Below are 72,089 nucleotides of genomic sequence, written 5' to 3'. Positions count from 1 at the left end.
ACTATCCATCTCTGCTTACCATGCTTGTGAATTAAGGCTATATTGAGGCAATACGCACAGTATGCACATATGCCAATTAGAGACTGACCAGTTGCAGTCCTAACAAATCGATGGGAAGATTCAAACAAACAATACTGAATGAATTCAAAATACTTTTGATTAACAAGCAAACAAACTCCGATAAGCTTATCTCGTTTAGTCAACAAAAAGCTCTAACCATTGATGTTTCTTCTTTCAGACATGTTTTGATGTTCACAGCTTTTATACATTTAAATGGATTAGTACTAGTAGTAGTGTCATTGGAAAAACATTTTTCTAAACTAGATTTCATTCATTTCTTATATGGTGTGATTATTATTATTGTTTTCTGCAATAAGTCCAGCATCTGGTTTGACGCATAGAAATCCAATTTCTGAACTATGAACTTTATAAATCAGCTTATGTGATAACTTCTATTTATAAAGCTTACTTATAATTATTATAGTTCAGTTGATTAGGTTTGTTTATTGTGATTTAATTAATGTGTATGAAGCGATGACCTAGTGCTTAAAGCATTCAACTTATAATTATTAGTTCCGCCCCATTATCGGTTTGGACAGCGGAATAGTGTCACTAACCATCATACACATAAGAATATGTGACTCAAGTTCAAGTACATGAATCTGTACTTGATGAGTTGTATCTTGAAGATGATGTGTTAAACAAATGTTCTTTAAGAAATAATTATAAAAATATTGTACTGATTAGCAGAAGTCCTTGGATTTCCAAAGAAAGTATATATTAAGTTCTCCAGACAATCAAATAATGCCCGAATAAAAAGCCTGGTTATAGTATGCTACTATACTGACGACTTAGGCTACTTATTAGCCAAACCAAAAATTGTTTAGCTATAAAAGAACTAGCAACAAAACCCATTGAAATCACGGTTGGTAAATAGTTCTGATATGAATGATGAACCCTTAAATGTTGCTTTATTTAACATAGTAAATGGAGAAAATTTAAGCCTAAGTATTAAGAGTTGGGCTTAAGTTATAAATAATGCTTAGGGTTTTCATCAAAACCTGACATCAGCTATAATGAAATGATGTTTCGGCACACTTTGGTTTATAAACTTATGAAAGCTAAGCTTAAGATTTAGAGCTAGGAATTAGAGTGGGAGAATACACAAATACCCTTGATTATGAATTGAATCACATTAAGTACTTACACTATATAATCTGTCTTAAACGTATTCATATCTCGTAATTTAGCTTAAGCACTAAGTCACATTCCCTGTGTAGTTAGAAGGTACTCTTTAAAATATCTTACATAAGTATTTTAGGAACGAGATATTGACAATTCTTACTTAGTTTATAATATACATAATGTCCTTCACTGCACATTGACTTTTGTGGACAAATCAGAACGACAATCTCTTACATTTAATTGGCTCATTTAAAGCCGTCAGTATATTATACTTTTAACAAAAGTCTTATTAACAGGAAAATTGTTCACTGGTACTACTACTACTACTACTATTGAGTAGATAATGCAGAAAGTATTTAGAACGATATACTTCATTGCTAATCATTTCCATTAAAATACGATTAGTGAGTTTTGGTAGTCAGTTCTTCGCTTCAAAAGTATCATTCCCATAGAACAGTGTCCCATGTCTTGTCTAAAAACTCGCATACAAAGAGTTCTCGATTCTGCGCCACAAACATTTTTATGTGAGGGCTAGTGATAAGGAGGGCTGGAATCAGATATCTCATAGTTGAATGTTAAGCGCTGTAACTAGCACACTTTTATTCATTCATTCATAACTATTGTATTGTTTTTCATTACTTCTGTATTGTTCTTCAAACTTTCTCTTTTTTCTTAAAGACTCATTTGTATAATTGGTTAACAATACCAATATGCTTTTCAAAGTCTATTTAATAGTATACATCAATAAGATCATAGAAGAACACACTAGTAACAAGTTTTTATTTTCAAGTATTCATAAAATTTCTAACATCATTAAGAGATTTTCCGATATTTTTCATAATTTTCAGTCTTAACTCTTATACTGGTTACATTTCAATGGATAGTTTGTCAATACTCGAATGTTATGTGAATAATGCTAATTTTTTTGGACGGGGGGAAGGAGAGAGATGAGGAGGGGTTCGCTCATAAAATAATTTAGATTCATTTCCTATTACTTTACGCATTATCACGTAATAGTATTCACACAATCTACACTTATTTAATCGATCGTGGATGCGTACTGCTGAAGAGTCCCATAATAGGACGAAACGGCCGTCCAGTGATTCTAGGTTTTCCATGGTAGTCTAACTTCAATTGACTCATGATTTCAACTATGAAAATACTGAAATCTCCACAAAAACCCTTCTGATCTATAATCGAATATATTCAAAACAATATGAAATGACTTAAAATTGATTGATACAAAGATAAATTAGGTGATAGTTTGAACGAAAAATTTTAATGGTAATAATTGTTATGTATTTTAGTATTTCTTTATTTGTCCGTATTCTTTGGTAATCTATTCAAAGTCATTGAGAATAAAACTAGCTGACACAGTGATATATCATTATTTCAGTCAGTGACAAACAGCTTGACATTGCTTTACATCACCATTCTTTAGTAAACACTCAAATACTGATCTGTAAATAAGAGATTATGAATCCTATTGTATTACCCATGTGATATTATCAAGATTCTGATTAGTCTTATTACGTCAAAACATTGGTTAGCTACAAATTTCTAACCGTTTTTTTCATAGCGAATTGATCTTTTCTTTCCCTATTTGTTCCTTTTTAATTCTCTTTTTGTTTTTCTCATTAGGTCTTTAAAATGATTATTATACAGATACAATGACAAGTGATTATATTTTATTATGCTTTAATGAATGTATCGTTTAATGTTGACCATTTAATTTATCAGTGTACTTACATCAATTAATGCCTTATGTTTTAATTGCATAGTACATCAATCGATTGTTTCAACGTTATTTAGTTTGCTTGGTAAGATCATATATGATATAAACTGATATAATTCGTTCTCTGCATATAATCAATAATGATATAATTGGTTAACAATCTTTGTCATTCTTATATATTCGGGTTAACCTGCAATTGTATAGTTTAGTGCTTCAATGGACCTAATATGAATAAATCCCTTTATTTTTGTCATTTATATAATCTTACTAAAGATTAAATAAGAAGCTTTTAGTTCTTATTCAAACTGTTTTGATTCTTAGAAGTGAACAATCCTCTCCCTGCTCCTAAGAGAAAACGAAATCAATTTCTCGTCTATTGTATATTATAAGACCTGAACAGCGATTACCACGACGCGCTATACTGACTAGTATTGGGGATGGTTGGAAGAGAGTTAGGGGCGGCCAAACCAAAACGTGGCATCGGAGCTTGAAGTCACTAACTTCTTGTTTGAGTCGTGTTGGTAGATACAGACTACTTGGTTGGGGTCCTCGTGACTATCGTAACCAATGGTTGGAGACTGTGTGTGACATGGCTCAGAATCGATCACAATAGCTCAGGTGTATACACTCTTTATCTTCCCTTAAACAATGAGATTAAAATTGCTTCATATCTGTCTTCCTTCCTATACTATATCCTTATATACAATCTTTCTTTTGTTTATTAACACCACTAAATTAACTACTTCAATGAATTTGATGTTTATCTTGTTGTACTAGTGATGTATTGCAACTTGTAGCGATTCATATATGTGCCTGGTCCTACATTGTAGCTGACTGACTGACTGTATATTATAAGAATATTTTAGGAATTAGCAATAAAACCTTTATATCTGTAGTTTTTAATTGTGTATTTCAGTGATTGGTCACTGATTAGGGAATGAGATTGGTAACAATGTCTTGGTGTCCAGTTTTTAATTTTAACCGAACATTAAAAATTCATTATATAATCCGGTTAATGGTATATTTTGACGTTAAATTGTTAGACACAAACCTGTAATCTTTATGAGGAATAAGCAAATTCAACATTGTTAGTAAAATGCAAAACACACTGAAGTCTTACTGAGTCAGTCAGTTATAGCGTAGAACTTCGTACGTACGTACATCACTTCGAGTTGCCATACCACATTAGCACATAGATGCAGTTGTCGATTCATCAAATCCCATAGTGGTAGAAGTAGTAAGAGAAGTCTTACTGATCTCATTATATATTTATTGAATCATTTCGATTATGATCATGCATGCGATAATATATTTTCCAATAAGAATTTACTAAATGCTCAACTTATGAAATTATAATAATAGTATTTGTATATTTTACTTGAACAAAATACAAGTGCAATAATCTTAGAGAATTTTCAATAACATGCATATATATATTCCTTTCACATGAACTTTCATCTATCTTAGTAGTGTAATCCAAAATTGACATAAAAAAGTGGCTAATCAGTCATGGTAGTATCTACTGTTGACTATCTGTTGCGTAATATGTACACATATAATAATAGTCATAATAATATTCGTTTTTTACATTTCGTTAAATGTCTCTGCCCTCTCAGCACTCCACTCAAAGTCACCAGAAATAAAAATGGATGGATGAGGGATCATATGTGGTTTGCAACTCAACTTTAATAAAATCTAAAAAAACATTATTCTAGAAGGGATGGTTTATTATTAGTACTGAAATCTAGGACGCACACTTCATCCTATCAGGCACTCGTCAGTTGGATGCTCTCACATCTGTGCTAGAATTCACATTAGGGCTTGAACTCGGTAGCTTCATTTTGAACGCCAACGCGTTATTCAGTGAGCTACTAATTAAGAATATTCACTGACTTGTTTAATGGGTGTAATGTTTATATCGTTATTAGTAACTATAAAACTTGTGGCAAACTGGGTATATTGAGATGATTCGAACAGGACGGATATAAATTACATTGGAGCATAGTGTTTAACTAACACTGATGAGCATGCTAATTTTTTTCTGAAACTAGATACACTGCTTTTATTATCATTCAACTATGTATGATCGATAGTATTATAAATAATTTATCTGAGATTAAGAATATCTTGTGTTCTTTGTTGTGGTAATACGCCTATGACGTTATTGTTTATGATCAATGTAAACTTCAATATAAGAAGTATGTATTAAAGTCAGGACAATCAACAACTTATTTTTTTTTATCAGTATAAGGTTGTGGAGATTGTTAAGTTTTTGATTGAGATCATGAATTGATCAATGTTAGACCACCATTGAAAACCTGGAATCACTGGACGACCGTTTTGTTCTAGTATGGGACTCCTTAGCAAATACTGGTGGTGAACACTTATGATCGTAGCAATAATAGTAGTTATAATAATAGAAAAGATATTTGTAACTTTTCTTTATGGAAGTATGAGGTTCTCTGTGTTTGAATTCAGCGAACCAATCAGCTCACTAGATGTAACACTATCGATAAATACTTATAACTGAAGGTTGTGATTTATAAAGCTAATTATTTTGTAACTTCGCTTTATATGTAGGTTATTAATTAATTCCATTGTTTACAAGTCATCATAGTCATGTAGATTAATGAATGCAGTATTTTTTTTCGTTGTTCTTCACTTGGGTTTACATATTGACGTCTTCTTTTCGATTTTCTTTTCATTCTCTCCGGATACAGACATGGGTTATTAGTTTAAAAACATTCAATATTGAATCAATAGGTTTCGGTAAATACACACCTATAATTGTTGAGTTATTTAAATACTCAGCTTAAGGAAAGGAGTATAGGGTCATGTCATGAACTGACATAAATTCTTGCAGATCTTAATGCTTATTCATACGTTGATCCAATCATAAACCATTGCAAACAGTTCTAACAATATGGAATAACAGTGATTAGTAGTGTTTTTGACAACATATTTCAGTATTATCACTGATTGCCGTGACAGTTAATGATCGCGTATTATTCCATCTAACCATCATCATACATGGATTGCATTGATCAATTTATATTAATAATTAGTTGGATAGAATTCTGTTTGTATAAAAATGCACTTATTTTTAACCTATAGGATTTGAAGACAAGAGAAAATCTCGGCATACATTTCGTAGTTTCCAATTTTGTATCAACAATGCGTTATGTAAAACGTAATAGAAATTGGTGCTTAATGGATTAAACTGAATCTGGTGACTCAGTACAATCATCAAATGCTATTTTATTGGATTGTTTGGAATTACTGGATTCCTGAAGGAATACAATATCGTCTGTATCATCATCGGTACAGCTTTGTGTTGTTCTGTTGCTGGTATTTATTTTTGAACTAGTCTTTGTTGGTTTATATCCGTCCTGTTCGAATCGCCTCAATATATACCCAGTTTGTCACAAGTTTTATAGTTACTAATAACGATATAAACATTACACCCATTAAACAAGTCAGTGAATATTCTTAATTAGTAGCTCACTGAATAACGCGTTGGCGTTCAAAATGAAGCTACCGAGTTCAATCCCTAATGTGAATATGAACACAGATGTGAGAGCATCCAACTGACGATCGCCAAATTTATTATTTATTTATTTAAACACATAAATATTGGTACAAAGGGGCACCAGATATATATGCTCCGCACAAATCTCATTTGATTTGTGTGAGGGTTGGGATACTGCCCAGGTACCCAAACCGAAGAAGGTGGTTTACTTAGGGGCCACACTCGGAGCCTTTGACCTAAAGATCTGATCCATAAGGCAGTGGAGTATCGTGAGGAGATGCAGTCCCATGGTAGCCGGTGACCGACGATTGATTCATACGCCATTTGTTCCCTCAGGATCCTGGAACCCATGTGCACCATTGGTTTGGAATCAGGGTTTTCCAACTCACCTAGGTGGACTTTCTGTGTCCACCAACTCGGTGAAAGCGCTGGACATTCGCTTTTCGTCCTCTCAATTTCGTAAACAACATCCCTCGCGCGAAAAGGCAATGAGTAGGACTTGTGTGGTAGGGGCTGTGTACGCGTGGTCGTATGAGGGCATTTGGAGAGAGAGAGCGGACTCTCCTCATTCTCGGCCGTACCAGGGCATTCGGGAACAACGCCATATAGGATGAAACGTGCGTCCTAGATTTTAGTACTAATGATAAACCATCTCTTCTAGAATAATGACGTTTTTTAGATTTTATTAAAGTTGAGTTTCAAACCACACGAGGAATGATTTTCAACATTCACATCCTTTTATCGTTTACTCTAATGCTTAACAATGAAAACCATACAATACCAAATCAATATTTCTTCGTCAAACAATAAAAGCACAAATAATCCTTATTTATGCATATATATATATTGTCATAGGTCATAGTGAACAATTACAGGATACATCAACAAAATTTTAAAACAACAAAGTCAATTTATTTGATTGGTTAAAAGTAAAGCACCACAATGAATGAACAAATAAAAAAAACAGATATTTTATAAGAAACCGGTGAATGACAATGTTTTGTATTGTTGTACCGTTCGGTTTTTTTTCTTTTTTCTGTTTCTTCATCTTAACAATGGTATAGTCCTTCTTTTTTTCTTCGGAATTGATTAACGCCCATGATGATTGCAACATTTCACATTACCAAAAAGACTGTAACAAAAAAAACATCCATCAAAATCGTTGTAAACAGGACTAATCAACATGTTATTGACTATTTCAATTCAGAGAATAGCTAGATTCAATGCATTGTCTTTGTAAACTTTTTTTATTTTTTGGTTCCATTCTGGAATAATTTCTGGAAACTCTTTAGATCAATAGATAAATGCTAAAAGCCAATTGTTTTCATTCATCAAAACAAGGTGTATTTACAAATTTGATAAAATTTTAATCTTTCTTATTGATCATAACGTTTACTTCACAGCTGTTATAATTAAGCTGAATATGAAGTAAGCAATCTCTTTACTTCTTGATTAACTACACCAACTGATGCAAAAATCATTATTAAAATAATTTTATCTGTTTGACGTGTTTCATACGGGACATGAAGAAGCCACATTTAATCTCTTACGGATCTATACATGCACACTACTGAGGAGAGTCGAAATGATGCACAAGAGATTTTAAGCAATTTCTAATATCCAATAAGTTCTCAGTAACAAATATTATATTTATTAATGAATTCGACTGAATTTTCAGGAATTGATTTCCTACCAAGGGGTCCACTAATCGACTTAGAATACGCAGATGACATAGTCCTGTTTGGTGAAGACGCTGACAAAATGCAGAGTCTTCTTTTAGAACTGAGTAATAATGCGAGGATGTTTGGGATGCGTTTCTCCTCCTCTAAGTGTAAATTGTTACTCCAGGACTGGCCTGCGTCAACACCTAAACTAAGGATAGGGAGTGAAGTAGTCAAACGCGTGGACAACTTCACTTATCTTGGAAGTCTGATCAGACCTAATGAGATGGTGTCTGGCTAAATCTCAGCACAGATTCAAAAATCTCGTTTGGATTTTGCCAATTTACGTCACCATTGTCGAAAACGAGATATTCGTCCATCACTTAAGGGACGAGTATACTGCACAGCAGTTCGCTCTGTTCTACTTTACGGCTGCGAAACATGGTCATGAGGACTAAAAGATACTCGTAAGTTGCTAGTTTTTGATCACAGATGTCTTAGAAATATTGCTCGCATCTGCTAGGATCACTGGGTAAGTAATAGTGAGGCTAGATGCAGGATATTAGGTAATGATTGTAAATCAGTTGATGAGGTTGTAAATCTTCATCGACTGAGATGGTTGGGCCACGTGTTACGTATGCCTGAACACCTATTACTACGACGCGCAATGCTGACTAGTGTTGGAGACGGATGGAAGAAAGTGAGGAGTAACCAAACTAAAATGTGGCATAAATCCATAAAGTCACCAACTTTTTGTCTGAGTTATGTTGGTAGATGCAGTCTATTTGGTGTAGGTCCACACGACTATCGTGACCAATGGTTGGAGACTGTGTGTGACATAGCTCAGAATCGATCACAATGGCGTAGGTGCATACACTCTTTGTCTTCCAGTAAAGCGTGAGATTAAAATTGCTTCATATCTGTCTTCCTTCCTATACTATATCCTTATATACAATCTTTCTTTTGTTTATTAACACCACTAAATTAACTATTTCTATGAATTCGGTGTTCATCTTGTTGTGCTAATGAGGTGTAGCAACTTGGAGCGATGCAGAAATGTGCCTGGTCCTACGTTGTAGCTGACTGTCTTATTAAAGAATATTATTGATTGTAAAGCACTATTTCGTAGTTGGTCTCAACTTATGTACCATAGTTGAGATTCTAGTTTAATAATCTAAGTTTTTCGATTCTTGATTATGAAGCAGACAACTTTATCAGCTTATTCTGACCTACATGAAGTTGAATAAATGGATGGTATGCTTAACAATTGTAAACTAATCTTATAGATTAATCAGTACATAGCCCTTCATATCCTTACTTAATGACTGTCAGTAGTACAAATTTAAAAAAAGGATTGGATAGTACATTTTTGTCAAAAAGATCTTAAACGTTCAAGTTACACTTCAAAAATATAACGGTTACTTAAAATAGGTATGGAAATTAGTTTTAATTTGTGATATTTATAGTTTAGGGGACTGTTTTGTTAAGAAAATTTATCACAAATCAATTGGGTCGAATTCTTATTTAACGTTATTACAAATCCATTCATTACATAGTCTGTTTTAGAATTATAGATCAGAGGGGGTTTTGTGAAAAATTTAGTATTTTCATAGTTGAAATCATGAGTCAATTGAAGCTAGACCGCCATGGAAAACCTGGAAGCACTGGACGGCCGTTTCGTCCTATTATGGGACTAGAGTTTAAAGATGCTAGGCTGCAAAATATCATGAAATGATTGAAGTTAAACATGCACACCACTGGATTTCAACTGAGGAGGCTAAGAGTTATGTTGCTCTCCATGAGATCTGAACGTCGTGAATTCGTTTACTCATGGAGTTGTAGATGTACACTGCTGAAGAGCCCTATACTGGGACGAAATGTCTGTCTAATATTATCTAATTTTCAATGGTCATTCAAGTAAGATTACTTATCATATAGCTTGACTGGTGAATTTCACTTAATATTGATAAAAATAGTATAGTGATATTGATCTTTGAGTAGGTATATTCACAACTCGAGCTTTTACTATACTAACCTTTAGTCTACTTGACTATTTTCAGGATTCATTGAACGTTATCGCAGTTCACGGTGTTATGGAAAATTAAATCCATCCGTATTGGTAAGTTCGAACAATCTGGTTTGGATTCATACAATTATTTTAACCAATGGGTGGAAACGGTAGTTGATATATTTTAGAATCGGTTGCAACGGCAGAGAGGCATTCACTCTTCATCTTCAAATATTTATACCATAACATATTTGATCCATATCATATATAAAAATTCTATGCTTTCTTAAAAAATTCACTGTTCAGAGGCTATAAATAGTAAATGAAATTTCTTCTCATATCTCAGATCTACTTACACACAATACGTACAGTCTTTTATCTTAACATACTTTTAGTTTAACACCACATGTCTCATATACAGTAAAGTGAATACCTACTTCAAACATTGTTAACATGATTGGATGATCTGTTTAGTATACAGTTAACCGAAGAACCATGTACCTGTTTATATTCGATAATTTTGATGTTTGATTATATTTTATTGAAAAAGTTTGGACCAGATTGCTAAGCGAAACGTTGGATTTACTTTAAATTCATTTGCTGAGATTTTACAAATACATTCTTCCTCTTGAATGTCATATCTCCTATGTCTAATGTTTTTTTTATTACAACTAATAATCTTACTACTTTTACTACTCTGAAATTTATCTTGATCGTTTCATCTCGTCGATGATATATCCCGACGAGAATAATGAGTGGTAACTGTTGGGATTCATTCATGGACTAATACTATACATATGTTTTTATTGTGTAAATGTTAAGTAACTAAACTATGCATATTCATGTTTCTCTTATCATAAGCTTTATTTTGACCCATAGATTATTATTATGCGACTTACTATGTTTAAGTTATGCCCAGTTTATTAATTACAGTCTCCCATAATCACAGCCACTTTTGACTAGATCTTGTACAAATGTTATTTTCTATTTATGGTGTGATGTGGTCTGTTTGGCTTGTATATAAACCCAGTATGTTTGAAATACATGATTCATATCATGGAGGCTGAGATTTGCGTTCTGGAATCAACAGACGGGCAGGGCTAGTCAGGAAGAAGGACCGATAAGAAATCTAGACTGCTCGTAAGGGTGTATGCATTATTGGTCCGGTTAATAAGTCACTGTTCTCTAATTGACGGTATCATTACATTATATGTTAATAGGGCACAAGGCTAGAAATAATAACAATCGACTTTTAAGAATACCCTGTAGGACTTGTATTTACTTTTTATTATTGTAAAAAAATAAAGTATATTGACTGATTATAACTGACTGAATAGAAATCTTTAATATCATTTGAAAACTTGGTATAGTAACCATAAATGAACCAGCACGTGAAGACCAAAAAAACAAAAAATAAACAACAATCCCATGAACTCATATGAATGTATTATATGAAATAATTTGGTGTGTACAATGAGTGATTTAATACAAAACTTTTAAGTATTTGATACAAACACCAAAAATTAACACTTTACATTATAGTAATTTTTTTATGGTTTAAATTCATGAGTCAATTAAAGCTAGATCACCATAGAAAACCTGGAAGTACTAGACGGCCGTTTCGTTCTAGTATGAGTCTACTCAGTGTTGCGAATCCACGATCCTGCTTGCGAGATCCGAACCCAGGATCTGTCGGCCTCGCGCACGAACGCTTAATATGTAGACCTCTGAGCCGGCCGGCATCTAACAATGTTAATATCTAACTTCAATCAATCCAATTCATATCATATGTATATCAGAAATTATGATTGACAAGTAATAGGTGTATATTTACCTGATATATCATACTGTATTACTTATATACACGGCGTCAAAATTCATTCTTTCTATATAGAAAAAGGAAAACTTACACCTAATTTCATATTGTTATTTCGAATGAAAATGTTTAAACAAAAAAGAAGCCAATTTATGCTTATAATTGAACAATGATATATAACGTGATTGTTGGTTTTGTAGTCATTGAACAACAGTCAATGGTTCTATATACCGCATCATTTTATCTGAACCAATTTTCATTTAAATCTATCTCCATAGAATAACAATGAATTGTACTTAATTAGTAACTAATAAACAAAAGTGTTGATAAATTTATTTATGGTTACAAAAAACACCATACTATAAACCACTAGACCTCTAGGCTGATAGGTCCTGAGTTTGAATCTCGCGAGACATGATCATGGATGTGCACTGCTGAGAAGTCCCTCAATAGGACGAAACGGTCGTCCAGTGCTTCCAGGTTTTCCATGTTAGTCTAGCTTCAATTGACTCATGATTTCAACTATGCAAACACTGAAATCTCCATAAAACCCCTATTGATAAAAAATAAATTATAATAATGATCTATTCACATAATAGAGGAAATGAAATGTACGCTCTACAACTAACAGTTACATATAATCGATATATGTATATATCAACCTAACACTATACATCCATGTGATATTTACAACATTTACCCAATCATTAATGTTAATATCACGTTTTAATAAGAGGTAAACATTTCCAGATAAGTGAAATATATATAGAATGTGAAATTATTTTCAGAAAACATTTGTTATTTTTTGTTTTTTTTCTTTCCCAGTCACTCTACTTTAGTTAATCACACTTTATTTTTTTGTCAAGTAAACAATATCATTATATGATTCATATATTGGAGGTTGTTTGTGGAGGCGGGATCGTGGATGAGCATTGTTGAGGAGTCCCGCAATAGGACGAAACGGCAGTCCAGTGCTTCCAGGTTTTCCATGGTGGTCTAGCTACAAATGACTCACGATTTTAACTATATATAAAGATTCATATATTAGTTGAATTATTTTGGTCGGTATTGTTCATCACAATACATCACTTAATTGTACAATAATTAGTTTATTGTTTTTCTTTCTTTTTTTTCCTTTCTATTCATATTATTATAATTTATGTGGATTCGTTAACATTATTGATTATATGTTCCAGTAAAGTCAGTTAATCAGTCAGCTATAACATTGGACCAGGTATATATATGCATCGGTCTAAGTTGCCACACCTCATTAGCACAACAAGATAAATATCAAACTCATGGGAGTAGTTACTTTAACGGTAGTAATATATAAAAGAAAGATTGTGTCTAAGGATATAATACAGGAAGAAAGAATTAGTTTGTAGAAATAAAGGTATAAAGCAATTTTAATCTCACGCTTTACTGGAAGACAAAGAGTGTATGCACCTACGCCATTGTGATCGATTCTGAGCTATGTCACACACAGTCTCCAACCATTGGTCACGATAGTCGTGTGGACCTACACCAAATAGACTGCATCTACCAACATAACTCAGACAAAAAGTTGGTGACTTTATGGATCTATGCCACATTTTAGTTTGGTTACTCCTCACTTTCTTCCATCCGTCTCCAACACTAGTCAGCATTGCGCGTCGTAGTAATAGGTGTTCAGGCATACGTAACACGTGGCCCAACCATCTCAGTCGATGAAGATTTACAACCTCATCAACTGATTTACCAACATTCCATATTACCCTGCATCTAACTTCACTACTCCAGTGAAGTAAAGTACTATCAAAGTTATTGACATTTATTTATACTGAAACTTAATGATTTAGTGATGAAATTATATAATTCGATATTCCTATTTTTTTTTATCGACGCTCATTGAATAAATGACTCTAATTCTAATTTCATCGTATTTAGAAAAGTGAGATAAGGTATATTTCATTGTTTTGCTTTATATATCTGTTAGGAAAACCTCAATTGATTTAAATGATCAATAATAGATGTTAATTTCTTACCTGTAACAATAACTCTGAGTACATCTTTTTCGATTGATACTTCCTCATTTCCTTTACTGCCTTCTGATTAGCTGTTAGCTTGCTAACTCTTCAAGGTCATATCTTGTCACTTTATATACAGAGTTATTTTGTTTCAATTTTGTCTTCGAACACCAAGTCTTTTCCTTAATCCTGCCTTCTACTTGAGTGTCATTGTCCTGGGATAATTGTTAAAGTTCTGTAATAATGGCCTTACTATCAAGTTCACATTAGTCCCCTACCTTTTTAAAAGTTCGTCAAGAGTTCATAACTAGCGATTACTGTAGTTTCAACCGAAACTCAGTTGTAATCGTCTACCAAGATTAAGTGATACCACCAATTTTGAATAGAAAATTATCAGATTTTACTTATACTCTATCAGGACGTTTGACTACAGTAACCAAAAAGTTGCACTTGGTTTTCCGTTTTAAATTTTATACTACTTATGATTAGTTAAAACTTTTATTTAACTCTACCAAACTGTCCAGGTTACTGAAATGTATCTCTAACATTAACATATTTTGTACTAGGTTTTAAGCATTGCAATATTTGGTGATTTGGTACTGCAGTGTTTTATAAGTCAAGCAATCTAATTGTGAAGGTTTTTCTGTCATTTTTAACAGGATCAATGCTTAAATCATGTTAAAAAAATTCACTCGGCTGCCCTTGTTTGTGAGTAATTTTCTTTGTAAGTTTTGTTATCTTCGTTTATTCTTGGGTTCATGTTGGCTGTCTTTTCTGATCGACGTCTAATCATATGATTATTCGGGCTTTTTTGTATGAGTCGACAGATTGGATCTATGTCAACATGTCTTTGAAGTTCCCAGAGTTTCATGAATTCGAAATATCAAAGTTTTTGCAATCAAATTTATTTGTTAACCGATATATTATATGACATACAATATTTTTACTATGCAAAATAATTAGTAAAGTATACTTTAGGGATGAAAAAATTAGAATTGAGAATGTGACTTTTAAATTTTTGCATGAAATTCAAATATAGTTCATTCCATTATATACTACTCAAAACGTTTAAAATCATAGCGAAAATTTATCTTCTAACATCATAAAGTAAAAATGATAGTGGTGAACTTGTCAAGTGCCTAAATCTTTCTTTTGAAATTGTATATAACAGGGAAATCGAAATTGTCCTTAAATACTAATCGTAAACTCATAATTCTAAAACAAACTTAAACCTAGTGACACTAAATTTTACGGACAAATTAATAATATGACATCTCTGAATAGAATTCATCCATCCATATGGCTACTCTGACCCTAAACTCCTAATCCTTACCCTAAATACCTAACGCCAAATAGGAGGAATATTGAGGACTCTTAAAAGTCTGATTGAGTCCTTTCAAAGGTTCAATTATACGTATAAACGATGTTTGTTAAGATGAGTTCATATGTCACTTTTTTTAGATTAACCGACAGAGAAACCTATATACGACTTTATTTGATTCAATAATTATGGAAAATCCGTTTACTATCCATTTATGAGTTTTTTTAATTGAACTAGTTACGAACTGGATGTTTCCCGTGATTGCTATTTGAAGTTCGTTCCATAATATACTCTCGTCACCTAACTTATTTCATCCTGTTGTTTCTATGAATTGGATTCAATCCTTAAGTAATAAAAAGCATTTTAGCTCAAGATGAGTATATATATATATATATATATATATATATATATATATATATAGAAAGGGGATTTGTAGAGATTGTAGTGGTTTAGATTGAATCATGAATTCCATTGTTAAAAATATTACAATCTCCACAAATCCTCAAGATTGATAATCATGTGTTCACTAGTGACTAACTTCAAGATGGACTTCCTAGAGTTCTAGTAGGTAGCTGTGACCAGTGGCGTCTAATCAGTGTCGGGTGGAGAAAATTATCCACCTCAGATAATGGATGAAGGGTTACGCATGATCATGCATCGATGGGAATTAAGCATTAACACCATTAGATGCCGGCTTGGTGGTCTAGAGGTTAGGCGTTCGCGGGCGAGATCAGGGGTTCCGGGTTCAAGTCTCGCATGCGAGATCGTGAATACGCACTTCTAATGAGTCCCATACTAGGACGAAGCAACTGTCCAGTGCTTTCAGGTTTTTAATGGTAGTCTAGCTTACATCGACTCATGAAATCAACTGATCTATATTTTATATAGTTGAAATCATGAGTCAATTGAAGCTTGACCACTATGGATCGTGGATGTGCACTGCTGAGGACTCCCATACTAAGACCAAACGGCCATACAGTGTTCCCAGGTTTACTCATGGTTTCAACTATTAAAATTAATAAAAGTTTGTTAATGAATTGAATAAACTTAGTTGCTCCATACAATATTATCACTACTGTTCTTATTGTTACAGACTAAAAATATGAGAAACACGTTTTTTTTTTGATTTTTTTATCAACTGTGATATAACAAATAGAATATGATTCCAATTCGAAAGAGATATGCAATCAATAAATCAGTTTTTGTACATTCAATTTAGTTGGTTAATTTTTAACGAAACTGAAAACAACAAGAATATTATAGGGAGGGGGAGAAGAAATGATCATTTTATTGCCAGGTATCTCACTAACTATCAAACAGCCTAGGTTTACAAAAATCAATATAATGAAAAATGTAGAGCTTTGATATATGTTAGTTAATAAGATTGAGATAACTGGGACAGAGAATCATCATCATCATAAACATGTTTAAGATTAAATTCACTTAGTATTACTTGTTTGAATCTTCCCATTGATGTTTAGGACTGCAATTGATCAGTCTCTTATTGGCATACGGGCATGCTGTGCGTATTGCCTCGATATAACCTTAGTTCACAAGCATTGTAAGCAAAGATGGATAGTAGCTAGCAGTGGAATCCAGTTTGACGCGCGTTTCGTCCTATTTGGGACTCATCAGATGGATATGCCTGCATCTCAGAACTGATGTTCACTCTGGGACTCGAACCCAGTACCTTTCGCTTTAAACGCTATCGCGTTATCCGCTCAGCTACTGAGTCCTGATAGCCACTTGGTTGTGCAATGAGGTGAAGTTTAAATTCACTTAGTATTACTTTTTTGAATCTTCCCATTGATGCAAGTACATCCAGCTGACGAGTCACAAATAGGGAGAAACGCGCGTCCTGGATTCCACTGTTAGCCACTATTCATCTTTACTTACATGGTTAAGATTGTTGTGTATTCATAAGTTGGAAAAAAGCTTAGCTGTACCAAGTGGGAGAGATGTGGAGCTTCAATTACTAACATTTATCATATTATAATTACATAATCTCAGTCTGTTTTGAAAATAATTGTTTCTAATTATGATTTTATTTCCCTTGTCTCTATCTGGTTTTCTCTTCAACATGTAGAGTATATGTCAATTTTAACTGGGTTTTTTATATCATATTTCTTATACTTTGCTTTTTATTATTATGATTGTGTTTGTATATGGTTTCGAACTGTCACTTAAACTTCACCTAGTAAAGTTTTTAGAACTTTCATTTATTGTAGTGTCGGTTGGATAGGTATCACTGGTCCTAGATTTCGTGCTATTCGGGACTCATCAGCAAGATGTATCTATATTCTTGAGGGAACTGGTTCTCCTTAATGGATTCGACTTATCTATTATGCAACCAAAAAGTGGATTTTAGATGGTGCTTAAGCTAAATTACTTAACATACCTGCTGCTAAGGCAGATTGTCTGTTGAAGTACTTGATGTCGTTAACTGCGTAATCAAGAGTGTTTAATAAAGCTAGATAACGTTCTCCTTTTCTCACTTTCATTCAAAATTTCAGCCCTAAGTTTCTTAGGTTTGTAAACAGGAAGATGACAAGGCATTACATTACAGTTGATGTCAGTTCATGTTGAAAACTATAAACCTAACTCAAAACTCCAGTTTTTCTCTTTATACCTAACCTTAACTATTTTAAATTATAACTGACGTCAGTTGGTGACGAGAACTCTATGGAGTGATAACTCTAACTTACAACACTAGCCTGACTCCTAATATGTATGTACATATATAAACATAACCGTCTTCCTTTACAACAAGGGATAATTTGACTTGTGAGGGTTAATTGTTGCGTTAAAAAATGTTATTCCATTACTTGATATTGTTAATTGTTTTATAATGAAGTAGCGTTTCCTGATTGTTTGATAAGTTACCCGAGGTCGTCTATATATCATATTTTCACCGTTTAGACTTTATCAAAATCATTAGTATTTATAATTTACTCCATCCACATACATTATCATCATATAGAAGATTGTAAACATGTTATATCTATCTGTTTAGAATGAATCATCTTTCCGTATTTTTCCTTTACCGATCTATAAATGGGAAAAGTTCAATCTGTTTGATATTTTTTCCCACTTCAACCCCTTCGTATTTCCTAGATCAATATTGATGTTTTATTGAATTCTATCTAATTTTTCCCCAATTTGAAAAGTTAATTGATTGTGACACAATACATTCATTGCCAATCGAATTTTTCTCATTTGTTGGATTGGATAAATCAATATTCTGTAATCACTAAATGTTATTTTCTATCCTTTAAAATCTATAAAATGTATAAAACATATTTCGAAAGATATTTAAGAGATGTTAGTTAATGACTAGTAGTGGGAATCACGATGGAGATCTCAATTCTTTTCAAGATTTATCAGTTGGATATACCTCTTTCCCACTGTTGATGTCCATTCAAATCCACCTGATAAATTATAAACAGGATGAAACTCGCATTGTAGATCACAATGCTGACATCATCAGCACGATAATGTCATTGATCTAATAACGAAAGACAATGTGATGAAAGATATGTAATATCTTCATAATCACTCACTGTTGACCTTCAAGAGAGAACTGCAACTAATCGAACACCCACCATTACTTTTGAAAACAACTCAGCTCTTAAATCACAGCCCGATGAATGATGAGATTAACTGATAAATGTATAATACTTTGTACAGCAAAAGTTTATAAAGTTGTAACATTCATAAATAACATCCGGTATTTTCACTGCACTGTATCATTCTTGATAGTACTTTTTTCGGTAGATCGGCCTCGTAAAAGCATGCTTTTTTTAAAAGTACTCAGAAATGGAATTACACCATATTTGCAGTTTATTTCGATCACATTAAGTTTATCAAAGGTGATTCACTGAAGTTTACATCAAGATGAAACAGTCTCTGCTTAGAACAGCATGTTACCGACTGAAAGGTAGGCATTTCAATGCAATATAATTGTGATGTATGGAATGTCGGAAACATTCTTAATTATACTCATAAAAATGAGCCTTCATGAGATAGATGGTGAATCTAAACCTAAATTCTAATGTATATTCTAGCTGATATTTTTACTACCTTACTGTTTCGAATGTCACCTAAGAATATGACTATCGAAAGCGACCCTGAAGAAGAATTATCAGTCGGTTGGATTACTAGCAGAGGACAAATCACCATTAAATCATACTGTTTGAGCGCAACAATCAATCCACTGAATATTCACTCTAATTTTGGAAGAAAGTATCAAACTATAAAGTCTACATTAAATCTAGTATATTTTTTACATGTATGCTATAGGACACACGAATATTTGCCCAAACAAAGTGTCTTAGTTTACTTAACATGATGTTTACTGTGGATGAGTTTGACGGTTGGTTATATGTTTCCAACAACTTATCAAAGTTCAGCTACATGAATAATGTATTTGTTCGTTTTCAATTTTAAGATAAACAGTTGCACTGGTCAACTATTTTGGTCCCCATTTTCGATCCTATAGGTATGTGTTTCAATATCCCCACGCAGAATCGAACTAATGGTTTTCAGATATTGAGGCAAGCTGTGCAATTCCCTCTGTTTTTCATTGGCCTTCCAGTTAATATGTTACAATCCACGACGTTTGACTAAACTACACAACATTCCCATACAGTCACCCAACTAGCTAGGAGAGTGATGAGATCGATGAAATGGCTAGAAATCTTTAGTTGGCAAAATTGGAAGAACATGTATACAAATCAGTGATAATTCATACGTGTGCACTACTGACTTAGACAAGGATAAGTACTCTGAGAGCTTGATCAGATACATATTTGGAGTCCTCTGTCAGTATGCCTCATTAACAATTTCTCACCTATCATTTGACCTTGTACTGATATGTGGACTGTTTGAATTTTCAAACAGGCATGTGATATGTCTAGACTCATCCTGCCTATCATGATGATTATCAGTGATAGTTAAAGCTGACTTCAAGCTAAACAATCTATATAAAACTAGAATGTTTAAATTCTAATAAATCTAAGCTATTTCTCTAAAACCATAATGTATGCAATTTTTGATGCATACACTGTTGGGGATACTGAATCCTCAGAAATCGCTTATGGACTTCTTATTCTTGTAATTTAATTATGGAAATTTGAATTCCTCAATTTTGCCCCAAGAGTGCTCATTTTTACCTCCCGTCTGTGTTTTCAACTTGGAAGAACCTTATATATCATTGATTAGCTTTTTCTCTTAATACCCTATTTTGTGACGTTTTTCAAGGACATTTTTGTGTTGTACATATACGTATGAGTTGTGTGCTTGTTGTTCTTTCTTCTGGGCTGCTTGTGAATTTATATATTTTTCCAGCTGAATCTGGTCTCCTTTTTTTAGAAAGCAGGGGTAGGAAGCATAGGAATATTTTAGCTTGTCCTGCTATTATGTTACTAACTTTCATTCCGCTCATCAGCTCTAAGCGACATCTTAATCTCTCTAGCACAGCATACAGACATGTTACAAGTAAACTTATCATTACTAGTATTAAAGCTTCAAGGTACTGAACTGAAAGAATTTATCAAATACTGAATCCTAAATAAACTCATTAACCTACCAGATAAAATAAAACGAAATAAACAAATTCGACAATGATCATAAGCAGAGAAGGATAGTGACAAACAGTGGAATCCAGTAGGCGTGTTTCACTCTATTTGGGACTCGTCGGCTGGATGTACCTACAGTCCTAGACATCAATGAGAAGACCCAAACAGCCAATACAAAATGAATTAAGTTAGGCAGCGGTTCTCAGTGGTGTGAAATCCAAGCACTAAGACATTTGTAGTTTCCTACAGAATACAGGTACTGAATATTGGTGATGAGTGTCAAAGGGTATAAAATGTAAAAACCTGAAATTCTGTGTTTTTTAGAAATAAAAGTTAGTTTTTATGTTTCTGTATTTGTGTCTTTCAATGAATTTAAACAGAACAATATCAATTACCTGTGATTGACATTAATTGTTAGGTATTTTGAAAATGGTAACCTCCAATGTACAACTTAGTGATAAACATATTTGAACATTGTGACGTTTTCTTAAATATGTGAATTATTTGAATTTATGTAATCCACCCTCTCATAAATGTCTGTTCCATCTTACTAACCTTATGTTTCAAAATGTTTATTATCGCCCATAGGGCAAGTTAATTCAACAATACTCAATATATTCAGACTAATTGACTACTTATGAGTAACCAATGTTGTGTTAGTTTTATGGGAGAGGACAAACCGGCTTCCAGCTGAAGAGGAAATCAGGAAATGACGTTGGAAGTGGATAGGATATACATTAAGGAAATCACCAATGTACATTACAAGGTAAGTACTAACTTGGAATCCTGAAGGGAAGCGGAGAAGAGGAAGGCCGAAAAACACACTACGCCGGGAAATAGAAACAGATATGAAAAGAATAAATAACAACTGGAAGGAACTGGAAAGGATTGCCCTGGACAGAGTTGGATGGAGAATGCTGGTGAGCAACCTGTGCTCCTCCACGAGGGGTAACAGGCGCAAGTAAGTAAGTAATGTCGTGTTGTTTAGTTCATAGTACTGATCTAATACTTTACATGAAGTCATAATGTAATCATTAAACTAAGGAACTTGACATTATATTGAAATATTTTTTATGACTGAAAGTAATGAATTACTATCATACTTAGACTTTAATAACATTTAGTAAATATGAAGCTTTATACATTTAGTTCTATTTAGTAATCACTTAGTTTAGAAATATTTCAGTCCTACAGAATCTAATTTAGCGTTTGAATGTGTTTAACTATGAAATGGATTTTACCTCATAGAAGAAGATATCATACTTATGCAACAATACGTTAGATATTACACTGAGTAACAATACCAGGATATTTGGTATGCGTTTCTCCTCCTCTAAGTGTAAATTGTTACTCCAGGACTGGCCTGCGTCAACACCTAAACTAAGGATAGGGAGTGAAGTAGTCAAACGCGTGGACAACTTCACTTATCTTGGAAGTCTGATCAGACCTAATGGGTTAGTGTCTAACGAAGTCTCAGCACGTATTCGAAAATCTCGTTTGGCTTTTGCCAACTTACGTCACCATTGTCGAAGACGAGATATTCGTCCATCACTTAAGGGACGAGTATACTGCACAGCAGTTCGCTCTGTTCTACTTTACGGCTGCGAAACATGGTCATGAGGACTAAAAGATACTCGTAAGTTGCTAGTTTTTGATCACAGATGTCTTAGAAATATTGCTCTCATCTGCTAGGATCACCGGGTAAGTAATAGTGAGGCTAGATGCAGGATATTAGGTAATGATTGTAAATCAGTTGATGAGGTTGTAAATCTTCATCGACTGAGATTGTTGGGCCACGTGTTACGTATGCCTGAACACCGATTACCACGACGCGCAATGCTGACTAGTATTGGAGATGGTTGGAAGAGAGTTATGGGCGGCCAAACCAAAACATGGCATCAGAGCTTGAAGTCACTAACTTCTAGTCTGAGCCATGTTTTTAGATACAGACTACTTGGTTGGGGTCCTCGTGACTATCGTAACCAATGTTTGGAGACTCTATGTGACATAGCTCAGAATCGATCACAATAGCGTAGGTGTATACACTCTTTGTCTTCTCTTGAACAATGAGATTAAAATTGATTCATATGTTTCTTTCTTCCTGTATTATGTCCTTATATACAATCTTTCTTTTATATATTACCACCACTAAATCAACTACTTCTATGAATTTGGTGTTCATCTTGTTGTGCTAATGAGTGAGGTATGACAACTTGGACTGATGCACAAATGTGCACACATATGTTCAAGTTTATCAAAAATCCATTTTACTATCTTAAAATGAATTGATCAATGTGTTTGTTCAGGGATATTCCATGTATTCGAAATCTACCGGAAAATTAAGACATAAGTCAGGTTTGAAAGAAAAGATTGTTTTTGTTGTTGATTAAACTCTGTATAAAAGTTAGCTCTTTGATTTAGAGTAACAGTTTGCAGTTTTTCACCTGTGATATTTAGAATTGCAATTAACCAGCAATATCTGCGTTCATATGTGATTGATTTGATGTAATGTTATGTCATAAGTTTTGATGTTATGTATGCAACTAACAGTGGGATCTAGAATGTGCATTTCATTCAACAAGTTAGTATGTTTCTAGACACATTAGCTCAGTGGATAATATATCGGAGGTCTAAAGCGGAATTTACTATATATGAGTCTCAGTGTGAACATCAATACTGAGATGAGGATATGTTCAGCTGAAGAGTCTCAAGTAAGATCCCATTGTTAACCGTAAATCAAGAATACTTACAAGTTCCAAGTAATTTTGTATTGATTCATTATAACAATTTTGAAATATTCTGATCATAAAAATGGACATTTCCACCCTTATTCAGAATAGTTCATTTCAATTAAACTGACTGGTTATTGAGGACAAAGAGTTAAATTTCTCCCAATAATTGATGAATTCACGTTGTTACACATAGAAAAAACAAGTTCAAGTCTAAACGCCTAACGTCTCATGATCTTATCTCATAGATATCTTCCTTGATTTTCCCATTAAATCTCAGTAATTTATAAACAAGCCGTGGTGTATTCCGATTACCTAGATTTGATTTTACTACTGTACTTTAATATCTTGTACATATGATCATATGTTAAGGTGTGAACAAAAATTTTAATGATTAATGAAGATTATTCTGTCCTATATTGAGGTTACCATGAAATACACACTCGCGAATCCCATATGAATAAAGTTCATACAAGTTTCTTGAATTGAAATTGTGAATCTACCAATGATATATCACTATTAAAAACTTAGAAGCCTTGGACGTCCATTCCGTCCTAGTACGGAACTCTTCAATAGTACGCATTCACGAGTCCATACAAGCGAGAATCGAACCAGAGACATTTGGTCTTGCGTGCAAATGCTTATTCTCTATACCACTGAATCAGCGCTCAACAGTGAAATTCTTAACTTCAGTCAATTCATAATATTGGAGGACCATCTTCCATTACGTTCGGTAGGTAACTGCCTCACACGCGACACGGTTTACCTTTACTGATCACGGCTTTTCATTAGAACCCATGGAATTTCCTTTCGATGTTATTCACTAGTGAGCCAATGATAATTTTCAGTATAGAGTTGCGGAGATTCTCATACTGAAAATTGCTTCAATGTTCATACAATTTATCTATACTACTCATAAGTAATCGCTGTTTATTGCATATTTTCTTCCTACTCTTGTTTTATGATATAATCTTAAGCCTTTTTCTTTCTAATTGGTTTCTTTGACTACTTTCCATTTGATCAAATCAAACTGATTATAGTCCTCGGATGTCTGTGCTTTATATAAACTGTTTTCTTTGTCTTGGATGTTTGTTAATTGTGAAACGGCATATACATAAATAACAATGAGTTTACACTTATTCAAACTTTCAGTGTATATATTTGGACGGCAAAAATGTTGAATTATTATCTACATAATCAGTTAACACTGATGGATAGACACATTTTAACCAAAGTTTCTATATTATAAACACTAGTGAACTGTTTAAGATTAATCTATTTCCAGACTGAATCATAACTGAAAATGATTAACCTATATCAAAAGGGGTTTTTGTGGAGATTTAGTATTTTCATAGTTGAAGCGTGAGTCAATTGAAGCTAGACCACCAGGGAAAACCTGAAAGCACTGGACGGCCGTTTCATCCTATTGTGGGAGTCCTCAGCAATGTGCATCCACGACCTCTCCAAGCTAGTATGAACTAAATCTCAGTTACAGAATAGTTAAAATCCAATCATTTGCTTATCTCTTGTTTATATTTAATCCCATGAGAGTATGATGCTTTTAGTACATTTATGAATATTATTAAGTATATCAAATAAAAATATTAACAAAGACAACGTGTTTATATGTTTAATGGTACAAAGTTAGGTCATTTTTACATACAATACTGTATTAGATGATTCTCGTATTTCAATTAAATTCATTCAGAGGTAGTTATTTCAAACATGAAGTGTACATTTATGAAATGCTTAATTTTACTATCATAAATAGGCGAAAACTACGACTTCATTTTGACCTTAATCATTGGCTCGTTATATCTTTGAATAGAATACTCAATATCGTAGGTTCGGTTTAAATTGAGAACGATAGCTGATACAAAGTAGGTTTTGTATCCTAGTGCCCGTCAAATATCAGTTAACAAAAACCGCCAATCAGAGTACCGACTTTTATAACCTTGGTTCTGTGTTAAACCAGTGACAAGCCAACTAGCGCTAGCGGCCTTGAGCCTATAGGTCCTTTGTATAGTAGCTTCTCTCCTAATCGAGCCAGTTGAGATCAGAACACAATCCCAGCCTCCACTGTATAAATAATACATTTCAGATATACGTGGTTTATATACAAGCAGATCAGACTGCATCAAACTATAAAATGAAAAATAATAATTATTCAAGATTGAGCCAAAAGTGGTTGTGAGTATGGGATATTGTAGTTAGTACATTGATATTAGGTTAAGGATGGTGAATAGAATAACAGTAGCTAACAGGTCAAATAAAGTTTTATGATCACTTCTCACTGACCAATCAGTTGTGAGGTGAAATACTATCATAGTTGATTAGTTTATTGTTTCGTTAAAAATTTACTGTTGTAACTCGATTCATTCAATATTCTATGAAAATTATACTACTTATAAGTAAAAGATAACTTATTGATATTTACGAATTCTTACATTTCTATACAACGCTTTTCTAAAACCGCTGTAAGTTTTATATTAACTAAATGTCGATCATTCATGAGTATATTTAAACAAAATTACTGAATGTATCTATGCCGTTATGATATTCATTTGGACTGATCAAATATATTATATATATGAGCAAACATGGATAGTGGCTAACAGTGGAATCTAGGACGCACGTCGCATCCTATCTGAGACTCGTTTTTTGATCAATTGCAGTCCTAAACATCAATGGGAAGAATCAAACAAACAAAACCAAGTGAATTTAAACTTCAACCCATTGCGCAAGCAAGTGGCTATCAGGACTCAATAGCTGAGTGGATAACGCGATAGCGTTTAAAGCGAAAGGTACTGGGTTCAAGTCTAGAGTGAATATCAACTATGAGATGCAGGCATATCCGGCTGACGAGTCCCAAATAGAACGAAACGCGCGTCCTGGATTCCACTGTTAGCCACTACCCATCTTTGCTTATTATGTTATAATGGTTATATCGGGTCAATCCACATGAGATGGACTTATTACAATCAAGACTGATTAAATTTTAGTTAACATATTAACAACGGGATAATTTGTTGGCTGAATTTATCCATCATGCTTTAAATATTCAATGAGCGAGTAGTATTGAGTACTTTCGGCAAAATTTATATTCATTTCATAGGTGAGTGTAATTTTCATTGTGGATTTCGTTTCAAGCACTAACATTCACTGATATATTAGTGTAGCTAACTCTAGATGGTTAAAATCAAATCAGTCATGAGAAATACATGTTTCTATACACTACTCATTCACTAAATAAACGGAAATATAACTGAAAGTGTTATCGATCATACAATTATTGAATATCTAAAGCACGATAGATAACTTCAGACTATAATCATTGAACAATCCTAAAGTAAAACACCTTAATTTTTTCAAGTGTAATACAGAGAGAGTATAGCTGGTTAGATATATGTATAGTATTCCATATTGCATTACTCTATTTAATCCCTTTTAATTACCTGTTCTTCATTGTTTGATTAGGCTTCAATGTTTATATAGTGAACTACCTTAGTATTTAGTTGTGTAACATTGGTATGACAGGATGAAAAAGTAAAATAAATTTTTAACTCATTGTGACGTTTAGTTCAACATCACTTCTGTGTTCTACTAAACATAATGATTTCTTAGTGTAATATTCGTTTCATTATCAGTGTGATATTTATTCGAGACAAGATATTCTTCGTCTTAAATTAACGTGCACTATATTCAGCATGATATGCGATGTGCCATAATTTCATGTATGTGACTTTTGCGTAACTAATAATCTAATGGGTGTGTACATTGATATATAAATGTGTATAATTTCGGCTAGGGTTTTCGTCGAGTTTTCTTGATGAATAAATCTCCAGTTGTACCCAATCTTTTGTGTTCTTACATAGCGTCGTGGGGACTGTTGAAGTTCGAGATACGATGGTGTACATGTATAACCTTACTGGATTCGCTCGACTATCTTCCACTGGTTGTGATAGATAACCGCCTTACATCAGAAATAGTTTAGCTCCACTAGTTACGGTTTCACACTAGAACTCCTTGAGTTACATCCCATACCAGGAAGAAACACCTGTTCAATGCTTCCTGATCTTCGATAGTGCTCTAACTAAAGGTCAGTTCGTGGTTTAATCCATGAAAATTAAGCAATCTCCATTTATGATACAAAGTATTCACTTTTAGTCCTATTATAATCAATAATACAACACAGAGAACACCAACACAGTTACACTTGACAGTGAAACTCTCGAAGATGTGGAATGTTTCACATACCTGGTTGGTATCACCAATCAACAAGGAGGATCGGATGCAGATGTAAAGGCAAGGATTGACAAAGCAAGGGCAGCATCCCTACAGTTGAAGAATATATGGAACTCAAAAGTACTGTAATCCAACGTTAAAGTCGGTATCTTCAATATGAACGTAAAGAAAGTTCTACTGTACGGAGCTCAAACTTTGAGAACTACTACAAGCATCGTCAAACGGGTACAGGTATTTATAAACAATCATCAATACAAGATACTCCAGATCTGTTGATCGGGTACTACCAGCAACAACCGCTTATGGCAGGAAACAAACCAACTTCCATCTCGAGAGGAAATTATAAAAACACTCTGGAGTTGGACAGGATATATATTGTAGAAATCATTAAACTGCATCACCAGGGAAGTGCTAATTTGGAATTCTGAAGGGAAACGGAAAAAAGGAAGATACAAAAGCACACTGCGCCGGGAATCGGAAGCAAACATTAAAAGAATGAATAATAACTGAAAATGATTGCTCAGGACAGAGTTCGGTGGAAAATGCTGGTGGACGGCCTATGCTCCTCCACGAGGTGTAACAGGCGTAAGTAAGTGCGATATTACAGCAACTGAATGACTAAAAAAGCCCATACAAAATTAATAGAAAAATATCTTTATTTAATGATTTTTGAAAACAATTTCACAGCTATGCAGAAGCGTACATTCATAAGAACACGAATAATAATAGTAATCATAACAACATGTATAAGCTCAACTTTCAGAAGAGAAAAAAATAATAAAACTCTAAAGAACATAGAAACAGAGGGAAGTGAAAAATAAGTCGATGAAAATCTTTACTTCTTAGTCATTTTGGCTTTTTTTTTGTTTAACAAAATATAGAACTCATAAGGAATTTAAAAAAAAACGAGAGGAGGCAGCAGTTAGGGTGACCAAATAAACACAGAAATAATAATCTTGATTACATTTACATGTCATTATCATCTTAAGTGTATCTTTGAAGAAAAAAAAATTGTACATTGAATAGCCAGATAACTGGGCAACTAGCCAAGCCTACATCATATATCTGTATTATAATGGATTGTCCAAAAATAAAAAATAAAATTCACATTTTATAAAATAAATAAAAAATTACTAACTACAATTTGCTAGTTTTATTCAGTAGTATATAAATTTACAAATAAATATTGTAATATGCTGTTTCTTTTTACCTTGGCTGTTTGTTTAAAGATATAACCAACAGCAGAAATCTGATATTACAAGTAAGCACATCTATCATATAAATATCAGAAAGGGTAAGTATTAACGTTGAAAAGTGTTGGTATATATGAAAACAACAAAGATTGATTATCCTATCGATCAATAATGATTAGATTTTGGGAGAGTAGAAGCAGCAGTAACGGTAATGAGAATAATCGATTATTACTGTTTATGCAGGAACTGAACAAAATTTTAATTTGATGTACATTAAGAGAGAAATAGGAGGGGGGGGAGAATAAGTAGTATATATGTATATATGCAATGCACATCTTGTAAAGTTTGGTTCATCCTTTAAATATCGGATAACTAGAACAAAAAAAGGGTTATTATATAATCATATTACATTTTAAATCAAGGTAAGCATTAATGAAAACTTGCTTATAATGATATGTGAAATATTATTATTATATAAATCGGTTAAGGGCTCTGGCTCGAGACTGCTAGGTCCTGGGTTCGAATCTCGCGAGTGCGGGATCGTGGATGCGCACTGCTGAGGAGTCCCATAATAGGACGAAACGGCCGTCCAGTGCTTCCAGGTTTTCGATGGTGGTCTAGCTTCAATTGACTTATGATTCCAACTGAAAATATAGAGAAAAATTAAATTAGTTAGGGATTGTCAAACCAAGCAAATTAGAAGTGGTTGATTTTAATGTCAATAATTTTCATTATGGATAGATATCAGATGTGATATCATAGGAAGCTAGACAAAAAAATAACTGGGTAGCTCAACTATTCTATCAAGGATTCGAACTGATGATTATGAGTGGGCATTCATTTAAAGCATAAATTGATTGAATTTAGAAGTATACATCTTTAGAATTTTAACTATAAGGTCTCAAGCGTTTACAGAGAAGTTTGGAAGTCTTTTATACCCACTGGTTAAAAGTCCTATGCAAAGACAAAACAGTAGTCAAATCCTTCACAGTTTTGAATGGGATCTTAACTGAGATTACTACTACGTTATAAATGTCACTTTCAAATGAAACTAAAGTAGTTCATCTTATTGGTAATTTATAGTTGATACACTGCTGTTGAATACACGTTGCTCCATTGTCTTGTGGATTAGACCTCGAGGTCAAAGGTTCGGGGTGTGCCCTCCTAAAACCACCTGCTTCGGTTTGGGCACCCGGCCAGTATCACAGCCCTCACACAAATAAGCGATAACTACTATTGGCCTCATTGTTATCGTGCGGCGCATTGGGTGCCCTCTTGTATCAAAGTTTATGTGTTCAAATAAATAAATAAATAAAATACACAAATTATGATTTTTAGAAGTCAAGCAATTTAAACATTTGTTTTGATAATATATGCAACAGATATCTAAACAGAATAACACAAATTAAATTAACAAATGTAGTTTCATACTAGTAACAATAAGATTTAAGTAGTATAAGTGATACCAAAATACTGCGTAAATGTAACTCAGACAGGTTATTAGAGTGATTGATATTTATCGGTTTAGATGATTATATTATGTGTTACAAATCTAAGGTTACAATTTTCTTTGATGTGACTTTGTGGCTAGTATAAGGATGAGTCGGAAAAACTTGGGAGTGCCCAGTTCATGAAATCACTGACTTTTTGTTTGAGCTGTATTGCAAAGTGGAGAGTGAGTTATAAGGGTTCATGAGTAATGACCGATGTCATGTTCGCACAATCCTTAGTACTGATGGAATTCTATCAGTCAAACCTCTATGCGGCCACTAGTTCATGTGACGTAACATTGTATGCACTATGTTTTGCCGTTAGGTTGTAAGAGGCAGTCGAATAGAGACCCGGTATGACAAATGTTTTTATAGTGGTTGGCTCTCGTCAAGAATCCATACCTATAAACGCGAGGGAACTGATGCTCCTTTTGGGATCCAAGTATACATCACCCAGCATTACAGTCTGATATTTTAACAATGAGCTATTCGGTTTGCAACTATCCTCCACAACTGAGCTTTTTAATATAACTTATCAATATGACGGTTATTAAAAAGTTTCTTATCATCTTTACATCGCTCATGATTATTCAGTATAATCTACACTTATTTTTACTAAATGATAATGGATTTAAAGAAATTTAATATCAGGAACTTAATTAAACTGACATTTATTGATTACCAAGCGGCATTGGACAGCTTGCTTCATCGTAATATAACACTCTCGAGCGATGTGCATACAAGCCACCTCCACATGAAGTGTTAGATCAACGATCAATAAGCATACTACTTCCAAATTTAATTACAGCAGTTTTTTGATTTAAAGGTCGATAAATTCTATTTGTTTTCATGAGAGACTCGTACAGACTCCGATTCAGAAGAATTACCGGAAGTGTTTGAATAAGATTATTACTATTATTACTAAGAATCCAATAGACTGTTATTTTATTACATTGATTTATTGTATGATGTAGATTTTATCTAATTTACATAGCGAACTGAAAGTAATTATTTGTTTATCTTCATATATATAGATAAGTAGTATGTATTATAATTACAGTAATTCTCTTGAACTTACTGATGTGAACCGCGAAACAAGAAGCCTTAACAAATTACAGAAGCTAGTTTTAGGGACGTTATTTCATTTAATTCAAAACTTGTATAATAGTAACATTTACTTTTGCTCCTAGTCTATTCTACAGATCATAAGCTTTCGTTTGATGTATGATTCACTGCCATAGCATTTTCTGTTCCAAAGCTATTGTCATTTAGACGTAACCTTTTGTACTCTTTTTTCTACTCTAATCCCCCAGTTTTGAACATAATTGTATTTTCCTAATTATTGTACGTTGTGTTCAGGTCAGTCATCTATTTATTCATGTATGTTTTTGTACTGATCTGAATTCGGAATAAAGCGAGTAGTGTTCCAGTTGTCTTGTCTTCTCTCTCTCGCGTGCTTGTCAGCAAATCAGGGATAGAATAGTTTTCGTCTCTCTACCTCTACTTCGATTTCACGCATAGTAGCCTCAAGGTTAAGCCAGCCAGCCAATCGCGTCAAGGTCTTGATCTACATTAGACAAGTTATCCTCGGCACGAAAGTGGGTAGACAGATCAAGGACGTAACACTTACACACAAAAATACATATGAAACAATAATTCATTTACTTCCTTTTTTTAAAAATAGTTTTGAAAGAGAAAGAGGATAAATCAAGAGAAATTGAATAACACGAATATATTAATTGTGAACAGGTTAATTAAACCAGTACACTGATAAAGAATAAAACAAACTACGTTTTATTTTCAATGCAATATTAAGTTGTTGTTTTTTTCTTAATAGTGTAACATGTTTTTAGGTCGAGCGTCTTTTTTATTCTTAAATATTGAGAAAATGAAATACTTATCCATCACTGTAGAACGTGTGATTTTCTTTGAATAAAATAATGCTGAACACGTAAAATATTGTATGCCACCTCAGTAGTCGTCTAAAAGAAGTTAGGCTTTCTCCCCGAGATCTGAAAGTCTCAGGTTCGTTCCTTGGTATGGTCCGGATGTGGACTATTGGTGAGTCCAACATTAAGAAGGTACAGATGCCCATTGCTTCCTTTATTTATTTATTAATTTAAACACATAAATCTTGGTACAAACGGGCGCCCAATAAATATGCGCCACACAAGTCACTTGATTTTTGTGTGGGCTGTGATAATGACCGGGTACCTAAACCGAAACAAGTGGATTTCTTAGGAAGACACACCCAGATCCTTTGACCTAAAAATCTAGTTCTCAAGTCAGTAGAGCGAATTTAATAGATGCAGTCCCATAGTAGTCGGTGACCAACAATTGGTTCATACGCCTATTGTTTCTTCAAGATACTGGAGCCCATGTGCACCATTGGTTTGGAATCAGGGTTTTCCAACTCCCCTATATGGATCCCCCATATCCATCGACCCGATAAAAGCACCGAACATTCGCTTTTCGTCCTCTCAATTTCGTAAACAACATCCCTGCCGCGATGAGGCAGTGAGTAAGAATTCCCTGGCAGTGGTTGTATACGCGTGGCCGTGTGAGAGCATTTCGAGAGGGAAAGCTGACTCTCTCCACCCTCGGCCGTACCAGAGCATTTAACAAAGACTTAACTAAGATTAATTAGTAATGATAACTGTAAAATTCAACAATCTCCACAAATTCTCATACTGAAAAATAACAATAAGAAATTGATGGTTCGATTCCACTAAAGATAAATTTGTTTTCATTTCTGAAGATAATAATAATAATGTTGAAGAGGAAAATTGAGGAATGAATACTTATTTAGTAATAATGTCTTTCAAATCATGAGATTAAAAAATCCGAGTTCAAATCTTACAAGCATCCGTGATATGATAAGTAAGTATTAAGCCTGACAGTCAGTTATTTTCATTAATTGACGAATGAGTGACCGGTATCCGTCTAAAAGGGTGACCACTAAAAAGTCATATATTAGTGAAGGTGAACTTCGAAAGGGTGGAATAACATTTTTAATGATGTGAAATCTGTCTGATTTCCTATCTGTCCTTATACCATCAGGCAAATCAAAAAATTGGTTCTCTGAACGTCTACTGAAGTGTCTACTATTAATAAATACTGAAACTTTTCAAATTTAATAACAAACTATTTCTTTTATTACTCTAGTCATGTTATGTTGTACATTTATTTCGAACAGTCAGGGGATAGTCTATTTAGAGGAATGCTTTGAAAACGTTTGAGAAATATTTGGTGAGTTGCTCTTTTTGAATAGGTTTCAAGTGCTAAAAATATTTTTTTCTTTTAAAACTAAAAATGATTGTACTATTTCATGTAAATAGTCTAGTGCCGATCTGATCTTGCCAACTTCTGTGAACAGTTTGATAGGTATTACTAACTCTTTATAATTTCTTTTTAAGTGTATTGCTAGATTTCTCCAAAAAGGTGTTTAATTTTCAATTGATTCAAACTTTTTCTCAGAGGATCAATAAATTCCCATCTGATTTGGATGAGCCGCACCAATAAGTTGGCTTAAGTCTTTGAGAAAACAATATACCTAATTATTTATGAGACTAACTATCCATAATCTGAATAGTCTAGTGATAATGGCAAAAGAAATGTGAAGCTAAATAACGTAGGTTCAAATCCTGTGGAAAGTATCAACTCCCTCAAGATTACAGGCATACCATAATAACAAGAGTCAACTAGGACAAGAGTATGGTTAAATAGAATTCTGTGTTGATTATCTCCAAAAACATTTAACATCTTAACACGATGTACGCAATGTCAGCACATTCAGACTAGCGGTCACATTGAAACTAAATTGACTGAAGTTTACCAACACTAAAAGATTAGACACACATGGTCATTGATCTGTTCTCAGTGATAAAATCAATTGTAGACAATATATTTTATTTATGGGACAAACGAAAAGAGAGGCGTTTTAAAAGAGTTTGAAAGAAAAAAGAAAACAATAAACTATTACTTCTACTTACTGTAATATTTTTTATCTGACTATATCTGGTCTCGATACCTGAAAGAAAGCATCAATATCCAAGTGATTCGAAGACAGATGTTAGGTTTAGTGATATGGAGAGTAATAACTTAATCAATTGGAATTCGAATGACATATGGAATTGACTTTTTCTCCAATTGTGTGTGATATTTATTCATCACATCTTAAGAAAGATTATAGTTGCTTGATTGCATAGCATGGCAAATATGTGTCCACATAGTAAGTGATTGAATTATTACTGTTAGATACAACTCAGTTTAAATGATACAAATATGACTGTTAACCTAACTATAAATAAGACATATGAAATGTGATGTATTCATAAATTATTTTGATTTATTCTAAGAGTTAGATACATCTTTAAAACTGGTCTTCGCGTATTTTCTATTGTGTTCAGGTTTCCGTGTAGATTTGCTCTGAGGTCAATAGGAATTCGGATCGAGCGTTTATTTAACAGAGTGAAATTCTAATAAATGAAGATTGAGATTACTCTATGGAATGACTAAACCAAGTGTAGATATTATGAGTGACGAGTAGATGGTAATTTTTGAGTGATTATATAAAAAATCTAATGAATCTCTCGATTAGATTCATCATCATTTCATGTTTAATACAGTAAAGAACAACGTGACCCCTGCCATACATCGAATATCAGATGACTACAGTATATAAATAATAACGAAATTTCTGGGATGGGAAATCAATAAATGATGATCAAATCCTTCTTGAAAAAGTGGTGATTCAGTGGCCAAGGTATTCAAACTTCAGCCACAGAGTCATAAATCCGAGTCCTGATCGGTTTGACTCAGTTTTAGGTCAATTGAATAGTATCATCAGAATGTGCCTAATAACCAAATACCTATTGAGTGAACTACTTAAAATCAAATCAATCGATAAAGCACAACTCATAATGATCAACATTATAGATACAGAACGTATATATTGACTATTACAACTTACTTCATCTTGACGAATAATTGGGATTTGTGGTGATTCTGAGACGTGAGGTGATCTATCATATGAAGAATTGTAATGAAAAGCATTCCTATTCTGAAATTAAGATCATTAATTTTCGTTAAAAAACAGTATAAATTATTTATTTATTTATTTAAACACATAAATATTGGTACAAGGAAGCACCAGATAAATATGCGCCTCACAAATCTCATTTGATTTGTGTGAGGGCTGTGATACTGCACAGGTGCCCAGACCAAAGCAGGTGGTTTTCTTAGGGGGCCACACCCGGAGCCTTTGACCTGAAGGTCTAGTCCACAAGGCAGTGGGGCATCGTGAGGAGATGCAGTCCCATGGTAGCCGGTGATCAACGGTTGATGGATACGCCATTTGTTCCCTCAGGATACTGGAGCCCATGTGCACCATTGGTTTGGAATCAGGGTTTTCCAACTCCCCTAGGTGGACTCGCCTTGTCCACCAACCCGGTTAAAGCGCCGGACATTCGCTTTTCGTCCTCTCAATTTCGTAAACAACAGTAATGCCACGAGAAGGCAGTGAGTAGGACTTCCCTGGCAGAGGCTATATATTCGCTGGCCATATGAGAGCATTTGGAGAGGGAGAGTGGACTCTCCCCACTCTTGGCCGTACCAGGGCATTTGGGGGCTAAGTATAAATTAAAGAAACTATGATCAAGTGTAATTAGTATTGAAGGTTGGAGAAAAAAAACTGGCAACTACTTGTTACACTCTTATCAAATACAAATAATTGGAATTATCGAAGTTAATTATTTAGTCAAATGAACATCTTAACATGCCTTCCTCATATGATAATTCCAATTAGATCAAACTGTTTAATTTGTAAAAATTTGTGCAGTATCAATAACTTGAAAGTAGTATAGTGAATTGAGATGATGGTAAATAATTCTACTTTCACCGTCATCTATTCTAGCATAGATAATCGATAGATTTCCAGTTAGTTAAACGTAAAGTAGAGCCTGGTACGTGTATAGATCAGTTCAAGTTGCCATACCCCCCCCATTTGCATAGTGAGATAAGATTGTTAGGGAAAATTGGTAGGAATTTAGTAATTCAGGATCAACAAAAAGACAAAGAGTGAATGCATCTGATGCTATGGTGAACGATTTAAAGATATTTCATTTAAATTCTTTAAAAATTAGTTACTATAATCATGTAAACCCTTAAGAAAACTATTACGTAACAAGGTGTAAAACTAATATTAAAAGGTTCCGCATAAATAGACTTCGAATTTCGGCTATAAATGATTCAAATAAAATAATACTTTGAAAAATCTATATTGTGCCGAAAAATTGAAATTAGAATGTTAAATTGAAGTTCTCTCTCTCTCTCACACACACAATATGTATTCATAATATGTGTATGCACACTATGTGATTTATGTTTCATAGAGGGTAAATACACATAAATACTCTTTGAAAGAAAAAATAAACCTACAGTGTATTGTATTACATAATTCAACAGTTAGAAAAATTCGAGTGAATTAATTATTATAGAAAATAGTGTCTTTTACAATCGGATCCCTTTGAATTTGAAAATATCAATTAATTCTTAAGATTACTTACATTTATCCACTTAAGTAGTAAACAAACATTCTACTGGTAAGATTTCAATAATACGCTTACGATTCCTAAAATGAAGTTACGTACAAATGTTAAAGTCTTATTACATTACTTTGTAAAATAACGTTTACAATTCTTCATTTATAGAGATTAACAATGACATCAACAGGAACATATAGAAATAATAATATATGAATGAGAATAACTTTTGAAAATACAAAGCGAAAGTTTTTATTAGAATAGATGGAATGTGGCTAGCGCTTGAATCCTGGACGCGCATCCCGTATTACTTAAGACTCATCAGCTGAATATACTTGGAACTCAGGCTTGATGTTCACTCCGGGATTCGAACTATATGTCATTCTCTTCAAACGATATCGCATTATCCACATAGCCACTCAGTTCAGTAGGTTATTCAGTTGTGCAACGGGTATGAGTCCTAGTTTAAACTAAAGTGGCTTGGATTAGCCCGTTGATATTTTGACCGGAATTTGACGCGAACGATAACGGGTTCGAGTAGTAAACATTGAATCTGGAATGAAGTACCATCCAGCTGACAAGTCCCAAAAATGACGAAAAATGCGTCCTGGATTCCACTACTAGTCACAGTCCATGTATTCTTTATTTACTTATATCGTAAAGGCTACATTGAAGTACTCTAAATAGGGTACACATATACATAAGAAGACTGATCAAATTTCAGCCAAAATATAAACAACGGGACAACCCGAACCATATCAAATTGAAACAAATAGGTATGTTGTATGCTCATTATTCATATTAAGTCACCTTATAAAATCCAGATAACTATTGATTTATTGGGTCTGATGGTGGTCAAAATAAAAGAAACTGTTGAACATATTTCTTTTGTATATGAAGTTACAGATTTTTAGATCTAAATACCTGTTATATTTGTATTGGAAAAGATTTGAATCGGGCAGACTTCGGTATATATAATACTCACAAGATAAATCATCGAAAGTGATTGATTTATGATAGGAGCATGTGTTGTTTGAACTGAATGAAAAAGTACCAATCTGTTTACAGTCTTGATCACACCTTTGCTTGATCACGGTAAAAGGTGTTCATGGTCAATATAACTTGTTTCATGAGTTGAATTGATAAATACAATCGGAGATAACTAGTCTAGATGATTTATCTTTTATTCCCGGTGTCATTATTGCATTTAGGCTAAGCATTATTAGTAGCTTTCCTACATTGTTTATTTATTTGTTTATTTAAACACATAAATATTGGTACAAAGGGGCACCAGATATATATGCGCCACATAAATCTCATTTGGTTTGTGTGGAAGTAGGAAACATTAGGTATAGATAATATGGTTTCCAATAATTGGTCCTAGAAATCTGGGGGATCTTAACTAGGCAGCTTGAACCTACCAACAAGGCTCAGTTCAACAGCAAATGGCTTTTTAAACTGATGTATCATTATCGTTTAGTCATTCATAAATTTCCTCCATTGACCATATTAGACAATATAAACCATCGAGGTTGGCAGTGAATGATCATAAGTAAAACATTTCCCAATCACTCCAATCGATAAAGGTTCACAACCTTATTAAATGATTTTTCATCATTATCTAGTACTTTGCTCCTAACCTTAACATTAGTCACTCAGTGATCCAAATATATTCAAACAATGCTTCGAAGATACTTAAGCATTTTCTTACAGGTCATAATTACTCCATGAAGTACATTTCAATTAAGCAACATTCATCAGAAGAATTCAGTACTCAAAGACACTAAGTAAATACGATTTTGTGTTAAATATATACTCACATCTCTCACATTATAATTAGGTCGACAAAATAAGGTTTACATTGATTTATAGAACAATTAAAAACACGTGAACTTTTTTATATTTTTCGGTCAATTCCACGTGATTCAATACACTAAGTATACGCATACATTGTGTGATCAGAGATCATCTTATATTGCAAAGTATAAGTTAAACAAATTAAAAATCAATGCAAATAATACTTTTAAAAGACTAAATTACATATCGATCAGAAAAAGTGTTGAAAAGGTTGTGACTTTAACGATCTGATCATTCACGTAAGTAAACTTATGAGTGTTTGAGTTATAGTGACTAGGTGCCTGAAACATAATAATAGAAGTTTGTCTGATATGTTCTCTTAAAAAGACTTAATACTGGGGATAAGAGAAAGGTGCATCATAGGCCAATAAGAGTTAAGGTTATTTTTATCATTGCCCAAGGTTAACTGAAGCTTATCATTGCTCAAATAAAACAAAGTCAGTAAGTAGACGAGAAGGTATACTCAAGACAGGGAATTTTGAATCCAGGTACTGACTGATGGATCTTTTCTAGTGATATTCATAAAATCTTAAGCCATAATAGCATTGATTTTGTATGGCTAGAAGCAATTTACAGGAATCTCACTAGAAATAGCATCCAAAATCCATCTGTAGTATTGAAACAACTAAGACTTGATGTAAAATTTGAAGTAGTGGTATATTCAGAAGCGTTAATAATAAGCTCAATTCAGAAGTGATCAATTATGACTTGAATAGTACACTACTAAAATCTCTTTAAGGCGAAAGGGATTCGAATCCCATAAGGAGCACCAGATCCCTTAAGACTGAGGATACGATTCGCTGTCGATTGTCAACTAAAAAGATTGTCTCCAACTACACCTAAGTTAACAATAACAAATTGACAACTAAGTTAAAAACACGTAAAAGATGAGAACTTCATAACATTAACTTCAAATTTCTACATGTGACAGGAGGAAAAAAAGTTGAATATAGGTATTAAAACAAAACAAGAAAGAAGATATATGGAGATGGGGAGATTATTAGGTAAAACAAATTATAAGCTAATAATTAAAATTCTTTTTAATTAAATCTCTTTTAAGTTCTACAATTATATTATTGAAATTAATAATCCCAAAAAGTGCCCATATGTTTCAGGCAAATGACATCGTTTAAAATTGTTTGTTGAAATGACTAGTATATAGTGTTAAATTGAATAAGTTTATACCTTGAATGAAATTGTAAAATTAATAATCAGAAAACATATAAAGGGCTCCCGCTAACGGAAATCGGAGTGAACCCTGTAAATCACCGGATTATGGCTTAGTGACCTAGAGGTAAAGCGTCAGAGCGTGAGACCGAAGGACAGTACATCCAATGATACAAAGGTAGAACTTTAATCGCGTCATAATATTGTCCAATTATCTTTGATTACCTGAGGTGAATAACCAACTCAAACCCGATAAGGCTGAACTACACTAGTCAAAACTTTTCACTAGAACTCCGAGGGGATTACCTGTCGAAGTTAGTTACTAGTAAGCACGTGATTATTGTTATTACTAGTATAGAAAGTCCAATTCTAAGAAGAGACAATTGTCTAAATGCTTCCTGGTCTTCAACAAATGTTTCACTAACGTCAGTGGTTTTTAATATAACTTCCATTAACCCCTTACACGTATATGAATTTATTCATTATCACATGTAAATTGTTTCATGTTCAAATTAACAGCACAACGTAGTAAAAAATAGCGAGGCAACAAAAAAAAGGTTTCTTACATTTAACATATCGATAGGTAAGGGAATAGGTGGGTTATGTTTACTAATAACAGAAGATACATTTGATGGATTGTCAGTGGAATCACGAATATGTCCATTCGAAGAAGAATCCAGTTCTTTAGCACCTACTGGCCAAGCATCTTCGCCAACTTTCCGCCAACCGCGTAAAAGGCTACTCAGGTGAAAAAAAAACAGAAAAAAACATATAATCGGTATTACTAAAATTCATATCGTAATATACAGAAAATGATATTGCGGTACGTTGTATACATGATAAGCAAAACCTAAATCTTTTTCAATTACTTAATAAATGAAGCAGTGATCGAAGTCATGTTTGTTTAATTCTTAATTTCGAACGAATTTTATAGATTACCTCGTAATGTAGTTTCGTTAATAAAACTAAAGTGTATCTACACAACATATATATTGGCAATGATGGCACGATTACTCATGTACATGTTTGGCCAAGGTTTCGTGTTAGATGCGACACGTTAGTACTATTGTAAAGTTACTACACAATAGGTAACTTATTGTATAATTGTAAGCAAAACACAAACGTTAATAAAACTTCAAATCATGGTCGAAGCTTGAACTTAAAATGGTTGGGAGTAGATAGCAGGAAGCTCTGAATCAATGTTACATGCTGGTTGACAATTATTATCAAGGAGCACCTGCAATCTTGAGAGAACTGATACTCCCTTTATGGTTTGAACTGGAAACATCCAGGTTGATGCTGAGCTCTTCACAAATTTACTTTTTATCACCCACTAATTTTCGCAGGAAATATACATCAAAAGTATTGCTATTGGAGCCGTTAATCACAATTTCTCATATTTTTCAATACAAATCACATGTTACTTCTCAACCTACGCAATAAACCTACTCAAATTAAGATAAATAGTTAATTTCTAAATAAAACCATTAAATTGACAAATTATTTTTTAATAGTAAAAAAACACTAAATTAACTCGCGTATTATACATGACAATGAGGTTGAACAAAATCTTAGAAAGAGACTGAATTCAGAGAAGATGAGTTTAAAAATTGTTTATAGGTAGTGTGGTGTCGGCTAATTATATCGACATAAGTGGTATATATCATGAGTCAGGAATAGAATATCTGGTAGCAGAAGATTGAGATCGAGAAGGGAAGAACAGAAACAGAAAGCAATTGGTATGAAAATCCAAGAACAATGAAGCCTGAGACAATTAATGAACATTTTGCAAATGAAGTATCAGATTATGGTTTCTTTTTCTATTTTATCAAGCAACTTTTTAATTTGTGCTGAATACATAATCGGTTGTCTTCATCTGTGTTCTTCTTCGCTACAGTAGTACGTGCTTCAGGGCCAAAGCAATTTAACTCAATCGATAGGAAAGTCTAGAGAGAGGTATCATTGCAACTTCTCATACAGTGTTACTGATAGTCAGGGTTCAAATCATACACTAAAAATCATCAGTTCTCTCAAGATTGTACGCATACGAATGTGAACTAGCATGAAACACAGATCAATCAGCGTTGACTGCAGACTATCTCTAACCACTTAACATTTAAATATCGTGCATCCAATGTCTAAAAATTTGGGAATATTGACCACATTGTAATATGATCAATTGAATTCAATCGGCAAAAAAAGGCTAAGCAAACACAATATTGATTACGACTTTGTTGATTAGGAACAATTACTAAAAAATTGGTTGTGTAATCAAGGTAAGACAGAATTTCTCCAATAATGATAATATCAAATAGTTTTAAGAACTTTATAAAAACAAATGCTGATTGAGATTATGAATCGAACCTGGAAGCTCTGGATGGCCGTTTCGTCCTAGTATGGGACTTTTCGGTAGTGCTCATCCACGATCCCGCACGCAGGATTCAAGGTTTCCAATGGTGGTCTAACATTAATCGATTTATAATCTCAGTCAAAACTCAACAATTTTCACAACCTTATACTGATGAATGAAAGTCTAAAGTCATAGCGATTATGCTACCTATCCATAATAGATGTACTTTTATAATGTCATTTAAAAATGAACAACGAAAATTTCATTGGTGAAACACAGCATCAACTTTCAAAAGGTATCCAGAAGTAATCAATAAGTCATAACAATAATAAGAATAAGGCAGTTTTACGATTATTATTGTTACGTTAGTTAAAAAATCAAAAGACGTTAAACAAATTCAAACATGTGACCATAAGCTTTGAAAACTTCACTGAGTCATAATTGTCCTTTAATTACTCTCTTAAAGACACACACCATAACTACTAATTATAGGTATTTTAGAAGAATTTGAGTGGGGAATTTAAATAAAAGTGTGTACAAACTTTCTCTATAAAATATAAGTTAGCTTGCATTAAAAGATAATTTTTCTCTTGTCAGTAAAGGGTTTTGGAGATTGCTGAATTTCATTAAAATAATTAAGTGATCTAAATTAGACTACCATTGAGAATTTGGAAGCCATCGATAGCTGTTTCGTCTTAGTATTTTACTCCTCAGTAGTGAGAATTCATGACCCTGAAACCGAAAATCGGACCCGTGGCATTAGGTCCTGCGTGCGAGTGCTTAACTTGACTGAAGTTACACTTGTACATCATTGGATCCCGGAGTCTGATACTAGGATGAAACGGCTGTCCGGCATCCCCAGGTTTTGGATGGTTGACTAAATTAGATCAATTCGAGCTATTCAAAAGGAATCTCACATTATATATATTACGCACGGTACTCAGTATTTCAACTCGATTCCTAACAAACTGAAGTAAGAAGTTTGATTAATATGCAAGAAGACAGAAAAAGCCTACGAGGGAGCTTAAAACAAAGCTGTGTTAATACGAGTCTCTCTACAGTTCAAACAAATATAATGTAACGACAGGCTATCAATTTGAAGAATGGTAACGTAAAAATAATAATGACACGGATAATAGTAGAGAACGAAAAAATATACAAAGGAAACAAATGAAGAGAGGGAATGATAAGTGTGAAATAATAAGATTCTCAAGGTTTAAAGAAAGATGAAGTGTATATCTCCTCTATCATTAAAACAAATTTTAAAACGCTTCAATTTATGTTTCTGAGAATTAATGATTCCTTAGTAGCAGAAATAATGACATTATACTGCCTGAGTCGTTTGAACAAGGTAGACGAAACGATGTTTAAGGTGTTAAGGCGTCTAAAAATATCCTTCATCAAACTCTCAAGATACTCAGAAAACAATAAAAAACGTTTTATCAAATCAGCATTGAATAGAAGCTTCAGAGAAACATCTAGAAAATAAAGGATCATGTGTCAGGTTGTGGTTGACCGCCTACACCGTTATCATCTTTAATATATTTCCAGAATGTTCTAGAAGTCCATGGTCGCATACAAATTTATAGATATCTTTGGTTTCTTATACATAAATTAAATTTCAAATAAAGTTGTTACTCCCATTTCGCGCCTTATCTCTGTTGTTCCAATTGAGGTATAGAGGTAGTTTGGAGTTATAAAAGGAGGCTACGATGGCAGTACTAAGCGTTCACTTAATAGACTTATCACAAAGCAGGCTGCTCAGTCACTGAAAATCAGGCAGTATAACTACCTTATTGCACCATTCGAAAACCACTAACTTTGGCTGACCTTAGTTATCAGTCAACCTACTCTTAAATTAGCTAACATTGAGCGTTTAGGTAGGTATTAGTTAGACATACATAATTTTACAATAGAAAGATCACTGAGTAGTGAGCAATGCCATAAATCTCAAGTACCTCCTGGTGCTGACCGAATTTAATCGATCAAGTTGTAGTGTGACTGCTAGTTTAAGTGACTCGATACCGCCTACACTGTTTAGAGATGTGGGGCAATAGCTAGCGTAGGTCGACGAGATATCTTGGACCTAGGTTTTGTGATATTTGACACTTTTCAAAAAGGTGTGCTTGTAATCCTGGGATAACTGATGTTTCCTAGTGGCCAATCAATTGCAAATTCTCCTCAGTCCTACTGGAGGTTAGTCGCAGCCCTGGTAGCTCAGTGGTAACCTTGTGTAGGACTGAGGTGCATTGTTTACAATTTATATGTGATAGAATCCTATTAGGAACATGATTTAGCTCATGATCACAACTACATCATGCTGATGAGTGTGAAACAGTATGAGACTTAGGTTCAGGGGATCCTGACGACTAACATCAAACATACACATTAAGGACTGACGTAATAAATATCACAACCAAATCAAGTTATGAAGATTCACAATCTCATTAACTCATTTGACACCTTTACGTAATATCTTTTATGTCAAACACCAATATTTCTCAAGATGCTTAGTTTAAAAGCAGTTACAGTTAATCAGATAACTGACAAAAAACAGGGGTAAAACTAAAGTTTAATAGTTGAAAGCGTGAGTCAATTGAAGCTAGACCACCATCGAAAACCTGGAAGCACTGGATGGCCGTTTCGTCCTATTGTGGGACTCCTCAGCAGTGAGCATCCACGATCCCGCCTCGCGAGCGAGATTCGAACCCAGGACCTAGCAGTCTCGCGCCAGAGCACTTAACCGATAGACCACTGAGCCGGCATCCGATGGTGTTCATGTGTTTAATGTTATTTTATAGCCAGTGGTGTCGAATTTCGAATTTTGATGACCAATAGGTATCACACTATTTTGTTCATTTGTGAATATTTCCAACCTGGAATAATAAAAATTACATCAGGCTGATAATACTATAAATTACAGACATTTTTCATAATTTTAAAAGTTATTTACCTAAATTATTATTAGATATTAGTATAATATAGTTTAAACTAAGTGATTATTATTGAACATTTAATTGGTGGTCTAAACAATCAATTCAAATGTATATACACCATTGATGAGTTTAGTCATAAAATGGACGAAACCACTATCGAACGTCTAGATCCCCACTTTGATTTATGTAGTTAATATTACTGGTTGAAGCCAGCTGGTTTCCTTTCAATTAGGCGTTATCATTAAGTAACATATACTACTGAAATACGGTAGAAACACGTAATTTAACCTAGCTGTGCATAACATTCATCATATTTCACAATTAGACCATTAAGAAAATAACTTATCCTAATACATATATATATATTACCACTTGTTATAAAGAACAATACTTAAATCGTCAAGTTTAAACATTAGATCCTTCAAAATATTGAGAAAAAAGTAACGCGAAAAATTATTTATACACGGTGGCGGACTTTGAAATGTTTAGGTGACTGTTTCAATAAATGACGCTATCAATATTTAAATCATATTTAACATGTAACAAGTATTATTTGATTAGCGATTGACAAAGAATGTTAAGCTTCTAGTCCATCGAATAGATAACTATTTGGAACACTACTACTGCTACTAGAAATAGTAGTAGTATGATAGCTGCAATCTAGTGATATATGGTCTGGGATAGAAAATTGGATAGAAAGATGAGAAATATATCAAACTAGATTGTTGAAGTGCTCGTGGTTCGAATTGTCATCATCGTCATTATTATTATCATTATTAATCCCTACTATGTAAGTACACTAATCCATTAAATTGGGTATCACCTAGTCTCTTCAATAAATGATTTCTCTTATCTACCACAACTCACTTATAGTTTCTTACGCGACGAAATGGAAAAAAAATTAATGTGAAGTACCTAAATAAATGACAACAATTAGAGATAAACAATAAAACCATTCAGTTTAGAGGAAACATCACTAAAAAGGTTAATATTATACAAAAATAAAAATAAAATCAACAACAATAACACATTATTCTTATCAATTCACTAACCTAGGCATTTGTGGACCCCAAAGTGTATACACATAATTATAGAACATATTTTTATGTGAATAAGGATTTTTATGACCAGCTTGTTTTACAATACGCGGAAAATGACGTATCTAAGAGATAAATAGAAGAAAGAAAAATACATGTGATGATAAATTTGTACAGAAAACAAACTATAAATATTTTCAAGAAAAATCAGAAACATTCAAAAGGGGGGAAAAGATCGAAGATTCAATGAAAGTATGCTTTACAGATTACTTTGAACAAGTAAAACAAATGTCTAACTGATCAAAATGTAATTTCTGTAAATGATATGATTTATCACAAAAACAAGAAATCTACACAGATATGTTAGGATTTGAAGGTCAAGAAGTTAGTGTTGATATACTGGTGATATATATATATATATCTGATAATGATTTGACTGTAACCTAATTTTTCTTCGATAAAACCGGAATGTTGAATACTTTTGTATGGACTTGCCATATTGCTTTTTTTTGCAAATAAATAGTCAATATGTTTAAAGTGAGAAGAGTGTAAGAATATCAACTAGATTTCTTATTTCACTGCTATCATATTGATTAGTCAATTAACACCACCATGGAAAACCTGGAAGCACTGGACAGCCGTTTCGTCCTATTATGGGACATCATCTTTTCTTTTATTTAACATTTCAATCCATAAACTGCGAATGAAGCATAAGGTCCACATAATACTACTTAATATTATTCTTTGACATTCAATTGATAAGTGAAACATTAATATTTGATAAGAGTTTAAAACATGATGTCACCTTCTTCATGGATTAAAACAAACATATTGAATGCAAACTTTATATAGATTGTGAATAGAAGAATGAATATATTAATGATACTGTTCATTAATAAAAAGGTTTTTAAAAACAATTGCAGACAATGAAAACTCATTCATTAAGTAGTGTAATATGAAATAACGACTCATTGATTATTATGGCAATAAGGATAAAAATGTATTTATAACCCAATGTGCTAAGGTTAGACATATAACATTATTAAATAAAGAGGGTGAATAGATTGATGAGGGAACGTTCATATCCATTGACTGAGATAGGTGTAATATGTATTAAATCAGGAAGACCCATAATGTTTGTTGGTGTGTAGGAGTAAGTTGAAAGAAAGATATGAATGATCAGTACATGAAGTTACCGACAGTTGAACTGATTAATGCTAGTAGATACAGATTATCAGGTAGAGGTCTGCACGATAACTGTAACAAAAGGCCGGCAGATATTGGATGACATGGCTCAGAATCGATCTCAATGGTGTAGGTGCATTCATTCTTTGTCTGACCTAGGATTTTCAGTTTCAAAATTATCGTGTACTTTTTTACCTCATAAATTCATTCTCTCTATGAATCATCTTTCCTACTCCGAATGGCTTCTACTAGTACTACCATTGTAAAACATGACAATAGGCAGGGAACATTGTAAACATATTAATTATTATTGTCATAAAACAAATCAACTAATACTTAGTTTATTTGAAGTTAACTCCTGATTTCTTTACACACACCTATCTGTACACTCCCAACACCCACCTTCCACCTGCACACAGAGCACCTTTGGACTAAATACAAACTGCTACTGGCTTCATAATAAAACATCATTAAACCTATCTTGAAACAAATTAAAACTGAATGTTTGATTATTATTTATTGAGATAGTTTGTGGAAACTTGTTCAATCTGAAGATCATTTCTTCTATAAACTGTAGTATGAGTAAATTTACAAAATGGGAACTGGTAGGTTTCCACAGCCTACCTTCTGAGTTCGATTCTGTGTCTCAGTGAGTTGTTTTTTAATGAATTGAAATAAGGACAAAACAACTGTCCATAGAGATACTTTATCATATCATCAGTTGATAATGAAAACAAACTTAGGATTCAAGTTAGTAATCATTTATACGTTAGTGTGACCAAACGTTTGTCGCACGTGACAAGAACTGATTACCTAGATCAAAATAATTGTTTGAATATATAATGTAATGAACAAATTAAATTTGTAAAAAATCAATAAGCTAGTAATCAAGACGTGAGACTAGTACATGAACTCATTAATCTGAGTTACGCTGGTAGGTTAATGCTATCCCGTCGTGATCCATACAAGTTTCAATTACAGGTTAGATACGTAAGGTGAAGTGACTCAGAATTGGTCGTAATTGATCATATAAATCCATTTTCTGTCTACCACTAGATCCTGTGTTTTAATAATATTTCATAATCGCTATTCTACAATTCTTTCCATGATTAATCTTCTTTGATATTACTGTCACTTTTACTATAACTTCGATATTCATGTTAACATAATGTGAGAACTTGAGTTGACACACGCTTATGTCAAGTTCTAAGCTGTTTACACAACTTACTGACTGTATAACTGACACAGCCTGAACATCTTGTACAAAGAATCATAAATCCCAGTTGATTAAATGAAATAATTTTAATGTTTTGTATAAAGATCTTTTCAAGCAGTAAAAACATTTAGTTTTTATTGACTCTACTCGTTTTCCAGTAATAGTTACCTCTTTCTCCCTCTCTTTAACTAAATCGGTATAATATACAATCTAAAATTAAAAGACTAGACAGGTGATATAAATTGGAACTGAAGAATCGAGAACTGAACCATTACAATCATCATACATCCAGTTCACAGTTAATTATTCCAGACTAACAATGTTACTATATTAACCACAAAAAAACAATAAAAAAAGTATAAAACATGGTAAGCAAAGACGGATAGTGGCTAGCAGTGGAATCCAGGATGCGCATTTCGTCCTATTTGGGACTCGTCAGCTGGAAGTACCTGCATCTCAGAGTAGATGTTCACTCTGGGATTCGAACCCAGTACCCTCGCTTCAAACGCCATCGCGTTATCCACTCGACCACTGAGTCCTGATAGCCACTTGCTTGTGCGATGGGGTGAAGTTTAAATCCATTCAGTATTGTTTGTTTGAATCTTTCCATCGATGTGTTAGGATTGCAACTGGTCAGTTTCTAATTGGCATATGTGCATACTGTGCGTATTGCCTTGATATAGTCATCTTTGTTTACCATGCTTGTGAATTAAGGCTATATCGAGGTAATACGCACAGTATGCACATATGCCAATTAGAAACTGACCAGTTGCAATCCTAACACATCGATGGGAAGATTCAAACAAACAATACTAAATTAATTTAAAAGTATAAAACGTTTTAGTAATACAAAAATCAACTTACATCTTCATGAGTTGAAAATCCTCGACACATTAATGATGTATGATAACCTGATAAACCGAATACTGTCCACATTGCAGAAAAAGTGATCAATATATCAATTATTGTGTATGATGAAACAAGGAAACGACAATGGCAAATCAATTATTTTTTATACAGAAAGAAATAAAGAAACATTTCATTCATTCATTTAATCCATTAGTAATTATGATGATAATGATGATGACGACGACGATAAAGACAAGATGATTTAATTAAGGTATTTTATAGCTAATCAATAAAGATTTATTGAATATTGATTAATAAATCTTTGAAAAATATTGATCATTAATCTGAAGCCAATTTTTATTACCAGATCAACTGGGATTTAAAAAGAATCAATAAGAGATGAAAAACTACTTGATAGATATCCTGCTTTAATCTGATTTAGAAATGTTCAAAATAAGCTTAGGACGTGTTTCCATGAGGCTGATTACTAATTTAAATTTATAATTGATATGGGTAGTTAGTAATTGATATGTAAAGCATATGCATGGACACACTGTTTGTTGTATTGTGAATACTGAAACATTTAGGAAACTGACAACTACATCCTTGATTAACTGAGTTTTTTGTATGTTCTTATTTCCTAAGTAGTTTGCATCAATTTCTTAATCTTGTTTGAGGTCACACTCAAACCGTGAAGAGATACCTTTTATTGGATTTTTCTGAAAAATAAACTAGATTAAAAATGGTCTTGAAGGCCTAGTAGCATGGCTGTAGAGCTCTACGAGCAGCTAGTTAAGGCCAATCATATAAATCATTTCTGTAAGTAGCTCGTAACGTATCAGTTCTACACCGTAGACGCCTTATCAGCGGTGACAGAAATCTATGGGACAGTTTTTAGGGTCATTCTTTTCTAACCCTTACCTCCTGCAGTGAGAAGGTAACATTGTAGCAGACGTTGGTTGTCGGAGGGAAACAGCATACACTCACACCCATACACATTTAGGAGCACGACTTTTCCCACACACCTTAAGTTACTACTTTCAGTCTTACTGTTCTTCAACCAACTCGTCTTGCATGGTAGAACCTAAAGGAACAAATGTTACAGCTCGATTGGGTCATCATAATATGTGAGCACGATCACCACATTAAGGTCGTACATTAATTTACTGTTTATTCTGATATGAATTCCACATATTTTGGTGACTAAACCAGAACATGGCATCAGTCCATGAATTCACTGACAATTGAACTCAGCCATGGTAGCAGGTACAGATTACTTGGTCGGAATCCGTGTGATTATCGTAACCAATGGTTATAGACTTTGAGTGACATAGCTCAAAATCGTTTGCAATGGCTCAGGAGCATTCATTCTTTATGTTCCCCGAAATTCTGAGATCCTAAATTCCTCACAACCTTCTTCGTGTTTTCATTTCACTAATTTATATTTTCTTTTCGAATTGTATCTTCGATACATAATCTTTTTTATTATCACTGACACTGTTAGTACCTCTACTATTTTGAGATTAGGTTCTATAATACATCTCTGTGCTAATGAGGTATGGCAACTTGAACCGGTGTACATAGGTACCAGGTTCTATGCTGTGACTGTTTGACTTATATTTTGGTTATTTCAAAGGGTAAATAGTTAAGGCGATGTATTGCCATCCTATATACTGATGTATACTTCATTTACTAAGGACAGGTTTACGTACTTTGACCTACATTTTTTACGTGTGTGAAGGGTATTGTTCAAGGTCCACTGCCTAAATAAAAATAGCTCAGACGGGGTTTGAACCTATGACTTATCAGTTGAGTACTTAATCCAATAATTTATCATTCTAATTCCTTTAAAAGGACTAATTATTGATTTTAATGAGTTGTTTGGAAACATATTATTTATTCAGAAATGACAACCGTTTAGCACTCATATGTAAATCATTTAAATAAAATAAACTGTCTCAAAATTCAACGGTAGGCTATAAACTTAGAAACTTGTAACAACATGGCGTTTAGAGAAAGATAATTACATTGGAAAACTACCTAAATAGCACGTAACTTAATCGAACTTTGTTATGCTCAATTGACGAAATTTGAATTGCTGTTCGATGGATGTCAAAGTTTTGAATTTGATTTTGTTTAAAATTAAAGCTTATAAACTACTACTGAAGAGTTTAATATTATGATAATATGGCTATTTAAAGCTATCAGTATCTGTAACTATTGCTCAAAGTATGAGAGTATGCGATGAAAACTCCTCCAAAACTAATGATTTCAATCACTTACCTGAACTGATTGGTTTAATGGATAAGGAGTTGACGTTTGATGTGTTTGAGTAATGGATTTGAATCATAGTGTAAGTTGCAACACGAACATGGAGTTACACTCAACTAACAAGTTCGAAACAAGACAAAATATACGATCTGGATTCCATTACTGGTAAAATATACAACTTAAACAATACCTAATGACTAAATGGCTATATTACGAGAGTTTATTCAGTGTCTACATATGTCAATCATGACATCTATCTAATCAATAACCGTTTACAAGAACAATGAAATATGAGTCAGTTGTAATGTCGTCAATAGTCATAAAGAAAATACAAATATGCTAACACTTAATCGCAATTTATAATGATGATTTTACCCAACTAATCAATAGAAATTAATAACTATTCCATCCAACTCAGAGACTTCAGCAGACTACCACGATCTACCACTTAACGTTGGTGTTCGTAAGCCTAATCATAAGAATAGATTTTGTGTCTATTCACTTCTTTTATCTAATAGGTCATTATCTATACTTTTCATAGTTGAAAGCGTGAGTCAATTGAAGCTAGACCACCATCGAAAACCTAAAAGCACTGGACGGTCTTTTAGTCCTATTATGGGACTCCTCAGCAGTGCGCATCTACGATCCCGTCTCACGAGATCCGAACCTAGGACCTACCAGCCTCGCGGCAGAGTACTTAACCGGCAGACCAATGAACCGACGCCCGATGGTGTTAATGTCTAACTTCAACCAATCCACGAAGTTGAGCGACCGTTCACCAATAGGACGAAACGGCCATCCAGTGCTTCCAGGTTTTCCTTGGTGGTCTAGCTTCAATTGACTCACGCTTTCAATTGTTTTTTTAAATAACACTTTTACTTAATATTTTACTTTGAAACATCTTTACAATATAACCAGTTAGTCAATCATACACAAATATAAACAAATAAAAAAGGATTAATTCATGAAGAAAAACACGAAGAAAATAATCATAATAAAAATAGACACTTTATTATGAAAGATCACATGAAAAGGATATGAAGCGGGAGAAATCTTGATAGCCATTATAATATCTTCATACTTCTCATATACTATTCATAATAACAATAACAATAATCGTCCGTATATTGATGACAATCATTATTGTTATCGTCATTATCATTAATCACCACCATCATCGCCAACAATCATCATCATTATCATTATCAGATTTACGTAAATAACCCGGTAGATAAAATGAGGAAATTTATTTTGGGAGAGAAAATAATAATCATAACATTAAACTAAATAATAAACAAATAAATTAATAAATAAAATCCAATAATTGATAGTTAAACGATCATAATAATTCCGATAGTGTTATAAAAAGATGAAGATTATCAGAACTGTGTGATATATTAGCGCAATAGAGGATAAACATCCATCATCTTTTATTGCCAAACATATAATCGAAACAGGCTATAAGATTGATCTTAACGCGGTTTTGCCCCCAAAAGCCCTGGTACGGTCGAGAGTGGGGAGAGTCCGCTCTCCCTCTCCAAATGCTCTCACATGGTCACGCGTATTTAGCCTCTGTCAGGGAAGTCTTACTCAGTACCTTCTCACACCACGGGTGTTGTTTACGAAATTGAGAGGACGAAAAGCGAATGTCAGGCACTTTAACCGGGTCGGTGGACACGGAAAGTCCACCTAGGGGAGTTGGAAAACCCTGATTCCAAACCAATGGTGCACATGGGCTCCAGCATCCTGAGGGAACAAATGGTGTATGAATCAATCGTCAGTCACCAGCTACCATGGGACTGTATCTCCTCACGATGCCCCACTGCCTTGTTGGTTAGACCTTTACATCGAAGGCTCCGGGTGTGGCCCCTAAGTAAACCACCTATCTCGGTTTGGGCACCTGGGCAGTATCACAGCCCCCACACAAATCAAATGAGATTTGAGTGGCGCATATTTATCTGGTGCTTCCTTGTACCAATATTTATGTTTAAATAAAGAATAAATATAACTCGGATTTTATGGTGTTGTATAAAAATGTAAAAAGGCGTATACTAAGGTTTATTGAAGCCTTAGCCATATGAAAATTCAAACCCCCTTTGTGTATTCAAAAACAGTTTGTTCTCACCTAAAACCTACCCTGGTAATATTAGCTTATTAGCCAGAGTGATTAGGTTTCAAATTGTTTTCACATTATTTTTATTATTATTATCTTTGTCTATTCCTAACCCACATTTCCAGTCTAGTTGATCTTTTTTTGTTATATATAAATGTTCTTAACAAGTATATGTGTGATCAGATTGTTCGAAATGTATTGCGTTAATATCTCATCACATAGTTCTGATAATCTTCGTCTTCTTATTACACTATCGAAATTTATCAAAGGGACTAATTGCTTAAGATAATAATAATAATAATGCGGCTCAGTTGTCTATCGGTTAAGTGCTCTGGCACGAGACCGGTAGGTCCTGGGTTCGAATCTCTCTCACGAGGCGGGATCGTGGATGCGCACTGCCAAGGAGGAGTCCCACAATAGGACGAAACGGCCGTCAAACAGTGCTTCCAGGTTTGCCATGGTGGTCTAGCTCCACTTGACTCATGATTTCAACTATGAAAATGCTGAAATCTCCACAAAACCCCTTCTGATAATAATAATAATGTGAATATTTAATTGATTAAAACTAATAATTAGATCATAATTTTATCAGCGTATAATTCACTTATGTATAACTTGTAGTCTACAATTGTTTATTTTCTAAATGAAATGAATTATTTTTTCAATGTTTGACAATATTATATTATTAACAATTCGATTTAACGATTAGTTGTCAACTGATCCAGTCAATTTATTGCGTACCATAAATTATTCATTAGTTTAATAGATGAAATTTATTCACAATGCGTGAAACATTTATATTAATCAGTAACTAAGTAGTGTTTATTGTTTTTGTTTGTCTAGTTCCTTAGTACTGATCGAATTCTATCGATCAATTTAGGTGACTTGGCACTGTTCTAATGTTAGATATTTGGAGGTAATGGACACACTTGTTAGCAAAGTCTACTTGTAATTTTGGGGGAATCGGTGTCTATTGTAGGATTTAATCGGGTGATATATAACTTTATAGTTTGAGATGTTACCAGTTAGCCAATTTATGATCATTGACAGAAAAGATAGGAAGTAGTTCTGTGAATTCAGTTGTCCACTGTAAAATAAAGCGAACTAAGAATCTATTGACGTACTTGAATGTAGTTAACAAATACTTAATTAAAGTTGAGTCGAAAAAGGAAAATTTCGTAATTGCAATAAACATACAATTAAGACCAATGATTGAATAACGTCTTACTGAGAATCAGTCCCAATACTAGTGAGGGCAGATACATGCACTTTCTTACTTTTGATTTTAAATCTTTATACACACATACTATTCTTCTGATTCATCGTAACATTTTATCCATCTATACTGGTGGTAATAAGGATAAAACTATAATTTATGGACAACCTTTGAGCGATGCTTAAGTGACATTGAGAATGTTCACCTACTTACTATGGTTAAACTAGGCTTATAAAATACTGTGAGAAAGCAGGATTAGGATTTACAGTTGGAAGTTAGGGTCAGGAAGCAGAGTTAGAGTTTTCATCGCGAAATGACATCAGCTATAATGTTAAAATGCTATCTATCCATATGGATGTATGTATTTCACGCCAGAGTCCAATACTTGCTATCTTAAATATGATTGGTCCGTTCATGAATGATACTCACGCCATGATAAATGAAATTCAGTTCAACAGACAATTTTGTGATATTCCTATACATTTGGTAATAATAATTCACTACACACTAGGCCATCAACTGAAAAAAAGCTAATGGTTATCTTGGGACACAATAGATCAGTGGATAACAAGCTGATGTTTGAAACAACAGATACTCATGGTAAGCAGAGATGGATAGTGGCTAGCAGTGGAATCCAGGATGCGCATTTCGTCCTATTTGGGACTCGTCAGCTGGAAGTACCTGCATCTCAGAGTAGATGTTCACTCTGGGATTCGAACCCAGTACCCTCGCTTCAAACGCCATCGCGTTATCCACTCGGCCACTGAGTCCTGATAGCCACTTGCTTGTGCGATGGGGTGAAGTTTAAATCCATTCAGTATTGTTTGTTTGAATCTTTCCATCAATTTGTTAGGACTGCATCTGGTCAGTCTCTAATTGGTCCTGGATTCCACTGCTAGCCATTATCCATCTCCGCTTACCATGCTTGTGAATTAAGGCTATATTGAGGCAATACGCACAGTATGCACATATGCCAATTAGAGACTGACCAGTTGCAATCCTAACACATCGATGGGAAGATTCAAATAAACAATACTGAATGAATTTAACAGATACTCAGTTTGCATTTCAGTATGTACACTAACACTAGGGTTATTATCAGAATGGAAATTTGTGGAGACTTTAGTAATTTGAATGGTTGAATTCATGGGTCAAACTAAGCTGCACGACTATTGAAAACCTGGAAGCACTGGACGGCCGGTTCGTCCTAGTATGGGACTCGTCAGCAGTGGGCATTCACGATCCCGCACATGAGACTCGAACCCAGAACATTTGACCTCTCGTGTGAACAGTTAACCTCTAGACTACAGACCCGGCATCCAATAGTGTTAGTGTCTAACTTCGATCGATTCATGATCTCGCGCAACCTTTCATCTATTGTATGAGGTGGATAAGTGTCTCACACTCGGAACGGATTGGACTCCATTGGTCACTGCGGAGAGTTCTATGTTAGAACGAAATAGCCGTCCAGTATTTCCAGGTTTTCAATGCTGGTCTAACATTGATCAGTTTATGATCTCAATTAAAATCCAAAAAGCGTAGTAATTGAATGAAATTCAAGATGAAGATTTGATAGGAATGGTGATGATGATAACAATAATAATAACGATAAATAAAGAAATAAAGTGATAATCTAGAAAACGGACAATTTTTCTATCCCATGAACTAAGAGTAATACACTTTTATAATTCGAAATAGAATGATACAAAAGAAAAGAAGAAGACTGTGTGTACTTATACAATTCATATTACTACTATCGTCACTGCAAAAATTTGATCATAAACACATGATAATAAGTTTTATGAAAAAAGAAAAATTTACTGAATACAATCTACACGTATATGAATGATCAATTGAAAATTTCGTGACCTAGCATTTCGCCATACAAAAAAAAGACAAACAAAAAAACGAAGTAATTTGAAGGGTAGAAAATTAAATTAATAACTATTTTCATAAATGAAATCATGAGTTAATTGAAGCTAGACCACCATGGAAAACCTGGAAGCACTAGACGGCCGTTTTGTTCTATTGTAGGACTCCTCCTTGGCAGTGCGCATCCACGATCCCGCCTCGCGAGCGAGATTCGAACCCAGGACCTACCAGTCTCACGCCAGAGCATTTAACCGATAGACCACTGAGACAGCATCCAACGGTGTTAATGTCTAACTTCAACCAATCAACTATTTTCCAAATTACACAAAATGAAAACTATTCATGTAAATGATTGGTTTGAAAGGAATAAAGAAAATTTCATCATCATTTAAGATATTATAGACTATGAACAATTTGAGAATATTGTTGAGTATATTTCTGTGGAAATGAAAAACAAATTAATGGTTAAAGACATTAAATAGATAAACTGAAACTCGGGCTGAAATAATAAAAAAAGAGAAGAGGATTTAACAAAGAAAATGTAAACAGTTCTACCATGAAGAGTTAAAAGGATTATAAAAGAGAGTGTACAATTTCACAATAGTTTCGATCAAATATAGAGCGACAGATTAGCTGAAAATCCCATTGAAAAAAGAAAAATTAGATCTTGTTTGAGACCTATCAGTAATAGTATGTCATTTTATTAAGGGTTGAATACAGGAACTACAAATATGGCAACCAGTAATATATTGATAAACAACTAAGTTGGAACGTAATTATCCGCAATTCCAATTTAGCTTGAGATAGAGTGTGACTATCATGGAGTGACATCATAACCAACAAACCAAAGGACAGCTGACTGTACGTCCGAGTTATGTTGGTAAATGTAAACTTCCTAATTTAGGTCTGTGCAGCAAACGCTATTAGTGATTTGAAGACTGAGAGATGTGGTTAGTAGTCGGTTACAGTGGAGCAGATCCATTCACTTTTTGTTTTACTCTAAATCTTGATTCCCAGTGTTCCTTTGGACAGACTTTTTCATTCAGTCATTCCGAAATATATTGTCATCGTTTAATATTTCGAGTCATCATCACTGTTTTACTTTGACGTCCCTGCCAATCACCCTGTTAATTTCATCTCATTGTGTTGATCTGGTATAGCAGCTCGGGTAAAACACGTTTATTTCCCAGCCTCTACCTTGATTGTGACTGACTAACCGACGTGATTGATCTTCAATAGTCGTCAATGGTTCGACAGCTGATTTCAGTCCATTAATAAAGACAAGTAGTGAATTTTATTTCAAGCCGTAAATATACAGATACGATGTGACGGTTCTTATTCAATAATACATGGTGCTTTCCATACAGTTCCTCTTTTGTTTGCCAAAAACTATCGAAATCAAACGAATATAATTCATTTTGAACTGTAGATTGCAAACGTATGGAAATGGGATGATTGTGTTGATATTTTGACTAACATATATTAATTGATTGTTACGATGATAATAATGGATTATTTTTAGTCTATTTCTTGATGTAGTTGTTTTATTTCTTAATTTTTTCCTTGTAATAGCAATACTACTACTGTAGTGAACGAAAACGTAGTGGGGAAAACCAGTTTATTGTCTAATGCAAAATCACACATTGGATCAGATCTTCTTTGCGTTGTCCGTTTCCTACTCAATTATTCCTCTAATTCTGTTGTTAGTTTGATTGCTTTCCGATTGCGGCTACATACTACTTATATCTGTCAGCATAAGTAGCATTCACCACACTACTACTGTAGTGAACAAGAACATGGGTGGAGACAACCGAATGTATTTATGTACAAAATATAGACTGTCTCACTGAAATCTGATAACCATACAGTAAACGGTTAATTTGCAAAATAACAATCAATCGACTCAATATTGACCGTTCCTTCGGTAAATGTTAGTCCATCTTCTCTGATCTCATTGTTCATGCATTTTCATACCGATTGTGCTTCGTTTTTATTCTTTCCTTATCGATCTTCTGCCAAAATACATTATATGTCTGACCTCACCATATACTACTTATTTGGATATAAGTAACCCACACCACACTACTACTGATTTGACTAAAATCGACCAGTCACGAAAACTAAGATATTTGCCAGGAATTATTAGTTATTGATTTCATAACTTACATCTCCAAGACTATTTGGAATTATATAAGAGCACAGTAATATTGAATCATTACGAAAACACTGATGAATTTATGTGTAAATACACATAACAGAAGAACGGTAAGGGTGACCATATATTTTCTCGTCAACCAACTCCAAACAAATTCATAATGGAGTGGTGGCTTAGTAGTGATTAGGATGTTCGATTTGCAGTTACTGAGTTGTGGGTTTTAATCCCTACCTACCTACTTCGGTATGGGCAACTAGATAGTATCGCTAATCCTCATACAGTTAGAGTGACTTTAAGTTAAGTACATGAATTTGTACCTGACAAATGAGTCAAATAAATAGATAAATAACTTTAGAAATATCATAAAGAATAATTCACGAACAGAATCTAAATTCATCTCATATAAGACAATAAATCCAAAAGTAGATATTCCCATAAGAGACTAATTAAATAAATTAAACAAACCTATCGCAACAAAAATGAAGTAAATAGATGGCGGTTAAAGAAACCAAACAAAAATAAATATGGGGGTTGTAGAGATTATTATATTTTATTGGGATCACAAGACGATTTAATTTAGACAACCATTGGAAACCTAGACGCACTGGACAGCTGTTTCTTCCTATCATAGGACCGCTTGATAGTGTACATTCATGATCTCACTACCACGGATCGAACCGAAGACCTTTTGTTTCAAGTGCGCATGTCTAACCTTCAGACCACTGGGTCGAGATCCAATGATGTACAAGGTTAAAAAACCGGTGGCACGGTCATGCATCTGCCCTACTGAGGAGTCCCACACCAAGACCCAGTGCTTCCCAGTGGTTGTCTAACTCTAATCGGTTCATGATCTCAATAAAAAAGCAAATAAACAGATACATTCCCTAAATCCAATTTAACTAATAATCATTAAATCATAACGTTTGGAATCTAAAAACAATCAACCAATCAACCAATAGTTGGCAAACTAAAAATACAATTGTAATAAAAGCATCATGGAAAAATTTAAAAAATCTGGATTTAAAGAGAAATCTCAGCTTAGAAAGTAATTCTCCAGTAAGATTATAGTGAAAAAGATACAAATTTCTCCCAACTTTTTCAATGGATAAGTAAATACATATTAAAATAGAAGAAAGTCGATTTTCTTCTCCAAAACACAAACAAGCTAAACAAAACAAGGGGAAGGCAGTGGCTAAATTTAAGAAATTAAAACTCCTCATCAAAAAACAAAGCCAATATATCGACAATAATGGACAATATATAATGTATCATGTAATACGATAGTTAAACCCGTTTACCAAGGGTACATATAAGCTTTATTACTTGACCTAAATCTACATTATTCCAAAGACTAGTGAAAAGTAATAGTTAACCAGCTAAATTGAAATAGATGTAGGGAAGTTTGAGTCTACAACCAACTGTTCATACGTTTGAGTACTTCAGTGATAAAGCAACAACTCTACTGAGGAGAAAAAATGATCCTAGATGAGATCAAAGACACCGACTGCTAAGCAGTCCAACACTAGAGAAAAACAACTACCTAGGGATTAATTCATTCCAGCAAATCATTTGTGACCATAATGAAACTCAAAATTATGTATATATGTAAATTACTTACATAAAATTAAATTGACTATAGAAAACACTAAAATATAAAGACAATAGATACTCAGGGAATATATGAACAATATAAAATAACGATAATTTCTTTGGCCAACGCAATTTCCAATCCATGGGCAATGATGATCAAAACGTTCTACAAGGATTCAAACAACAAACGCAAAAAAGTGCAATTATAAAATTTATTATTACTATAAAGATTTTTAGTTTGAAACTCCAACACTCATTCAAACAAACTACCAATATATATATATATATATATATATATATATATATACGACTATGTTACGTGACTGCAAATAGTTGACAGGAAGCCCTACTTGGCATCGGATTCCCCTTACGTGGGTGAATGTGAAATCTTCAGGGAACTGGCGCTTCCTGTGGAATTCCGAGTGACACCAGATAGCTTCGCAGTGTGAAACATTAGCACTGGCGTGACCACAGAGCACTAGTCCTCTCAAGATTGCATGTACACTTTACTGACAAACGTCATATAAAATGAAACTTACGCTCACTGTTTCTTATCAACTATGTCCAACAACCTGACATCAATACATAGTGCACGTAATGTCAAGTCACTTAGGTTAGTGATAATATTAAAACTCGATCTTTAGAATTTATTCAGCACTAGAAGACAAGACAGTTTGTCTAATACACATAAATACCGATACAACTGGGCACCAAAATAGACAATCGCCACACACTGCATGAACATGACATTGGTCATTACTCAACTATCAATAGATATACATATATTGCATGAGATCTTAAAGTATTAACATTACATTTTGGTAAAAGAGATACGTGGAGCGAACTGATGTGTACTAATTTTAAGGGAGATATTTTTAATCTCTTTTTTCATCTGTTGTGGAGACTTAACAAAACCAAAGATGCCAATAATCTGACGGGAACAACTTACTACTGCCAAGCTCCACGACAGACAAAAGAATGAATTCATGTACAAGCCTTAAGTGTATTGTTTTTTTGTGTTATCGCTCTTTATTTGAAAATCCTGTCATGGTAGAACCTTCAGAAACAAGTGTCACACCTAATATAACTCAATTGGGTTGTCACAACAGGGAACTCCGATCACTTTGTCAAGGCGGGCTAATACAAAAACAGATGAAAGACTAGTACAATAAATTATCCTTGATTACTGAATCGTTAGATGACATCGCGCATCACAACAGTACGAATCAATAGATGTACTGCTGATAAAACCTTTAGAACTCACAACGTTTTTCTATAGACCTCGTATTATTTCAGTTAAACAATAGATGGTAAAAAGTAATAGAGAGAAGTAAGAAGATTAAATTACACAAAGAAAGTTACTTCAGATGTTTAAACGACTAGCTCTTTCTGACAGACAATATCGGAGGAAACTAACCACACATATCGGTAAAATAGTGCAAACTATCTATACAGTGTGTTTAAATAGTTAGTATTTTAACTGTGATCAGAAGAATCTAGTACTTCACATTTGATTATATATATATATCGTTACATCGAAGTACACCAAAGTAATTATTTCATCATTTGCACAACAACTCAATGTAATTAACAAAGAGAAAAAACCAATCCAGATACATAAATGAAAAGAAAGCTTTTGATCACCCTTTCTTGTACGTCACTACTTGTTGTCCTTTGACAAAAGATAAATATAGGAATAGAAAATAAACTAAGTTCATGTGTAACGAAAACCCAAAACTTCTTTCATTGGTGTTTGATTTAAAAACATTTCAATCTTATTTACTATTTGTACAACAGTTAATGGTCAATAATTATTCAAATGTTCAGATCATATGACCATGCAAAATTTCAACTTCAGTAACGAAGAAACAGGTTTACGAGTGTTTTAGTAAAATTTTTAATTATCAATCATGTTTGATAGAAGTACATAAGCCCTGTTGAATAATCTATACGCGAACACTTATGGTTGAACCTGAGATTGTGAACAATTGTCATTAGGCTTGATAAACTTAAGTGGTGCTCGTCAGGAATGACCAATATCCCCACATTTATTTGATTTCATCATAAATGCTCTTTTAGAAACAACACATTCTTCATTTGACTTTTCAAGGATTAATATGATGTACAAAAATAAGTGAGACTATAATTTATGGACGATCTATGAGCAATGGTAAAGTGACCTTGGGATATCCACCTATTTACTAGGGTTATATATTAGTGTAAGAAACTAGGATTAGGATTTACAGTTGAACGCTAGGGTAAGGAATTACATTTAGTGTTTTCATCACGAAATGACATCAGCCATAATGCCAAAATGGTATTTAGCTATATGAGTAAATAAATTTCTAGCCCAAATCCAAGATCTGCTATCTTAAATCTGATTGGCTTTTTCATATTATATAGTTTCGCCCAGAAATATTCTGTAATTAGCTAGTATCAATATCAAGTTTTTATATTGGACTTCCTCGAATTTAAACGGTTGTATATATCGCTTACAATCAAGTTTTATCACAAAGTTTTATCATAAAGTTGACCACCACATCAAAAAAATGTATTGAATCGATGTGTTTGTTGAGCTCTCTGAAAATCAAGAGTTCAACCTTATGTATGCAGGAATAAAATATACTATGTCTAAAGCATTCCGCTTTTAATAATTTGTAGCAATTGTTGTCACCTTGCACGTGATATAAATCAACTCCAAACATAGCTGATTAAACGTCAATTTTAGAACAGCATCCATCCTTTAGCTACAATAAGAATTAAAATGACCTTACCAGATAAAGATCACTACATTTTTTTAAATAACTCTATCAAAATATCTCCATAGTAGAGTAGTAACAACGGACGTTAGCATTAGTTAACACAGTTTGGCTACAGTTGGATCGATCGACTCATGGAGTTATATAGGTTAGATAGTCATAATATGTTTAAAACGTGAGCTAAAAGTTTTAACGGAATGATTTGCAATTTAATGAACCGGGTAGAATTACAAAGGTTATCATTTTTTTAATACAGACGAAAAAAATTTTGATTGGAAAGTGACTTTTCAGATTGCAAATTTGGCTTCGATCGATCATTTGCAAACCATACGTTATGGGTCGAAAAATTCATTGGATGGCACACATGGTAATGATGAGTTTCTTCAGTGGTACACACACATTACAGACTAATAATGACAACTTATGACCAAAACAACTTGTGAGCTAGAAATCGGCAAAACAGCATAGAAATAAAAATCTTTAAACATATTTCTTTATGTGGAAACTCAATTTTTCTGATGAAATAACGTCGTAATAATCAAACCCTGTATTGTAACCATGTAGAAAACTTTATTTGTGCAAATCAGTAACATAAAGTGAGTGATCTATGAAAACTAAGCAAAATTAGTAAGAAGGAAATCAGGCGTACCGGCTAGGTAGACTTGTGTATAAGACTGAGAATCATACCTTTCATGTTGAATCTGAAGATATGATTGTGGATTATTCTCTATTGGTTGATAAATCAACTGCCTAAATCAATAAATTACAATTTCTCTTAGTATTAAAACAGCGTACCGTACTTCGAACAGAATTTTTAATCTGTAAATTGTCCCAACACTTTTCATTTACTTATTTAAACACATGAATATTGGTACAAAGAAGCACCAGATACATATGCGCCGCACAAATACAAAAAACGAGAAACGTGATATTAAACAGTTTTCAAGGTGACTTACCAACACAATTATCACACGAAGAGCAATGTGATGCTCTTGGTGGACGGAAAATTCGACAACTATGACAATAACTAATTTTGACTAGATGATCTCCAATTAAAATTTGACGTGTTCTGGCACCGGGTGGATAAGTTCGAACTGCATTTAAATCATGCTCACTTTTATTATTCGAGTCATTTACAGATAAATCACCAGTACCTAGTTTAAAAAAATTATAGTATTCAAATTTTTATTCGGCACAACGTTTATAAAAACGACCGACATTAGTAGTTAGGGACCGGCGACAACGAGTTTCATAGATCACATAAAAATGTAGATGAAATATCCTACGATTATTTGACTCATTTTGCGAGGAGTTTGAGAGGATAAAATAAGATGAGGGATAACTTTGTCAAACAACCTTGCTATCTCAATAACCAGCTCACTTTATTTTAGACTGATCAATGACTTATGTTTACGACATTAAATTATGAATGACAATCATTATCTAACGATGCTAGAATATAGGAACCCATCATTATATTTTAGAAATTTTTATGTCGTGATAAAGAAATAGCAAATAAGTTCATCTAGCTTAGAAGAGTTAGCGAATCAAATGTGAATATTTGTGGGATAGTAAAATGACATGTGATACGCCAAGCAAATAAAATGTAGACTAAAAGATAAGTGGGGATTTTGACGGAAACACACTAATAGTCGAGATTTGGCTTAACTTTCTGAGGAATCAGAAATACGCTAGTGGTTAAAAACTCGGCTTCATATCTTGACAGATGTGTTTATAAATACTTTGTGAGTATATTATTAATTTAGTCAACCTATAAAAACCTCCTACTAACTGTTGGTCTTCTCAATCAAGTGGCAGACTGGGCTTCCATACGTGAAGTTTGTATATTATTAACAAATTCGGACTGCACAACATAACACAATATTCATTTGTTGGTAAACAGTCTTAGTATGAATGAAGAAGAATAAGGTTGACTACAGTAAATAACATGCAACAGGGAAGGTGTACACGCTAAATCAAAAATGTGTAAATGGATGCTCTGAGTTAAAGCAGATTACTGATAAAAATGTAATCATTTAAAGTTTCGGAAACTTTTAGCTCTAGCGTTACAGTGTGTTGGAACTTGAAAAACAAAAGGATTGTGAAGTGTATTATTATATGCCATAAGGAAGCAAACAATGTCTTCACTTGAATGTGATTGATAAAATCTTTGCGCAAAAAAACAGATTTTTCTCAAGTCAAACTATTTATTCCAAATTTAAGGCCTTAATAATGTTAAATATCTTACAGAAACGATACTTATGATAAAATTAGGAAAGATTGAAACTAAGTTTGAGTTAAGATTAATAAGTTTATGTATTTAGACCATTAAAGGAACATAAATTAGACTAGTAAGCTTACCAATTGACAGTTCAGTCCATTCTATTTCAGGACGTGTAGCCCGTGGTATAATTCCTGGATCTGTGAATGCTGTACGAAGAAATGCAGTAACAACATATAGAAACTGGATTGCTGCTAAAATAGGAACAGCGGGAGTTAAGATTGGGGTTAAAAGACGGCAATCAAAAGCAAAGAAAAGAACTGTAACTGAGATAATTAAAAGAAGGGTAATAGTGAATATACACATATCCCGAGAAAAGACCCCTCTGCCATGGCAACAAAATCTGTTACGTCCAGGATGTAGACGATAATAAGGTATACGAAGACTCTGATTATCCTGCATGTTCTAAATCACTGAACTCGATAGGCATATTTTTGCGATGGAGCTAATACAAAGATATCCAATAGGTTCTGTAGGTCTTCTGCTAAAAAGAAGTAATGAAGTAATAAAAAAACTGATTAGTTAAGATGAGGTAGCAAATGTTAAAGTGAATATAAAATAACCCTGTATGGAAACCTATAAGTTACAAAAATTTTCTTTAATTTCAGGTCATTATTAATAGTAAGTAATCAGCAACTGAACACAGTTGGTGAGAAAATATTAGTTGTCCTTTATATTTAATGACAAATATTCCACTAATTCGAAAATATGGAAAGCAAAATATCAATCAGAACACATTAACGCTATGATGAGTGAAAAAAAGAATTGTACGTAGACATTGGATGAGAATATTTTATAAATATCCAGTATTCCCGAAATGTATCACTTTATGTTAAACCGAAATCTCATACAATTATATGATGTGTTGGCTGTGGTAAATATTAGATTAGTATCACTTCTCATGAACATTATTTTTGTATAATGGTAAGAACCGTTTCTAAGGTATTATTTTTATCTACAGATAAATCAATGGCTTTTATTTATTTCTAATAACGTTCCAAGCTACCGACTTCTACGGTCTTAGGGACCCCAATTAGGAAGTCATCACTGATCAAAAAAAAACCCGGTTCCTTATATTTTTTATATCATGAAGGAATGTCCTAAACTGATAACTTCGCTTGTTCCATTTAATCCAACGTTGGAAACTAATGCGGAACTACTTGATCATTATTTATAAAATGAAACTGCCGTATTTTTAGTTTAAGAGCGTTAAGGTAGGCTTAGTAATCGATAATATTCCTAAAATGTACATCTTTTGTGGTAGACCGAAACTGGGACCTAAGCATGAACTGATATGTTTTAAGAGCTATACCAGTCAACTGCTCTGAATGAAGATCAACTTTTTTCCGCGATTTCACGATCAAAGTTGAGATTAACTTGTTAGTGTGTACGGAACCACCACAATCACACTTTGAAACAAGATTTTAATTAGCAAGTTAATGAGTTTTATTTACTGACATTGAACGTCTCAGCACAGCAGACTAGTGTAGTATATTATTACGGCTATACTACTTCAGGAACAGGATATAAAAATTAGTTTACACAGGAATGCTGTCATGAAATTAAGGCCTTCAATGGAATTACACCTGAAAGAGGACAATTATTTGTCCATTTAGGTAGGTAAGCGTTCGTCTACTATGTGATGCCTCCTAAAGTTGTGTCTCGTAAGGCCGCGAATAAAGCCTCGAAGGTTAAGCTGCCGAAGGTTGATAAAGAATAGGAACGGTTAAAAGTAACAACAATTAAGTGATGTGCAACGTTTTAGATTCACGTCAAAGGGTCTTCAGAAAGTGATTCAAAAGGCTGAGATTTTAACTTCGGAACCAGAGAAAAACAATGGATATTGATGCACAACAAACGTCAACTTATATATAGACTTCAGTGTCAATTATGTTGTCACCGAACTATCCAAGATCAGCAAAAAGGACAGCAGTTGACTTTCGACAGGACTAAATAAGGAAACAAATTAACCCGATCTCAACATATTGGGAAAATTCTGAGGGACTTTGGGAAAATCTTGGGGTTTTCCCCAAAAGTCGTGAGAAATATGGTAGTTCTCACCAGGCCCGAAGAAATTTTCGAGGTTCTGTGTCATTTCTCCGAAAATCCCCCAGAGTTATTTTGGCGGTTTTCCCAAAGTTTACCCAAACCGGACAAAATTTTCAGCAAAATAGGGAGATTGGGAATTAAGTTTATCTATTCGTAACACTGAGATACCCAGATAAAAGTGAAATCAGTTAAAAGCTAAACAGTGTGAACATGCAATTATGCTTAAGAATGAATCATTTACGCAATCAGAATCAACTCTGAAATCCACTGCTTACAATAAATCTACAACATGAGTGACCTACAGACTGAAAGAGCCACCTGCGGTTCAAGGTTATTCGATATCCAATAAAGCTCGAATTTCTGATTTTCATTAGTGCTTTGATGACACTAAACTGACGGACTGTGTTGACTGATCTCAGAAGGCTTCAGATATTGTCCACGTTTTTCCTGAATGTGTAAGCTAAAGACACAGCACTCATTGCCTCCTGTTGTAATTCCCGACAGAGGATTGTTCTGTGTGAAAAACCTGTATACTACTGAATTGTCTGAGAACTATAGAGTAAAGACAGTTTAAATTTGAAGCAACGTCGTGAATTATAGATTTGGACGTCCTGAAATCTCTAGGGTCTCTTAAGTCTATACTTTTTCATAAATATCCATGTTGTATTTTATACAGAGGCTAGAGGTCTCAACCCAGTTTTCAAGTTTGGATTACATACAGGTTGTTCGAACCTTGATCACCCTCCCCATGAAAATATATTGGTCATCGTGTGAGATGTTGTTGGATTCCATACCATAAAGCTTTTGCTTGTTCACAAAGTTTTTATGCTCCTTCATTTTCTTCAGTAGTCTAAGAGCGAACGCTTAGTCCTGTGAAATACTATCGTAAACAGGATAACCTGTAGTAATAGTGGGACGACATCAGCTTCAAACCGTTCGATCTTTGAAGCCAAACATAAACCAATTTGAAAGATCTACGTTGGATGTTGAATACTTTGTGAAGACTAGTAAAGTCAATAGAAGTTTAAGTGGGACCTCCACCCAAACTGCATTGACTCAGTCATGCAGGCGTAGTCATCATAATTATTTCATCTTCATATCAAACGTACTGTTTTATTAGTGAGCTTAAAAATGTTTTTCAAAGATCTTTACAAAACGACCGCCTGACTGTTAGGTAGGGCCAGCCACTAAACAGCGCATTGTGACTCGAGCTTATGATCACGTTGATTAAGGATTTGTGTCAATTATATGTCAATTATAGCATACCAGTTCTATTGGTTAGGAAACATAGATAAGTCGAATCATAATGATTGAAAACACAAAACACCAGTGATCTTCCCACAAAGTCAGACTATCTAAAATCGCATCCTATGGAGGTTTTCTTCCTCGTTTCGCCAGTGGATTATTCGTTCAGCAAGAGATACCTGCCTCTCCATCCTCTCCTCTTTTGACATAAAGCCCAGCTCGAGTGTTGGTATCACCCATCTTTCCAGAAATAGTTAAAGAAAGGTATCTTTATGGCTCCAACTCTAGGGTCCTCTTACTGTACGTATATAATCGGTGGTTCACACTTTACTCCAATCATCTTGTCTATTTCATGACAGAATTCAGGTAGAAGGAAACAACCAAAACATGGCGAGCCACTGAAATGGATCCAGGAAAATATGACCTTATATTAAAATAGGTCAAGGTAAAGTTGACTACATATGCTATGAATGCTATAGATACACTTTACCTAAACTCCGGTAGAGGTGCCGTTGCTGTTGACTATGGCAAAGAGTTTCGGGGTTTGGTGATTTGAACTGCTAAACGTTCGTACAGATTTTTGTGTTAACTCAATCGTGTTCTACCATAAAACGGCTTCACCCTAAATGAAGTTCAAATCGAGTTCGAAAAATCAGAAGACGATAACGGTCAAGTATTTCTTTATTGCGAAGTAATGGACATTCAAAATGGTACAGAATGACATACAATGGGGGTAAAATAAGAAACGTATGGGTAAATAAGTTCATGGTACTCGAACATTAATGTATACCAACAGTTACAGATACTTAGTTATAGGCAACCAATTTACTTTACTACAAAACCACAGATTACCTTAGTAAAATACAAGGGCTATGCACTAAGTAATTCGTTCGTAAATTTCCATCATTTGTACTTCACATTCTGTATGATTCTTCAAGTTTACAATTCCTTTCCTTTTTCCCAACTATTCTCTTCAACTTGATCTTCTTAGCTTTCTGCTGCGATGTTTTTCTATTTTAGACTGGTGTCATATACTACCTATCCTTGTCGATTTAAGCAGCTTACACCACAGTACGGTCCCGGGTTTTAGGTAGCATCTCATAAAGTTAGTCAAGCCAATTGACACATTTGGATTGACGCACGTTGAGTTCATACTAATCCATTTGCCGCATCGGATCAGGGTTACTGAAACAAACAGCTGCTACGTCGCCTGACCGACGAAGGCTTGTGTTATATTCCAGCGAAGACATAAGTATGGGTAATTTCCGGGACCCACTAATGGAAGATTATTCTATATATATTCTTATTGTTTAACTAATGAGTAACTAGATTGTATATATCTATATTCAATTATTATAAGCTTCATTTTGAACTATGGATTATTATTATGCGAATTCCTGTTCCTAAATTATACTCAGTTTATTGATTATTGTATAAGTTATCAATCGTCAAAAATATAAGATAAGAAAAGAGCAACAGTTCGCAGTTGATTGATCACTAGTTAGTGACTACTGTCCGCTCAAGTTCTATCAAACGACTTGCGATGTGGCCACTACACAGTGATCAATTAATGTAAATAACTCTGTCCTATGACAGGTCAGTGTTATATCCTAACGAAGATATAAGTACGGGTAACTTCCGGGACCTATTAATGGACGATTATCCTATATATATTCTTATTGTTTAACTAATGAGTAACTAGATGGTGTATATCTATATTCATCTTATTATATGCTTCATTTTGAACTATGGATCATTATAATGCGAATTCCTGTTCCTAAATTATACTCAGTTTATTGATTATTGTATCCCACGTTCACAGCCACATTTGGCTTGATCCTGTACAAACATTATTTTCTATTTTATGGTTGATGCGGTCTGTCTGTCTGGTATATAAACAGAGTATGCTTGAAGTAAATGATTCGCATATATTCTCAAAGCTGAAGCTGTTATTGGTGTTCTCGACTCAAGTGGAAGGGCTAGGCAGACAAGGGACCAATAAGGACGTTAGACTGCTCATACCAGTTGAACGTCATTGATTGGCACAGTGTTAAGATTGGAAAAGTCCTATTTCGATTGGTGAATAAACCACGTAGTAAAAAGTTGGACATAAAATCGATAACGAATTAGCATACTATTCTGTTTTTTATAAAGTCATAACAAATTGGCGACGGCCTTTTATAAAGTCACAACAGCTTGTTACTGCATGAAGATCATAAACTTCAAATCCAGAAGCATGGAATGAGAACAAAGGTCAAGAGATGCAAAGAGATCAGTAATCCTAACATCATATACAAATAAAGCAAAAAGACGAATAGGTATCAGTAGGAAAACGAGTACAATGAGGCTCACAGTAATAAAATAAGAATGGTAGTAATATATATAGGGATATTAATAGGGACGTGTGATGCGAGACATGCGTCAGGCTGGACAGTAAATTAGAAGATATCTTTCCATATTACTAGACATGATTAGTCTACGGCATCTCACCTACACATGAATCAGTATACGCTGATTTTTCAAAGACATTCATTGTACTTATTTTACAAACAGAGTCATACGGTCAGTGTCAATTTGTTTAGACTTTTGTATTATTAGTGTAATGTTCGTATGTGAATGTTTGCTTGATCACACGTTACAGTCCACACACATATAAGCGGCCTAAATCACTAGGTGACTGAATCGTCTGTCAGTGTATTTGTGCTTCTCAAGCCCTATTATTCCATTCATTGGTATTTCCATTTTCTTGCTTAGTAGTACATTAAGTGTACACTTAGGCGTTTATTAACTTTGATGAATCCCTTTGGTTCCTAGTGAGATTGTCTAACACCTCGAAATGTTTGATCAGAATCATATACAAGAAGCCCACTTCTGACATCGAGTACGACAATCGTATACTGGAGGG

General features: G+C 33.8%; 1 protein-coding gene and 2 non-coding genes across 3 annotated transcripts; all 3 read right to left on the bottom strand.

The window, feature by feature from the left end:
* Nucleotides 1–16,926: 16,926 nt before the first annotated feature.
* On the bottom strand, nucleotides 16,927–16,993 carry Smp_tRNA_02129_Sup_TTA.1.1. Its single transcript has one exon. It is a non-coding gene (tRNA).
* Nucleotides 16,994–30,354: 13,361 nt separating this feature from the next.
* Nucleotides 30,355–66,292, bottom strand: Smp_135770 (putative zinc finger protein; the record flags this gene model as incomplete). The annotated part of the gene is made up of 8 exons (XM_018798233.1): nucleotides 30,355–30,390; nucleotides 35,467–35,556; nucleotides 40,627–40,798; nucleotides 46,399–46,508; nucleotides 49,649–49,751; nucleotides 52,944–52,995; nucleotides 64,566–64,763; nucleotides 65,971–66,292. 8 exons carry the CDS (start codon nucleotides 66,290–66,292, stop codon nucleotides 30,355–30,357), a joined length of 1,083 nt encoding a protein of 360 aa, XP_018653195.1.
* On the bottom strand, nucleotides 55,935–56,000 carry Smp_tRNA_01977_Gln_TTG.1.1. The gene has a single exon. It is a non-coding gene (tRNA).
* Nucleotides 66,293–72,089: the final 5,797 nt, after the last annotated feature.

Source organism: Schistosoma mansoni, chromosome 6 (assembly GCF_000237925.1).
Source record: "Schistosoma mansoni strain Puerto Rico chromosome 6, complete genome".
Lineage (NCBI taxonomy): Eukaryota > Metazoa > Platyhelminthes > Trematoda > Strigeidida > Schistosomatidae > Schistosoma > Schistosoma mansoni.
The sequence above is the reverse complement of the archived record's forward strand: the minus strand, read 5'-3'. Positions and strand labels throughout refer to the sequence as shown.